The sequence below is a fragment of the Pelophylax lessonae genome (genome assembly GCF_965119305.1).
Source record: "Pelophylax lessonae genome assembly, chromosome: 3".
NCBI classification, from domain to species: domain Eukaryota; kingdom Metazoa; phylum Chordata; class Amphibia; order Anura; family Ranidae; genus Pelophylax; species Pelophylax lessonae.
In genome coordinates, this window is record NC_138770.1 from 408,595,576 (window position 1) to 408,667,664 (window position 72,089).

At 43.8% G+C, this 72,089-nt stretch overlaps 2 protein-coding genes across 2 annotated transcripts in view; both read left to right on the forward strand.

Annotated features, from left to right (window-relative positions):
• Window positions 1-748, forward strand: part of LOC309550554 (nephrocan-like) — a gene marked incomplete at its 3' end in the record, with an annotated part of 21,813 nt that extends 21,065 nt beyond the window's left edge. The window contains exon 3 of the mRNA XM_082250906.1: window positions 310-748. Within this exon, the coding sequence (XP_082107032.1) occupies window positions 310-748 (439 nt within the window). The remainder of the gene's footprint in view (window positions 1-309) is intronic.
• Window positions 749-9,918: 9,170 nt separating this feature from the next.
• NUS1 (NUS1 dehydrodolichyl diphosphate synthase subunit) lies at window positions 9,919-42,223 on the forward strand. The gene is made up of 5 exons (XM_082249087.1): window positions 9,919-10,416; window positions 32,370-32,495; window positions 34,957-35,109; window positions 35,885-35,984; window positions 41,289-42,223. The coding sequence occupies exons 1-5, from the start codon at window positions 10,008-10,010 to the stop codon at window positions 41,377-41,379; spliced, it is 879 nt and encodes a 292-aa protein (XP_082105213.1). The 5' UTR covers window positions 9,919-10,007; the 3' UTR covers window positions 41,380-42,223.
• Window positions 42,224-72,089: the final 29,866 nt, after the last annotated feature.

A 72,089-nucleotide genomic window follows, 5' to 3' on the forward strand; every position in this document is an offset into this window, starting at 1 on the left:
GAGAATCACGGGGGTGCTTTTTGGAGAAAACTGACAAGGAGACTGGAGCTCCGCTTTAACTGGCCCTAGTATGTGTATGTATGTATGTATGTATGTATGTATGTATGTGAGGTAAAAACCTTGATTTGTAAGCTCCTTCAGGGCAGGAACTGATATGGATGTACACCATTTAAAGTGGTGCGCAAATTATTGATGTTGTACAGTAAAAATACTTGAAATAAATAAGGCTCATAGCCAAATGTAGTTTGTTTTTTAGGGCTAAGCTGGTTAAAGCCAAAATAATTATGCTCCTGCTCTTTTTTATTTTAGGCTTCCGATTACCCTTACCCGGTTAGACCTCAAAGGCAACAAAATTGAACATATTGGAGTTCATGATGTAAATAATTTGAAACAGCTTCAGGTTCTCAACCTTCGAAATAACAAAATCACTTCCCTAGATCACCAGGTTTTGGAGTGCTTGCCACGTTTGCAACACCTTTATTTAGATGGCAACCCCTGGAACTGCACTTGCAAACTTCTGAAGGTCAGAAGACTATTAGTTGATAAAGGAACGGATATAAAAGAAGGACATTGTATCGAACCAAGTTACTGCCGTGGTGAAAGATGGATGTCCTCTGAAACTATGTTTCGGCATTGTGGGAACAGCTACACCTTTGACAAAGGAAAAGAACCCAAGAAAAAGCTCAAATTGAATGAACTGCTTGACATAGAAAATGATGAAGACTATGATTATGACCTGATACATTGATGGGCTTTCTTCTTTGGAGGCCTACCTCATTTATTATTAGAGTTTTGGAATTGTTTCCTTTTTATTTTTATTTAATGAGACAAAGTAATCATTATGAGCATGTTTATGTTTGTAAGTAAAACTAACAAAATACAATTATAATAATGAAATCTGGTATCCTGGACACATTATTTTAAAATACAAACATTTTTTTATTTGGTTTAATTTTTCATAGAATAGGGGAGAGTTCAAAGCATTGTACACTTTCAAATGTCTTTGTTGTTTTTGACTAGATATTAGTGTAGTTATATTCCCTGTGCTGTTTGCTTGTTTTACCTTGTAATGTTGGGCTTACATGTTCTAGCTACAAGTTGTAGTGTCATGGCTGACATTCCCCTATGTCCATGTATTCATTCACCTAGCTTGTTTCTGTTTGCTAAAGGGACTGGCCTTGCCATTTCCTCTGTGTTGCATCACAAATGTGGTAGTACCAACGTGATGAAAGGCTGTATGGTGATCTCTCTGTTAATTTATCTACCTGTTTGTGTCTGTGTCAGATTTAATTACTGTTTAGCTCCAACCTGCAGGGCACTAGACTTTGGGGATTGTGGGATATATAGTTTCTTCACAGGAAGTGTCAGTTCTTAAAATACAGAGAATATAAATTGACCTGCAATGCCAGGCAATGCCACATGCTCCATGTTTGAACACAAACAGAAACCTCTGACATAGAAATGTGAAGTTTTACTCTACTATAGGATATGCATACAGGACAAAAAAAATAAACAACACTCTGAAACTACATCATTAATGCACATCCTATGCAGGTGGAAAACACAAAGTACAGGTAGGTAGATCTAAAATGCCTTTAAACGTAATGTCAGTTTATATTTCCGTCTGTGACCTAACTGGGTAGATGCCACCTCGCTTCCTGTGCCTGTGATGCCTTTAGAAGGAAGGCATAGACAGAAATAAAATAATGTCAGGAGTTCTAACACTTCATCACTTTACTAAAAATGTTTTTTTTAGCTTTTTTTATTTGTCCCTGTAGGAGAGAATTCCTAAAACTTCTTTTCCTAGTTGCAGGTAAGGAGAAACATCCCCAATAAGGACACAGGCAGTAAAAGCCTGATAGAGGTTTCATTACTTTCCATGCTCTGTCCAAAACGTAATAAACCATTTTGACTGGAGTTGAGCTTTAAGGTATATGTAAATCCTCACCTTGTGAAACAACTCATTCAGTTTAAAATAGAAATGAAAGCATTTTTGTACAGACATAAACAAAACATTATAAATACCATATGTGCCGGTGTATAAGACGATCTGGGCGTATAAGACGAACCCCTAATTTTCCAGTTAAAATATAGGTTTTGGGCTATACTCACCGTATAAGCAGTGGTGGCTGGTGCTCAAAATTTTTTGGGGGGGGGCGCAAAAAGAAAAATGTAATAGGTATTGCTTTGCGGCAAAAAAATGCGGTAAAAAATTGCGTGGTATAGGCATGGCACAGATGATGGTATAGGCATGGCACAGGTGATGGTATAGGCATGGCACAGGTCATGGCACAGGTCATGGTACAGGCATGGCACAGATGATGGTATAGGCATGGCACAGGTGATGGTACAGGCATGTCACAGATCATGGTACAGGCATGTCACAGGTCATGGTACAGGCATGTCACAGGTCATGGCACAGGTGATGGTACAGGCATGGCACAGATGATGGCACAGGCATGGCACAGGTGATGGTATACGCATGGCACAGGTCATGGTACAGGCATGTCACAGGTCATGGTACAGGAGATGGTATAGGCATGGCACAGGTCATGGTAAGGGGATGGTACAGGTCATGGCACAGGTGATGGTACAGGCATGGCACAGATGATGGTATAGTCATGGTACAGGCATGACACAGGTGATGGTATAGGCATGGCACAGGTCATGGTACAGGCATGTCACAGGTCATGGTACAGGCATGTCACAGGTCATGGTACAGGCATGGCACAGGTCATGGTACAGGTCATGGCACAGGTCATGGTACAGGCATGGCACAGGTCATGGTACAGGCATGGCACAGTCACAGTCATGTCACTTACCTGCTCTTGGGCTGGCTCACTCGACCGGACTGTGCTGTGTGCTGTGGGCTGCTGAAGATGGGAGACACGTCGCGTGCCGCTGCTCCTCCTCGCTCTGACGGCAGGCGGGAAGGTGACGTCGGTGAGTGACTGACGCACGCACTGCCCCCACGCGTCATCAGCCGGGATGTCCTGAATGATTGGTCCAGGCTGGAGTCTGGACCAATCACAGCCAGGACAGGACTAGTGGGAAGTGTCGGGGAGCATTGCTCTGCGCCTTGGAGACACCCAGAACGGCCGCCAACCGGCGCCCCTAGTGGGCTTTACATGGTCATTTTTTTTCTTCGCAGATGCTGATTGGGGGGGGGGGGGGGCGGCGCCCCTGCGCCCCCTATAAACCGGCCGCCACTGCGTATAAGACTACCCCCCTTCGCCCGTTTACAGAACACCGACTAATCTGTCAGCCCAAAACGAACGTCCCTTATCTCTCAGCCCACTGGATGTGCGGTAATACTGTATGTACTGTAGCTTCGGCTACATACAGTATACTGCGCTGAGCCAATCATCACAAGCAATGTATTCTAATAATAAATTCAAAGCCAGCTCGGATTGGCTGAGTCAGAGGTTGTAATATCATCAGCCCGCCTCTCTGACTCCGCCAATCCGAGCAGGCTTTGTATTCATTAATAGAGTACATCACTCACCTTGATTTGCTCAGAGCGGTATACTGTATGTAGCTGAAGCTACGGTACATACAGTATTACCGCGCATCCAGCGGGCTGAGAGATTAGGGACGTTCGCTTTGGGCCAGCTTGGCCCATACTAACTATGTAAATTAGTTCTCACATTTTAAAAATCCACGTATAAGATGACCCCCTGATTTTTGGGGGCTGTTTTTAAGATTAAAAAGTCATCTTATACGCCAGCATATACGGTACCTACCTTTTTTTCTCTTTTCTTATAAGTGATCACATTCTCCCTATTCAGCTGCATAAGAGCTAAGGAAAGGAGAAGCAGCAGCACAATGAGCTTCCCAGTGAATGGCTGTGAAGCAGGGGTGTGTCAGGATAAGTCTGATCATCGGAGGAGAGCAGGCTAAGTTCCCAGCATAGCTAGAGAACTAACCATGTTTTGTCCTACTGCCTAGTGTGGTCAGTTTTTAATAGGAAAGCAGAGGAACTGGCAGGAACACCAGAGATTTCACATAAAGGAAGCAATACAAAGAGAACAGGATACTTTTTGATACAAGTTCATGGTACAGCAGCCACATATCAAGAATATGAAATCTTGGGGTAACAAACTCTTTAGGGAAGAAGTCCATTCTAAACTTTTTAAATTTTGGATACGGAGGTGAAAGGCTAAAACATAGGTCAAATGTTTTATTTGGTATAAGGAGAGGTCTCAGAGGAAGGACAATCATCCACAACTTCAACCAGGCTAGCAGTTACATGTATGCCCATGAGAAACATCCCCAATAGGGACAGTAAAAACCTGACAGAGGTTCCAGCCCTTTCAATGCCCAAAACGTAATAAACCATTCTGACTGGTGCTGAACTTTGAGGTAGAAGTCTAGTCTAAACTTTTTTAGTTTTGGATAGAGAGGTGAAAGGCTAAAACATCGGTCAGTTATAACTGCTGTCCGTGAGATCAAAAATCATAGAATTTAGTTCACTCCTCGCAGCCATAGGCCTTTGGAATCACTGGTGCTATGGTATCAACTGATGGATGGCACCATCAGACAAATCTACAACCGGTAAAAATGTCACTAGTATACCATCAAAGTACAAAAAGAGATATTTATTTGATATAAACAAAGTGCAACCTTGCAGGGCGCCTGAGGACCCCTTACTTAGGCAATAGTGGCCACCCATTAGAGACTTTTCCCTTCATATTATACTGTGATATTGGGATAGGAAGTGGTAACATGCCTCCAGTGTGAATACAAAAAGTAACAAAAACTTGACATAAGTCCTAACACATTTCCACTCTAACAAGCCATGCACAATGTATTTATTACTTAAATCAGGGGTGTCCAAATTACAGAGGGCCAGATTTGATGAAGTGAACATGAGGGCCGACCATTTTACCTGACATTCTTTGGACCATTAAAATTAAATACAAAATAACTATTTTATGCAAAGTTTATTGCAAACGGCATTTTTTTCATTTCATCACAAGGATGACAAATCTAAACGGATGGTAAATCGTTCTGCCTTTCATATCTGAAGACCAGATGAAAAAAAAAAATCCAGGAAGCTTAAATATATGTCAGGAACATTGTAAAGTACATTACATATTATTGGTAATAAAGGTTGTCTGTCAACTTTTAAGAAAAAAAAAAAAAATATGAATAGGAACATAACACCAAGTATACATGTTGTGTTCAAATATATTGATAACTGATTTAGACCAACTGAGGTTAACAGAGATTTTACAATGTATTCATCTCAATGCGGAGCATGCGTGCTCCCTAATCAGTCACACAAGGGTTAACCACATATAAACGCTATATGAACCCACTGATGATGATTAATGATGGCAGCAAAACAAGTCATGAATGATGCCAATGTATTTTTCCAATTTCCCTGTGGGGCCATATTAAAGCAGCCCGGGGGCCGCATTTGGCCCGCGGGCCGGACTTTGGACATGCCTGACTTAAATAGTGCACACTAAAGACGAAACATACTTTTGTGTAACCTGCTGCCTTACTGGTTAGCTTTTCATGGATGGATAGATATATCATTTAGAATGATGGGCTACAGATAAGTTTGTTGTTTGACATCCATTCTCTGATGCCAGTAACTGCCTTAATTATATGTTGTTGCAGTGGGCTGAGAAAGTATCATATTTTTTCACCCTTTCCCTTTTCTACATAGAAGAGGAAAGGATCAGACTCTGCCTACTCAGATCAAGAATAGTGCTTTGAATATTTGGCTGTTTATGATTATGCTAGCTGGCCAAAAATATTAAAATCTAGCTGTTCAGTCTCCACAATCTCCCTTAGATTTACCACCGACTATGTGGTGTGAAGACTTACTTCAGTTTGTATCCATTTAGGTAGTCCCTTGTGCCACACAGCTGTAGGTATTCTAAAGGAGGTATTATTAATTGTGTAGCAGCTTGAGTGCCGGTTCACACTTGTGCGCTTTGCGAGATCGCATGTAATTCGGAACGCACTGCTCTTTCATTACATGCGATCTCATGTGCGGATGCGAGTTCAGCCATACACTTTGTATGGCTGAATTCGCACTGTATCCGCAGCAAACTTGCACATGAGCCTTTTTTTGAGCCGCATCAGAATCGGATCGCACAGTGGTTCACACTTGTGCGATCCGATTCTGTGCGAACTTGCAGATCGCACTGCGATATGCGATCGCAACTGGGGGTGTTGTTAACTTTTAATTGACACCCCCTGCATATCGCATATGGCAGTGTGAACTGCCAGATGTGCGGATGCAATGCGGGAACACGCTGCATATTCGCAGCGTTCCCGCATCGCACAAGTGTGAACCGGCACTTAAACATAAGCATACAAGTAACTTGATTAAAGTCGTGGATGATTGTCATTCCTCTGAGACTAGGGTTGGCACCTTTTCTTCAAGTCAAACCCGAACACTTTAGCAGTACCCAGCAATTTATTTTTATGGTATAAACTATACATATATTTTGTGATTAAATAATACTTCTAATCATATGAAGTTAATCACCAGAGTCCCCCCTTACATCAGAGTCCACAGAGTTCCCCCCTTACATCAGAGTCCACAGAGTTCCCCTTTTACATTTGAATACGCAGAGTTCCCCTTTTACATCTGAATCCACAGAGTTCCCCTTTTACATCTGAATCCGCAGAGTTCCTCTTTTACATCTGAACTCGCAGAGTTTCCCCTACACTGTAAGGGGGGACTATGCAGACTCTGACATAAGGGATGCTCTGTGAACCCTGATGTAAGGGGGAACACTGTGGCCTCTGGTGTAAAGGGAAACTCTAATGTAAGGGGTTCTCTGAGAACCCTGATTTACTTTAGTGTACTCACTCAGAGGCAGGGGGAAGGGGGAGACTTCAGTCACACACAGGGATGGATGGTGAACCCACTCACCCCTTGGCAGTCAGCACCTCTCATCCAGATGTACATTATATATACCCGGGTATATGTGCACAATTCCACCAGGTCTCCTATTGGGCCTTTTGCTGATAATACCTGCTTGTACATTGGATACTGTTATTAATCTTTTCTTATATACAGTATCTCACAAATGTGAGTACACTCCTCATTAAAAAAACAAAAAAAAAAAAAAAACAACTGAGACTTTGCAATCACCTTAAGGCAGAGCAAAGCTGTGTCAAACAAAATTAACAATTTTAATCCTTAGCCCCGGTTCACACTTGTGCGATGCAGGGAAACCCAGCGATTCAGTGCGGGTTCCCACATCGCACACTGGTTCACGCTGAGATCTGCGAACCACTGGGGGTGTCAATGTAAAGTTAATGACACCCCCAGATCAGTTTGCAGATCCCAGTGTGAACTGTTAAATGGTGCAGTTACATACCTCCCAACTTTCTGAGATGGGAATGAGGGACACCTATTAGCAAAAGTATTCAGGCATAGGGCACACCCCCTGCCACGCCCCCCTAAAGGAGAATTGTACAAAAATAAATGATTGGTTAAACTCCCAAGTGCTTTTTTTTACCACTTCTATTTCTTTATATCGGCTTTTGGAATTTCCAAATGCAGCAATTTAGAAATTGGATGAAAGGTTTAGCAGTTTAAAACACTTTTTGAAAGATAAAAGGTGCATTTAACTATAGAGATCAGACCAAAATGAGGGTCAAATGAGGTGGAAAGAGGGATATTTTTTCAAATCATGGGAGAGCCCCTCAAAATCATGGGAGGTATGCATGGTATAGGTGTGTGAATACCAGTGTGATCCGATTCCAGTGCAGACCAAAAAAAGGGTCCTGCACCATTTTGGTGCGAATGCGATACAAATTCAGCTATACAGTTTGTATGGCTAACATCGCTTCGCACAGACATCACATGTGATCTGCACAGCAGTTCGATGAGAATCCCATGCGATGTCTAGCATCGCACCAGTGTGAAACCAGCCCTATGCTACTATCATGAGTAAATGGATGGGAAGGTGTATATTTTTTGTTGACATTTTTTCAGTTGCTTTCTGGTTTCTGGCTTAGGCCAAAATTATGTCATACATCCCAGAAGCCTTTGTGGACATTTTTTTTTTTTTATTATTCATCTGGAGGAGGTGCTTTCTCAGCTAAGCACGCCCTCCTACCTGCATGTCTGGGCTAAAGGCAAATGGATTCCAGGAAGTAAATCCTACATGAATCATCTGCCCTTAGTCAACATGGCCACAGCTAGAAATGCAAGGGGGTAGTTTTGTACTTGATTTCTTAACAAAATAAAGCATGAATACATGGATAGATAGGTGAGTTTGTTTTAAATTCTAAAAAACAAATTAATAGTGTTTTCAGGTTGTGCTGCTCACATACAGTTTAGTTCTGTGTTAAAGAGAAATCCTATTGAAATGTTACATTGATTGTCCACCCAGTGATGCTGAACCTGCCCCCAGGCAGCTGCCCGCAGCTCCTAGATGGCAATAGATTTGTGTGTGATTATCCTGGTTACTGGGAGAGCCACAGCCCGGTGTTCTATCAGACTACCACTACCTATCAGATTCTGCAACCGGAAGTGACGTTCGGATGAGAACATCGTACTGCGCATACGCCATGCGTTCCAACATGACCGCTATGCGTTCTAATAAGTTTCCCAATGTGACAGAACATGAATCAGCTGTGGACATCTTCTTACACCAACGCAAGTCTTGAATTTTAAATTTATTTTAGCAGTAAACTGACCTTATAGACTGAATCACAGTATTATATTTCTATTATTATTGTAATATAGTAAATAAAGCGAGAAACCTGCAGGTAGAAGGTGGTGACGGCCATCTTGGTACACCCCTCACTGCTCAGCGACAAACTGATTATATAGTGAAATAGACTATTTCACTCGGTCACGGTGAAATAGTCTATTTCAGTAAATAAGGTGAGTTTACTGCTAAAATAAATGTAAAATACTAGCGTGGGTGTAAGAAGATGTCCGCTGCTGCTTCATGTTCTGTCACTTTAGGAAACCTATTGGAATGCATAGCGGCAGTGTTGGAACACATGGCGCATGCGCAGTAAGTTCTTCTCGTCCAAACGTCACTTCCGGTTGCAGAATCGGATAGAACCCTGGTCTGAATAATGTGTCTGGGTTTCAGTCCGCCTGAAACCTGTATACATGATTCAAAACCTGGACTGTCTGGGTGAATCCTGGACAGGTGGCAACCCTAGTGACAACACTGTGTCTGCATAGACACACACTCTGTGAGTGTTGTCACCCTATGATAGCACATTTCCTACTGGCAGGATCAGTGTTTTAAAAAAAAACCTGAGTAAGGGCTCTTTCACACATGGAGTTCGTCGGACGGCCTCAGTTTTTCTTAGCGAGGGATCGATCCACCGATCCCCCGCTGAGCAGGCGGATGACAGCTGTTCTTCGTGCTGTGTGCAGAGACAGAGCTGTCATGTCCCCATGCATCTCTATGGGGGGAATCGGATGGGAACGGACCGTCTGTCCGTTCTCATCCGATCCCATCTGATCCGCTGGACGGAGGAAAAATAGGGTTCCCATCCGTTCAGATTTGGTCAGATCCAATGTCAGCAGACATGTCTACACTGACATCCAATGCCCCATAGAGACGCATGGGGTGACTGTTCAGATCCACCATAAAAACTGACAGACGGGTCTGAACGGTCCGCCTGTGTGAAAGGGGCCTAAAGAGCATTCCATAAACACAAATAAAAAAGGGTGAGTTTATATTATTTGTTGTTTTATTTTTTCTGTGTGCATAAGCTTTAGTTTCCAGTGATTTTGACAAGTCTTCCTTACACCCTATAGTCAGTTCCTGCATTCACCAGCAGGTGTCAGTGTGGCTCAGCTGTACACGGCTCACTCATGCTCCCCGACTCGTTTGTTCTACACCGTTTCCGTCTCCAACCTGCGCAGGCCACGTCACTCAGCTTTTCGTCCCGCGGAAGTGACGACATTTCGGTCCGGCCAATCAAGGCGCCGGGGGTGCTGTGTGCTCCAGTTGTATGGCTGTGGGATGGTAGCAGAGTGAGGTGCCGGGTGAGCGGCAGACATGTCCGTTCTGTACGCGCTGGCCTGGCGCCTCGTACACGTGGTGTTAGGGGCACAGCGGGCTCTGCTGGCCTGGCTCCGGCTCTGGCACTGGAGGGTGTGGAGGGCGGCGGGCGCTCTTCTCTTACCGCCGGACATCGCCTTCCAGCGGAGGAAGGGCCCACATGAGGACTGCTGCCAGTGCCTGCAGGACACCTCAGACAGCTCTTCCCTAAGGCGGCGCTGTGACTGCTCCTACCTGCACCGAGACCTCCTCCTCCATCGGAGGGACCCAGCTAAGCTCAACAAGATGCCCGTCCACCTGGCACTGCTCATCGCAGAGGAACAACACAGCTACACGGACGTGGCCAGCCTGGTGGTGTGGTGTATGGCCCTGGGCATCTCCTATGTCAGTGTCTACGACCACAGAGGTACACACCTGACCCTGGGAGGAATTGGGAGGGGGGAGGTGTCCTGGATGGAGGGGTGATCGCTGAATGGGGTCTTTCTATGTGAAGGGGAAGGTGTTGCCTGAATCTAGACAGATTGGGAGAATGGTGTCAGACTGAATGGTGGCCTCCTACCTATATCCATGATGAGCAAGGTACCCCATTACCCTAGGCCAGAGGTCTCAAACTGGTGGCCCTCCAGCTGTTGCAGAGCTACAAGTCCCATCATGCCTCTGTCTTTGGGAGTCCTGCTTGTAACTGTCAGCCTTGCAGTGACTCGTGGGAATTGTAGTTCTGCAACAGCCGAAGGGCCACCAGTTTGAGAACCCTGCTCTAGACTGTATTAGAGCATGGGGTCAGTCTGTAAGGAGGGGTGATCCCTGAATGCTGGCATCTTCTGGGTCAGGGGTCTCCAAACATTCTAAGCAAAGGGCCATTTTCCTGCCCTTCGCCTTTAAGGGAGCTGGACTATAGCTATTGGGAGTACAAAATGTCCAAGCATCAGTCGGAGTAAACAAATCCCCTGTCATTGGTGTTAGTGGGAGGAATTGTGCCCCATCATTGGTGTCAGTGGCAGTACACAATCTCTGGTCATTGGTGTCAGTGGGCGGAATTGTGCCCGGTCACTGATGTCTGTGGGAGGAATTGTGCCCGGTCACTGGTGTCTGTGGGAGGAATTGTGCCCGGTCACTGGTGTCTGTGGGAGGAATTGTGCCCGGTCACTGGTGTCTGTGGGAGGAATTGTGCCCGGTCACTGGTGTCTGTGGGAGGAATTGTGCCCGGTCACTGGTGCCTGTGGGTGGAATTGTGCCCGGTCACTGGTGTCTGTGGGAGGAATTGTGCCCGGTCACTGGTGTCTGTGGGAGGAATTGTGCCCCATCATTGTCATTGGGCCCCATTCTTGGTATCATTGGGAAGAATTGTGCCCCATTTTTTTTGTCATAGGGAAGAATTGTGCTTGGTCATTGGTGTCAGTGGGAGGGATTGTGACCTGTCATTGGTGTCTGTGGAAGGAATGGGGCCGTGTCATTGAGAAAAATTGTTCCCTATCATTGTGCCACATTGTTGGTGTCATTGGGAGGAATTTTGCTCCATCATTGTCAATGGGCCCCATTCTTGGTATCATTGTAAAGAATTGTGCCCCATTAATTTTGTCATTGGGAAGAATTGTGCCCGGTCATTGGTGTCAGTGGGAGGAATTGTTCCCGGTCATTGATGTCAGTGAGGGGAATTGTGCCCCGTCATGGGTGCTAGTGGGGGGAATTGTGCCCTGTCATGGGTGTCAGTGGGGGGGACTTGTGCCCCGTCATGGGTGTCAGTGGGAGGACTTGTGCCCCGTCATAGGTGTCAGTGGGAGGAATGGGGCCGTGTCTTTGAGAGGAATTGTACCCTATCATTGTTGTCGTTGGGCCACATTGTTGGTGTCATTTGGGGGCGGATTGCACCCCGTCATTGTTGTCATTGGGCTGCATCGTCGGTGTAATTGGGAGGAATTGTGCCCCATTCTTGGTATCATTGGGAAGAATTGTGCCCCATTGGTGGTGTCACTGGGAGGAATTGTGCCCCATTGGTGGTGTCACTGGGAGGAATTGTGCCCCATTGGTGGTGTCACTGTAAGGAATTGTGCCCCATTGGTGATGTCACTGGAAGGAATTGTGCCCCATTGGTGGTGTCACTGGAAGGAATTGTGCCCCATTGGTGGTGCCATTGGAAGGAATTGTGTGGTGTCAGTGAGTAAAGTAGTGCCCCAAGGGCCAGATAAAAGTAACCGAAGGGCCACAGTTTTGGGACCGCTGTTCTGGGTAAATATATATGAGGAGGAAGGTGTCACCTAACTAGACAGAATGGGAGGGTGGTGTCGGATTTGATGGATGTGATCACTGAATGGTGGCCTCTACTTATTTTTAGGAAAAGGTACCCCTTTTCCATAGACTGTATTAGAGCATGGGGTCGGCTTGTTAGGAGGTGTGATAAATGGTGGCATCTCCTAGGTCTGTGTATGTGGAGAGGAAGGTGTTACCTAACCTAGACAGAATGGGAGGGTGGTGTCAGAATGGATGTGATCACTAAATGGTGGCCCTTTTTCCTATGTCAGTGACCATGATGATCAAGGTACTCCCTTACCCTAGGCCAGGGGTGTCCAGCCAATTGCCCAAGAGAGTTCAACATGCATCCCGGGCATGTCTGTAGGGATGCTGTGCAAGTATTGAAGCCACAGCTGCCGACAGGAACAAGCTAGGCACATGCACGTGTGGAGGAATGCTGTGAAAGCATAGCAGCCATGGTGGGTGACAATGAGAATCAAGAGAGGGGGTCCCCGTAACTGCACTTCCATGTTGTCCCTGGGGTCAGTGTAAAAGGGGCAACCTCAGCCTGGACTCTAACCAGGCCACGCCCCCAAGGTGGAACAAACTCCTTCCCACATGACCATCCCTAGTGGCAGATGCTTTGAGGATCTGTAAACACCCAGTTCCAGAGAGCCTGAGCAGCACAGTAAGTTGTAACAGGTTTAAATGAGGACACAGGCACCTCTGAAGGGATGCTGGCCTGCCAGGTTTGTAATGGCAGCAGTGATGGCAGTGACTCCTGATAGCGCCTGGCGAGTAATTGCCACATGGCTGTATCTAGGGCTGTGCTGGGGTGGGTTGCATCCTCCCAGATTTCACTGAAGATCACTTCTACAATGGAAGAAAGCAGCCTGATCTCCAGGAATCACAACCAGACATCCCATTATATACTGATTGGAATCCCAAAGTCAATGCAATCATTAGTAAAACTTACTATAAATCATTCTTTATGCATAAAACGATAATAAAGCCTGGAGGACAGAACTCCACTCACCCCACCATATGTCCGATCCCCGGGAAGAGATCACGCGGTCCGCTACAGTGATGGACCATCTAGGAGGCAGAGCCTCCTCCCCTCTAACCTGTGCTCCCTGTAATCATCCTGCTCCCCGCACAAAAAAATTTGCCTTTTTTGGATTGTAGAGCGGATTACATATACTCTGAAACTCTTTCAGTGCGGCGTCCGGTGCAATGACATCACAGGACAAGGCGTGACACGTTTCCGAGCATGCGCGCTGGCTGGTTAGTGCGCGCTCCTTTCACAGGTTCAGCTGCTGGGGTGTAGCGATCCGGCGAGTTAGCTTGTGTGCCCACAGAGAGGGCTCTGCATGCCAGCAATGGCAAGGGTGCCATAAGTTCGCCATCTCTGCTCTAGTCTATATTAGAGTAATGCGGGGCAGCCTGTAGGAAGGGATGACCACTAAATGGTGGAATCTCCTAGGTCTGTTTATGTAAAGAAGGTGGTGTCACCTGAATCTAGACAGAATGGGAGGATTGTGTCAGACTTGATGAGTGTTTGGTACTGAGCATCTCCTATGTCGGCGTCTACGGCCAGCAAGATATTCCCAAAGCAGAATAGGGGTGATATATACCCTGACCCTGGGGTGGTCAGACAGTATGGATGTCATCACTGAGTGTTGGCATCTCTAATGTTTGTGTCTGATAACCATGGCACACCCTTACCTAGATTATATTGGAGCATGGTGTCAGTCTGTATGGATGTGAGATCACTGAATTCATCTTCTATATCAGTGTCTTTGATGAGGAACGTGCCATCCTGATCCTAGACAGAATGGGAGCATAGTGTAAAGCCTCGTACACACGCAACGATTATCGGCGGACCGATCGTCCGACTTTTGTCCAAGTTGTGTTTTGTTGGTTGGAATGTGCCTAGACTGCACACGAATTTTCTCGGCCAACAAAATTCTACTTCAGAAGTGATGTCATGTGTTGGTTTGCTTTCTTTGTGTTTTTTTCTTCACTGCGCATGCCCAGTCTTGCTCATCAGATTTTTCCCTGTCGAAATCTGTACTGACTGCACGAAAATCGGCCGTTGTGTTGACGGCCAACAAAAATTTTATAGTCTGCACACCAGATTTTTTTCGGTCGAAAAGTCGGAGTTGGTTGTCGGAAGCATCATACTAACAAGCTGAAAATCGGCAGATCGGACGTTGGCCGAAAATTCCCTGCCAATTTTCGACGCGTGTGTACGAGGCATAAGACTGTATGGATGTATTCATTGACCCTGGGCAGGATGGGAGCATGAAGTCAATCTTTATGTCCTGTTCAGAACACAACATGGGTATTGCATGCAAGTTTTCTGCACAGGAATCTGCTTTGCTTCCTTGCATAGAAGTACATAATAAATATACATATCTGCACGTGGCTATACAAGTCAGCTCTGTGCATTTTTTCCCATCAGTTTCTATGCACACTTCAGATGCAGTTCTGCTTTCAGCTCACACCACAAAAACTCCAAATGTGATTCTGCATGTGTGTTTTCAATGCATTCCAGTGCGCCCCCCCCCCCTTTTTTTTAGAATTACCTGATGCATTCCAGTTAGGCTTTTTTTTTTATGCATTTAGATATTTTCAAGTGAGTTTTTGGTGCGTTTTTCAATGCTTTCCAGTAGGGATCGACCGATTATCAGCAAAGCCGATATATCGAGGGCCGACCTGCACTTTCCCCGATATATCGGAATCGGCCACCAAGGTGATTGATATTGCTGATATTTCGGGAAAGTGCTTGTACTGGAGTGATGCCTGCGGCTAGGGGCATCACCCCGGTACCAGCGTCCATAGCCGATGGTCAGCTGTCTTGTAATGACAACCGATGCGGCTGAGAAGCCGCTCGGCTGTCATTATAAAGAGCGGGAGGGGATGTCCCCCTCCCGCCGCCTTATAAGACCCGGGCAACCAGCCTGCACGGCTGCGGAAGACCCGATCAAAGCCGCATTTGGCTCTGATCGGGTCTCCATGCCAAAGCCTGGAAGTGATGTCATGACATCACTTCCGGGTACTGGCACCAGATTAAAAAAAATTACAGCATTCAAAACAGCCAAACTTGACGTTTTGAATGCTTTTAAGTGTAGAGGAGGGGTTTGGGGTCTTAGACCCCCAGATTCCTCCACAACAGTACCTGTCAAGAAAAAAAAAAAATGTTTTTAAATGTACAAAAATATCGGCGCATATCTACCGATATGCATTGGCCAAAATATCGGTATCGGCAATGAAAAAACGATATTGGCCAATCACTACTTTCCAGTGTGCTTTTTCCCCTCCTTTTTTTCTTTTTATTCAAGGTTTCCTGGGGGTTTTTGATGCATTCCAGTGCATTTTGTTCCTCTTATTTTTTTATTTTTATTGGTGCTTTGTGCTACGTTCCAGTGCAGTTCTGTGCAGAAAAAATGCTTCATGTTCTTTTTCTACATTGGAACTGACTGCACTGGTGTAAACTTTGCCATTTGGAACCCATCTAATCTACTGTCCATGCGTTTTTTAATGCAGAAAAAAATGCACTGAACTGAATCTGGTGTGAACTGGCCCTGAATGAAGCCTAAAGGCTTGTTTACTATGTGCAGAGATGTGCATATTTATTCTGTGCAGATATATGTAACATAAATTCTCTGCAAGGGCACAATAAAAAAAAAAAAAAAAAAGTGCCCTGTTAACGCCACAATGTTGATGTCACACCAGTTTTTTTTTCCACGCAGAAAACGGCATACATTATGCAGATTCTTGTACAGAATAAACCTGCACATGATACCAGTGCTGTGGTGTAAGCAGGGCACATAAGAATAGTTGTTTTTGTTGTGCCCTTGCAGAGACAGGTGTAGAAAAATTTTAGTGTCTGCACATGCTGTGAACGAGGCCTAAGCGTTGGCATCTCCGAAGTCAGTGTGTGTTTGCACCTTAGGCAAGATGGGAGCGTGCTGTCAACCTGTATGGTTTTAATCACTAAATATTGACATTTTCTGTAATGAGCAAGGTACGCCCTTACCTTAGGCAAAATGGGAGCTTATACAAGAAATTCTGTGCTCAATTGGGAGGAAAATGACAGGTGCTCTTTCAAGTTACTTTACCTATCAAAATTGAAGGTACAAACTAAAATTACACGCAGGATAATGTCATCATACTCCCAAATGCTATTATTTACATAGTCAACTAAAGTGTCCCATCCACACAAGATTTGTATTGAAATCTGAGAAAAAAACAGAATGGTGACCCCACCTATGTCAGTGTTTGTAACCAGCAAGGTACACCCTGACCTAAGGCATGATGGGAGCTTGGTGTAAGCCTGTATGGTTGTGATCACTGAATGGTGACATCTACTATGTCAGTGACAGTGTCTATGATGAGAAAGATACACCCTGACCTTGGGTAGAATGTGAGGATAGTATCAGTCCATATGGCTGGGTTCACGCTATTGCGATTTGGATGCGGTTGTCAGAAGATTGTGACTGGCTCTCTATGGAGCCGGTTCACATATCTCCGAAGCGGCTCCGAATTGCACAGGAGCTCTGTGCGACTTCTTGTCCATTGCAGGTCTGAATTCAGCCCTAAAACGGTGAACAGGGACTCATCGGACCCCTTCTGTTAGCCATTCCCTACGAAACCAGCCTGAATGATGGTCTTTCCTAATTCAGTGTCTACGATGAGCAGTCAGCTGTATGGATGTCATCGCTGGGGATCTCCTTTGACTGTGTTTGTGTGACCCGCAGGGCACACTACCCTTTTGACCTTGGACAGTATTGGAGGACTGTTTGCCTGTAAAGGGGTGTTCTTTCGGGGGTCCCATTCATACTTGTGTATTATGGTAATGCATCTACTCTATGTTTAGTGCAATTCACAATGAATAGCACTGCATGTATTGTATAGTAGAGCCTAATGAACTGCAGCTCATCACAATATACAGTATATACCACACTGCATTAACAAAAGTCAGGCACATTTTTTCACTCATGTTTTGACAGAGGTAAATGGGGGCTGCCTTAATGGAGCTCTTTAGATGTGATGGCTGTGTTCGTTTTTTCTTTTTATGCTTTCTTTTATTTTCACCTAGTGATTCTGCCATCCTGCAGATGTAGCAGGGATGAGAAACCATTTACCACTGGCAGGGGAGCTTACAATGATCAGCTTTTATTTTTGTAAAACCTTTATTCCTAAAGGAAAAAAACTGTTCTGTAACGGCTCATAGAAGCCGTGTCTATAGACCCAGCGCAGCCATGACAACCCCCCCCCCCCCCCCCCGGCTCCCTCCTTTCAGGTATTTGACTGATGGCAGCAGGAACCGCTGCTCTCAGTGCGATTGATTGATGCAAACATCTGGTGCAGCATGGCCAATCAGCTTCTAACTTCAGCTTGTTCAATTAAGCTATGACAATAAAACCTGGAAGATAATTGGTTTCTATGCAGAGCTGCACCAGATTTTGCACTCTTTTGCAGACAGGAACAGTGCTGGATCAGTGAAGTAATCAGGTAAGTCAGTTTAGGGGGGGGGGGGGGGGAGGCAAAACAACTAGTGAGACATATTTTTTACCATAATGCAGCAAATGCATTAAAGGAGTTGTAAAAGCAGAATGTTTTTTTTTTTTTTTTTTTTCATCTTAATGCATTCTGTGCATTAAGATAAAAAGCCTTCTGTGTGTAGCAGCCTCCCCAGCACCCCTTTTACTTAAGCCCTATCTCTGTCCAGCGATGTCCATGAATCTCTCGGACATCCTGGGACTCTCCCTCCTGATTGGCTGAGACACAGCAGCCATTGGCACCCGCAGCTGTCAGCTGGCCAATCAGCAGAGAGAGGGGGCAGAGCCAAACAGCAGCTCCATGTCTGAATGGATGCACGGAGCTGCAGCTGGGCTCTGGTGCCCCCATAGCAAGCTACTTGCTGTGGGGGCACTCGACTGAAGGGAGGGGCTAGGAGCAGCAAAGGGGGACCCGAGAAGAGGAGGTGCCCTTTGAAAAATCATCTGCACAGAGCAGGTAAGAATAACATGTTTGCTATTAAAAAGACTTTACAATCACTGTAAGGTAAAACAAATGTTTAGAGTTAGAGCCACTTTCAGTTCGGGTATCTAAATCTGCTAGTACATCCAACACTCCACTCCCCCCAGTCTGACAATGTTGCTGTCCATAGGTGTCTCTGTTCCTCATTCATCCAGAGTGGGGGGGGGGGCACTCTAATACAGCATGTGTGTTACTGGCCAGACCACCAGGTGAAAACAGGGAATTATGCCTAAGGCCCCTTTCACACATGCTGTCCGTTTGTCCGTTTTTCATCCATCCATTGACGGATGAAAAACGGACATCAATGTATCTCTATGTAAAAACGGATGACAACTGATGATCATCAGTTAACATCCGTTTTCATCCACTTCCGTCAATGTCCGTTTTTTTGAACGGATGAATGCCCTATTTTTCATCCGTCAAAAAAACGGATCGGACGAAAAACGGATGTCAACGGATGAAAAACGGATGTCAACTGATGACAACGGATGAAAAACTGATGTCAACTGATGACAACGGATGAAAAACGGACGACAACGGATGAAAAACGGATAACAACTGATGAAAAACAGATGAAAAGCGGATAACAACTGACGAAAAACGGATGAAAAACTGATGACAACTGACGAAAAACGGATGAAAAACTGATGACAACTGACGAAAAACGGATGAAAAACTGATGACAACTGACGAAAAACGGATGAAAAACGGATGAAAAACTGATACATTTGACGTGACTGAACTGATGAACTGAACGGACTGTATGTGTGAAAGGGGCCTAAAAGAAAACTAATGCAGCCATCATATCTAATGATTGTTAAGCTGCAATATATAACATTTTTGGTTTTTGTGTTTAATATCTCTAAGTGTGAAAAAGTCCTAGGCTGGGTTCATACTTTTCTGCTGCAGTACCTTGCCATTCATTCACAATGGCACCCCAATGCGTTGAGGCAGCGCATCACCCATGCATTATAGCTTACCACAACACACAAAAATGGACTCTCATTTGATGTGGGGTGCTGCATTACCAAAAATGGCAAGTGTCAGATTTTGTTTTCTATTTTGTGTTACCAGCCCATTCATTTGGATGTACTAACTTGAGGCAACATATGTTAAAGCGGTAGTAAACCGCTTTAAAAAAAAAAAAAAAACCTGCAAGACAATAGCATAATGTGCTAGTATGCATTGCATACTAGCACATTATGAAATACTTTCCTTCGAGCGAAGCCCCCGCAGTGGCGTCTGGTCACTGCTGAGGGAGCTTACATGTTTCCTCTGTGTTTCTTCCGGGTTCGCGGGCTCTGGAGCCATGATGACGTCACTCCCGCGCATGCGCGTGGGAGCTCTTCGTTCCGGCAAAGGAGCTCTGAAGTTCTGATACGAAACGCTGGACCTTCAGAGCGCATGCGCCGCTGATGTTAATGTCTGCATGCAGGATGAATATCCCCTAAACTGTGCAGGTTTAGGAGATATTAATTTTACCTACAGGTAAGCTTTATTATAGGCTTGCTTGTAGGTAAAAGTCACCATGCAGGGATTTACTACCACTTTAACACCTAGAAAAATGTGCAGCATTGCACCACACAGGAAAAATGTGAACCCAGCCTTAATGATGGCGTCTCTCATGTTCATGTCTGTGACCGTCAAGGCACCACCTGACTGGTGTCAGACGGTAGATATGTGATGATTGGGTGTTGGTACATATCTGAAGCCATTTACATACATGGACACGTTTCTTCTTGCAGAATAGGTTTCTAAAGATGGGATTATTACATTTTATTTTAATACCCTGCCGTTTGTATTTTTTAGTTTAGATTGAGAGCCTAACCTTCACGCCTCTGTGTTTTACCATTTACATTTTAGGCTGGTTTATTTCTAGAACTGACCTAAAATTTGCTTTTGGAAAGAATTTTTTTTTTTTTCCCTCTAATTGCTCCAGTAAAGATTGACTTGTAGAAGGATAAAGTGAGCAAGATACAGACAGTTTGTTAGTCATTCACATTGCATCCAAGTGTTAAAGAACATACAGCTAAAGTGAACCTGTGCCTTTCATATAGAGGGCAAGGAGAAGCTACAAGAACAGCATATACGTTCCTCATACTCCATACTGCTTTGTTCAGCAGCCAACCGGGAGTGTAAAGGGGAAGCCTCATGTAATCTTGAGTCATGTGAGAGGAAAGGGAGTCACATGCTCCTCCATACAAAGTAGAGAACACAGAGCTCCCTGATAGAAACATGAAAGAAAACATTGCTTATGCAAATAAACATCCTCTGACCAGTGAAAGTGGCAGTTTAACTGGGAAACACAAGCACTTGGATCAATTGCAGCTTTTTAGCAGTATTTTTCTTATTAATAATGTACTTTTGGCTTGGGATCAATACCCTTGTAGGGCCAGTAAATCCACAGATAATATTTTTTTGTCAAAGAGAAGCGAGGTGGACAGAGCCTCTTATTCGGCTTGATACTCCCAACAGTAAGACCTTGCTCTCATAATTTCTGTCTGTTACGTTCCACCTGAGAGTTAAGTGTGGCATGCTCCAAAATATAAAATCCTGCAGGTAGCATAAGACCTCCCTATAATGGTCATGGCAGCTAGCAGACCCAGAAACCTAAAGCTGCCTTTGCACTTACAGCTAAACAGGCAGATATACAAAACCCAAATATATACAGCTCTAAATTAATTATGTCATTCCATTTTTTTTTTTTTTTGCAAGCAGTGTAAGTACCTGAATTTGTCCTGGTAGCAGCTTCTTGCAATCTCTGCATAGCAGGCTCAGATTGGGACAGTGATAAAGCAACACAAGGAGCCGGTCAGTTGTGCTGTAGTGCTCATGTGCTAACAAGAAACATGCTGATAGGAGATAAGAGCAGAGAGACAAAGAAGAGATAATCGGGGTGCTTTTTCTTTTCACTATCCAGTCACAAGCTGAGGACCTGTAAATGTTTCTTAATGGTAGTAATAAAAAGTCAGGTCCGCTGCATCAGAGGAGCTAGGTAGGTGTTTTGGGCGGAGCGGGGAGGAACCAGGTAGCTAAACATTTTTTACCTTAATGCAGGGAATGCATTAAGGTAAAATAAAATAAAATTTAGACTTTAGAAACACTTTTTATGGCTCTGTTCACACTGGTGCGACTTGAAATGCAATTGCATGACAAGTCGCACCCCATTGCCAGCAGTGAAACTGATCATATCGCCGTGACTCATGTCACAGCGATTATGATAAAGTTTCCTACACTACATTTTATCGATTTTTCATTTTGACTTGCATAGACTTATGTTAAATGACGTTGCAAGCCGCAGTGAATTTGGCAGTGCAAATCGCACTGATGTGCAGCTTTAAAATCATGCTGAAATAGCAAGATTTCAAAGCCGCACCATGTGGGGGTATTTAGCTTCTTTCAGAGGCAGAAATGTCAGTTTTTAGGTGAACTGATCTAAATAACTGCACTTTTGTGTATTAAAGCTATATTTCTCTTACGTCCTCCGACAGTCGCCGCCACCTCCAAGTCATCACTGTTGGGTATTGACTTCCCATCCGCAGGAATAGCTAGGCATATAGACTTAGTCCAAAGACAAAAGGCATTAGCATATACACACCCATGGGGGCTGTCCCATCTGGTTAATACCCCCCCCCCCCCCTGCATCACCACTCCCAACTCAGTTTTACTCTGCCTTGCGTCAGGAATAGTCAGGCTTACCTTGTGCTGGGGCTTCAGTCTCAGCCTTCCTAATCTTTTATTTGATTTTCTTTGAAAATGTCAGGTTTTTTCTCTTACTTTACTAGCTTTTTATTTTGTCAGCTTCTAGTGTTAGTCTTCTCTTCGGATGAAGATGGATCATGCGGTGCTGGGATTCGGACTGACGTCCCTGGTTCTCCAGAGCTAAAGGGTCAGACCCCCCAGCCCACCATCGAGCGTTCAGCTATGGTTCGCCCTGGCATTACGAACGACCCATCCCTGTTCGCTACAGGGATGCAGCCGTGAGGTGGCTACCTCACAGGACTCGTCTGCGGTGCTGCAGCGTCATGTCCCTGGCTCACGGCACTCCCTGTCAGATGAGGACAGAGGCTTTCCGTGCTTAGAGGCTCCCCACGCCATCTGGTACAGGTAAGTACTTCTGTGTGGGGCCTCTGTCTGGGGTGGCAGTCTGTGTTGCTATGTGTTCCCCATGTCTGTGCCTTTGTGACTCCCTGTGCGATCCCTGTGGGGATCGCTTGTGCAGATACTGTGTGTGCCCGGGGGTCCCTGTCCCTGTGTCACTTAGGTGCATTGTTGGGGGTGCAGATGTTTCTGATTGTGTGGCGACCGCAGCGGCGAATTTTCAGGCGGTCCGCCATCTTTACTATGGGCTGACATGTGTAGCTCCTCTGGGGCGATCCTGCATGTTATTTTGGCGCCATTCGCTGCCATTTTGTGGGCGGTGGAACGATCGGTCCGGCCGCATGTCGGCGGCCATTTTGGCGTAGCCTCCAATGCATCCCTATGGGGCAGCCATTTTCCCAGGGTCTGGCATATAGTCCAGCCTACTTCAGCAGCGCTTCCTTTCCATCAGCAGCAGGTCATCGGTAGCAACGCTCTGCAGGTTATCACTCTCAATTTCCCTCTGTGCTATCGCTTCTAGCTCAGTTTCTTTTCTCCTTTGGGGGTCTTTTATCACTGTTGCAGTAGTGGTGGGCTGCGCACACTGCAGCGTTTCTTAAAGGGGACAGTACTTTGTATTGCACTGTAGTTTGTTCTGATAACTTGAGCAATGGATTCTCAGGAAAGCAAGTTTCCTCCAGCTTTAGTGGGGGGCCCCAGTTCTCCTGTGGCCCCGCTGCGACCCGATCTGGCTGCTGTGGTGGCGACTTTGGTGGCAAATATGGAAATTCTGATGTCTGAACGCGCTGCGAGAAAGAGCCCCAGGTTGTCTCTCCTGATTCAGATGGGGATATGGCTGCTGCTGCGAGCGTGCCTTTTTCAGGGTCCCGCTCATCCTTGGACCCCCCGGGGTCTGAGGGGGAGGCTGAGATGGAGGGGGTTGATACTTCCTCCCCGGGGTCGCCTGAAGAACGGGCGACCATGGATGAGTTGATTGTGTCTGTAAAGGACACCTTACATTTAGAGGATGAGCCCTGTCCTCCGGGCGTTGTGTCCTCATTTGGGACGCACAGGACACGCAAGTCTGCGCAGGTTTTCCCCTGCCCAGCGGAATTCCATTACACTGTTAATGAAATGTGGCGCACGTTGAAACATCCATTCCTGGTACCTAGTCGGTTTAAATTGCTTTATCCTTTTGCGCCGGCTACGGAATCGCGATGGTGTGTGCCTCCACAGGTAGATCACACTGTGGCCGTGTTGAACAAGGCTACCTTGGTTCCTACTGAGGATACCCCGATTTTCCGGGATCCCAAAGACCGGCGGTTGGAGTCTCTAGCTCGCCATTCCTATACGGTGGCGGGTTCGTTACTCAAACCCGTTTTCGCGTCCGTTCTGGTGGCTCAGGCGGTGGCTGATTGGACTAAGATGCTTAGGAGCAATCTCGTGTCTGATGGTGTTCCGCCTGCCCGGCTGGAAATGGTGGATCAGATCCATCAAGGAGTCATGTATTTGTGTGATGCAGCCTTGAATAAGGCCCCCTTAGTGGCTCGCCTCTCTAGTGTCGCGGTACTTAACCGGCGACTGATATGGCTGAAGAGCTGGTTGGCTGACCAGTCCTCACGAAAAAACAGTTGCGTTGGATACCCTGGTGAAAGGCGTCACGGGGGGCAAGAGCACTATGCTGCCCCAGAACCCGAAGAACAAGTCCTTTCGTACCTTTCGGAACCAATCCAAGGGTAAGCCCTTCAAGGCCCAGGGCAGCCAGAAGAACCCCTGGGAGGGCAAGCAGGAGTCGGACAATGCCGGCTCGGCGGGTCAGTCTAACTCTGCCTGAAGGGGCGCCCTCACCCGTTTCAGGGGTGGGGGGGGACACTTGCGCGGTTTCCTCCAACCTTAGCTGCTCCGGATATCGGACAGGTGGGTTCAGGAAATCATTCGATCAGCATACCTGATCGAATTCCTCTCCCGGCCGGCGGGCAGATTCTTTCCCTCGAAGCTTCGCTTGCCTCCTGGGCGTCGGCAGGACCTGCATCAAGCGGTGTAGGCCCTTCTTGCTCAGGGGGTGATTGTCCCGGTACCTCATCGGGACAGGTTTCGGGGATTTTGTTCCAATCTGTTCGCGGTGCCCAGGAAGGGGGGCAAAGTGCGTCCTATTTCCCTATATGGGAATGATTCTGGACTCTGCTCAGGCAAAGGTGTTCTTGCCGGAGGACAAGCTCCGGACCTTGCAGAACAAGCTCGGGTCCCTCAGGGACAGCCCGTCCTCGTCTCTCAGGACCTATATGCTGGGCCTGGGGTTGATGGTATCGGCCCTCGAGGCGATACCCTTTGCTCAGTTCCACATGCGGGCTCTCCAGGCGGAGATCCTGGCCAGGTGGGACAGACTGCCTCAGTCCCTGGATCTGTGTGTCTCCTTGAGTCGTCAGGCCAAATTGGCTCTTCTGTGGTGGCTCTAGTCCCCGTCGGTGGTGGAAGGCAAGTCCTTCCATCTGTTGGTGTGGACTGTGATTACCACAGATGCCAGCCTGTCGGGCTGGGGTGGAGTTCTGGGCAACCTGTCTGCCCAGGGCACTTGGTCGGAGGAACAATCCTCCCTCCCGATAAATGTGCTGGAACTACGAGCGATAAAACTGTCTCTTCCAGTGGTCGGGCCGTCTTCAGGGCTGTCCTGTCCGGGTACAGAGGGACAATGCTACCGCGGTGGCTTACATCAACCACCATGGGGGCACCAGGAGTGCTCGGGCGGCCCGGGAGGTGACCGACATTCTGTCTTGGGCCGAGGCTCATGTCCCGGCGATCTCGGCAGTTCACATTCCGGGTGTGGAGAATTGGCAGGCCGACTATCTGAGCCGCCAGACCCTGGACCAGGGGGAATGGTCCCTACACCCGGAGGTCTTTCAGATGCTGTGTGCGAAGTGGGGATCCCCGGACGTGGATCTGTTCGCATCCCGGCTAGATCAAAGGGTGAAAAGGTTCGTGGCAAGAACGCGCGATCCGTTGGCGGACGCCTCGGATGCATTGGTAGCCCCCTTGGCATCAGTATCGTCTGATGTATGCCTTTCCTCCGATTCAGTTGCTATCCTGGTTCCTCCGCAGATTGGTCTCGGAACCGCACCTGGTGATTCTGGTGGCTCCGGACTGGCCACGCCAGTCCTGGTACGCCGACGTTGTTCACCTGGCAGTGGCGCCTCCGTGGCGTCTGCCTCTGCGGGAGGATCTCCTGTCTCAGATTGCCAAATGGATCAGACAGACCATTGAACAGGCTTACGCCTTGAAGGAACGGGTTCCGCCCTTCCCTGTTAAGGCGCACTCCACCAGATCTGCGAGTGCGTCCTGGGCCTATTGGCATTAAGCCTCGGTGGCCCAGGTGTGCAAGGCTGCAAATTGGTCATCGGTGCACACTTTTTCCAAATTCTACAAAGTAGATGTTCTGGCATCAGCTGATGCTTCTTTTGGCCGCAAGTGCGGCAGTGCCATGATGGATCCTTGCATTTTTTCTGGGTCCCTGGCTGTTGGCATTTGCTTTCCTGGGCTGTTGCTCCTGTTGAGCATTGTTTTTTTCTGTTGCCTAGTTGGTTCTCTTACAGTGCATGTAAGATTCCTTTCTCTGATGTGGGTACTGCGTTGCCTTTTCTACGGTTGCGTCTCCCACCCCTCATGTCTATACTGCTTTGGGACATCCCAACAGTGATGACTTAGAGGTGGCGGCGACTGTCGGAGGACGTAAGAGAAAACTGAATTTTTGTAAAATCTTACCTGTAAAATTCCTTTCTCTGAGTCCTCCGACAGTCGCCGCCCCCGCCCCTCTTTTGGGGTTCGTATTACCTACTGCTATGCTACCAAACTGAGTTGGGAGTGGTGATGCAGGGCGGGTATTGACCAGATGGGACAGCCCCCATGGGTGTGTATATGCTAATGCCTTTTGTCTTTGGACTAAGTCTATATGCCTAGCTATTCCTGCGGATGGGAAGTCAATACCCAACAGTGATGACTTGGAGGTGGCGGCGACTGTCGGAGGACTCAGAGAAAGGAATTTTACAGGTAAGATTTTACAAAAATTCAGTTTTTCCCAATTCCTCAGATACATACAGAATCTGGAAGCTTCACAGAGACCTCAGTATTATGTGGTCTATGTGCAGGTGACCACCTACAAAGAGTAATAGAATATCTGTCTTCAAAAAGGAGCTCCGGTGTGTGTGCGTGTGCACGAGCGCCTGTATACAGTATCTCACAAAAGTGAGTACACCCTCACTTTTTTGTAAATATTTTATTCTATCTTTTCATGTGACAGCACTGAAGAAATTACACTTTGCTACAATGTAAAGTTGTGAGTGTATAGCTTGTATAACAGTGTAAATTTGCTGTCCCCTCAAAATAACTCAACACACAGCCATTAATGTCTAAACCGCTGGCAACAAAAGTGAGTACACCCCTAAGTTAAAATGTCTAAATTGGGCCCAAAGTGTCAATATTTTGTGTGGCCACCATTATTTTCCAGCACTGCCTTAACCCTCTTGGGCATGGAGTTTATCAGAGCTTCACAGGTTGCCACTGGAGTCCTCTTCCACTCCTCCATGACAACATCATGGGGCTGGTGGATGTTAGAGACCTTGCGCTCCTCCACCTTCCATTTGAGTATGCCCCACAGATGCTCAATAGGGTTTAGGTCTGGAGACATGCCTGGCCAGTCCATCACCTTTACCCTCAGCTTCTTTAGCAAGGCAGTGGTCGTCCTGGAGGTGTGTTTGGGGTCGTTATGTTGGAATACTGCCCTGTGGCCCAGTCTCCGAAGGGAGGGGATCATGCTCTGCTTCAGTATGTCACAGTACATGTTGGCATTCATGGTTCCTTCAATGAACTATAGCTTCTCAGTGCCAGCAGCACTCAAGCAGCCCCAGACCATGACACTCCCACCACCATGCTTGACTGTGTGTGTAGGTGTGTGTGTGTGTGTGTGTGTGTATAGATAGAGCCGGGATATTTCCTTTTTCTTAGAGAAGTCTGGTCCTTACTGGTGCAAAGGTGTACACAATCTGTACAGTGAGGGGGTAGATCATGCAGCAAGGTCAGCCTTGGTAGGAATTGATTTCAGGGGAATGACTTCAGACCTTTGACATGCTTGGTTAAAAGGTGTTAGACGTAAGCTTGAGATATCTTCATGTTTAGTTTTGCAATGCGTACTATTAATAGAAGAACAAGTGGGATTATGTAATCATACATCTGTGGAAATCGCAGTTATTGCAGAATAAAGAAAAATTGTAGTGATACTCAATCTTTGAGTACATCTTAGAAATAATAGGCTTATGAAAGCACTTTTAAAGCAAACCTGTGTGCCCCATACAAGACTAAAATGAGCCACACTTGGTAAACCGCATGAACCTCGTCATACGTTTTGGGAATTCAGTTCTCTCTATAGATAGGGTGAAAGGAGACCGTAGCGAGAGGTGTGGGGCTAAGTGTTGTCAAGAAAGCCAAAATTTTACATAAGCGAAGAACCTGCTTTTAATGAGTTATGGATTAAGTCATTTGTGGTGAGTGCAAGAACACGAGCTACAAAACAGCATTGCGTTGAGGATTCTGGAAATTTACAGTAAAATATTCAGGTGCTTCTAAAAAAATGAGAATATCATCAATAGGTTAATTTATTTCAGTAATTCAATTCAAAAAGGGAAACTCATGTCTTATATAGATTCATTTCACACAGTAATATATTTCAAGCATTTCTTTCTTTTTATTTTTGGTGATTCTGGCTTATAGCTAGTGAAAACCCAAAATTCAGTATCTCAGAAAATTTGAATATTACCTAAGACCAATAAAAAAAAGGATTTTTAACACTGAAGCGTGGGCTTACTGAAAAGTATGTCCATGTACAGTATAGTATGCACTCAATACTTGGTTGGTGCTCCTTTCGCATGAATTACTGCATCAATGTGGCTTGGCATGAAGGCGATCAGCCTGTGTCACCGCTGAGGTGCTATGGAAGTCCAGGTTGCTTTAATAGCGGCCTTCAGCTCGTCTGCATTGTTGGGTCTGGTGTCTCTCATCTTCCTCTTGACAATACCCCATGTATTCTCTATGGGGTTTAGCTCAGGCGAGTTTGCTGGCCAATCAAGCACAGTGATACCATGATAATAAAACCAGGTATTGGTACTTTTGGCAGTGTGGGCAGGTGGCAGGTGCCATGTCCTGCTGGAAAATGAAATCGGCATCTCCATAAAGCTGGTCAGCAAAGGGAAGCACAAAGTGCTCTAGAATTTCCTAGTAGAGGGTTGCACTGACTTTGGACTTGATCAAACACAGTGGACCAACACCAGCGGATGACATGGCTCCCTTAATCATCACTGATTGTGGAAACTTCACACTGGACCTCATGCAACTTTGATTCTGTAGTGTAGAGAGGAGTAACACCGCTCAGGTGAGTCTGTGCCTACAATCCAACGAAGGTGCTGGACCTCTGCTCGCCTCCGCAAGCAGCATATGTGAAGAAATTGGTCGCACACCACCAGAAGATTCAGTGAAGAAGAAGATCTTTATTGTACATGCAAAGGTACAGCAGGATGGATATGGTAGATGTGTTTCACACAAATTCCACGTGCTTGTTCAGATTGTGAACATATCCATCCTGCTGTACCTTTGCATGTACAATAAAGATCTTCTTCACTGAATCTCCTGGTGGTGTGCGGCCAATTTCTTCATATGTAACTTGGCTTCTGTGCCTCCCCACTTTTCCTCCAAACTCTGGGACCTTGATTTCCAAATGAAATGCAAACTTTGCTTTCTTCCCAAAAGAGGACTTTGGACCACCTGAGCAACAGTCCAGTCCTTTTTCTTCTTAGCCCAATTAAGACACTTCTGACATTTGTCTCTGGTTCAGGAGTGGCTTAACACAAGGAATGGGATTGTTGTAGCCCATGTTCTGGATAGGGATGCACCAAAATTAAAATTCTGGGCCGAAACCGAAAATGCAGGATGCCCTTGGCCGAAAACCGAAAATGACTTTTTTCCCCCAAATTATTTTAAAATAGATAGAACAGGGGCATACACGGGTTGGCAAGTGGTTAATTTAAAAAGGTAGGATAAGCCTATGCGATAAAAGAAATTGGGTAGAGTACGAATATTGCTGCTTATTTTTATTATGGTATACTTGCACTTATTGTCACTGTGCACATTACTGTTCACTTATTTACATTGATTTGCTGTTGCTTTGCTTGTTTTTAGATGTTCATATTTATTCCTGTGATTTTTTTTATAACATATTGGGGGTGATTGAGCGCCGGTTCTATTTATAATTTTAAGTGGTTAATTTAATTACCAATGGTATTTGTATTATGCAGCATGAGGGGGTTAATGTTTTGCCACTGCTGGTCACTGATGCATTAGTGACCGACCAGTGGCAGTTAATTAACCCCTTTGTGCTGCGTTAGTGCAACCAGTATCAGTGTTAATTAACACTGGTTGCACTGATACTGGTTGCACTAATGCAGCACAAAGGGGTTAATTAACTGCCACTGGTCGGTCACTAATGCATCAGTGACCAGCAGTGGCAATACATTTACCTCCTCATGCTGCATAATACTAATACCATTGGTAACCTCACCTCAGCGTCCCTCCCCCCCTGCCTCTCAGCGTCCCATCCTAATGATGCAGTCTCCTTACTCTCTGCTTTCCTGTGTTCATCCTTTCAAAAGACCCGCCTCTGGCCGGCGGCCCGCCTCCCGGTGATGTCACTACTACTATGATCTGTGCATGAATGAACTAACAGACCGGGCGGGCGAGCGGCCGCTAATAGCTATAATTAAGTGAGTGCTTGACTTCCCTGTCAGCGGAGATATCCGCCTCATAGGGAAGTGAAGCGCTCACTTAGTTACAGCTATTAGCGGCAGCTCGCCCGCCGGGTCTGTTAGTTCATTCATGCACAGATCGTAGTAGTGACATGACCGGGAAGCGGGCCGCCGGCCAGAGGCGGGTCTTTTGAAACCTGCGCTGCGCCTGTGGCGGCCATCTTTAGTATTGGCATTTTTAACCCATTTTCGGCCGAAATGGAATAAGCCCATTTTCGGCCGAAAATTTTGGTGGCCGAAATTTCGGTGCATCACTAGTTCTGGATACTGGATGGTCTGTGTGGTAGCTCTTGAAGCGCTGACACCAGCTGTAGTCCACTCCTTGTGAATCTCCTCCAAAATCTTGAATGGCCTTTGCTTCACAATCCTCTCAAGGCTGCGGTTATCCCTGTTGCTTGTGCCTTTTTCTACCTCACTTTTTCCTTCCACTCAACTTTCCATTTAAATGCTTGAACACAGCACTCTGTGAACAGCCAGCTTCTTTAGCAATGACCTTTTGTGACTTGCCCTCCTTCTGGAGGGTGTCTCGCTGTCTTCTGGACAAATGTCAAGTCAGCAGTCTTCCCCATGATTGTGTAACCTACTGAAGCACACTGAGAGACCATTTAAAGGCTCAGGAAACCTTTTACAGGTGTTTTGTTAATTTGCTGATTAAAGTGTGACACCATTAGTCTACAATATTGAACTTTTTTTACAATAGTCTGAGATACTGAATTGTGGGTTTTCGCTAGCTGTAAGCCATATTTTCTCAAAATCTAAAAGAAATGCTTGAAACATATCACTCTGTGTGTAATGAATCTATATAATAGGAGTTTTTTTTTTTTTAAATCAGAAACCAAGTTTATTGAAGAAAACAAAACATTACAGATTGCACACAATTCACGTCATTCCCAAATACAAGCACAATAACTGAAAAGACCCCCCCTGCCAGGAACTGCTCCCAACAGAGAGGCAGACAGTAAATCACTGTAATCAACAAGCACGCTCCCCCCCCCCCCCCCCTCCCCGAAGCATCCCCAAAGCACAGTTACTGTAGAAGGCCATCCATAACCAAGTCCTGAGGAGCCAAGCCAGGAACCGCCAGCCAGCTTCCCCAAATCTTATCGTATCTGTGGGACCCCTCTGTGTTGGTAGATCAAGTGCTCACAACGCAAAGTATTGCCCATGGCCTTAGTCCACATCTCCAACGTAGGCGGAGATGGGGCAATATAATGGGAGTTTTAGTTTTTGAATTGAATTACTGAAATTTACATTTGATATTCTAATTTTCTATAGATGTACCTGTAAATGTTCCAACATTGAACCATTGTGGCAACTGATTGTGACCCAAAGAAACCCGGTATGTGAGCCTCTCAGGCTTTATGAGGGGTGCAGGTCCTCGGTGTCCACTGCTATGAGTGCTGGCTTAGGAGGGAGATTGTCCTGGCTTTTTCCATCAGAGTATAGAAGAAAATCTCCCTTTTAGCCGCACATCACAATGATCCCATAAATCTTGAATGTATGGCAACCTCAGCCTGGGCTCCAACCAGGCAATGCCCTGCCCCCAACACGTTTCTCTCCGCCCCTCTGAGCTTAATCATTGGCTTGATTATTGGGCTTGTGTATGAAAGTGTTGGGAGAGGACATGTCTGCATTGCTCATCTAGGGACAATCAAGCTGTCAGTGATTAAATGCTTTTTCATTGTCCTGTATATTTTACTGTAGTCTGATTTAGAACAGGCTCTCAACATTCAGGAATCTAAGATTTTTAAATCCTGGAGCTTTTCAAACTAGAGCATTGTAGTGCACTGTGTTGTGGTGTGAATGGACCCTTAAGAGGCAGCCCTAAACTTACATGGGCCAAACACCTAATCGCGACAAAACCCACATCTAACCCCTGGACCTTAGTGTGTTTGGATGTCCTTTAAAATTTATGGCACCCTAGTACACTGCCACACGTATCATGCATTACTTCAGTTTGAAAGTCATGCTGTCACACTGTCTGGCAACAGTGGACAACGTTTCTTCATATTTACTTTTCTCTGTGCTGGTTTTAGGTGGCTTTAACTATGCTTTTCCTCTGTTTGATGGCAAACAAACCATGTGAACATGTAAATACAGCTTCGGGAAAATGACCTGTGCCTTTTTTTTTTTTTTTTTGTTTTTTTTTATCTTTTTTAAGGGTTCTTCAAAGAAAATACTTCTAGACTTATGGATGAATTGTTAAAACAGAAAGAACTGCTGGGTGATGAATGTTCGAAGTATCCGCTAGAATATGCAAATGGCACCACTGACAAAAATGAGAAAGGTATGCTATAGACAAAACCTATTGCTGTAATTGTTTTATTTTATAGCTTGTATACACACCCTGGCTTCACAAATTCTGTTCCACGCTACAGTTTTGATTTTCAGGAGAATCCTTTAGCAGATTGTTGCCTAATTGGCAGATTGCCATTCACCGGATTTAGTGTCACCTAATGAAACCCTTTTTTTGACAGACAAAGTAGCCTGTGTTCAGAAAAGGTTATTTACCGTACCTGAAAATGGAAGTGATTTTGTGAACTAATCCTGTACATTACACAGATCATATTCCTATTTCTTTTACTATAAATGTCACAAAAAAGGGAGTCTGTGAATGATTTGCACACAGGTGGTGAGTTGAACATACTTGGGCAGTCCCGTGAGACTCACAATTTTGTGTGTAAATCTTATAGATCAAGGCATCTGAAAAAATGACTTTATTTTCAAGTTGCATTGTTTAATCTGTTTGAAAAAAGACACATCCAGTGTCCATCCAGTTCAACCAATTTTCCAGTGTATTTCTAAGTACGAAAGACCCTTCTGCTAGCATTTGGCACTCCCAGTTTTCACTGCAGGGAACTCTCCCAACTACCCCTGTGGGTATTTTTTGCTTTAAATTTTGTTCTAGTTTATTGTAGAAGATATTGTTAAACGAAAAACTTATTTAATAAAAATGACCTGATTTAAAGTGATTGTAAAGCCTTGTGTTTTTTTTCCCTAATAAACATGTTATACTTACCTCCTCTGTGCAGTTGGTTTTACACAGGGCAGTCTAGATGCTCCTCCTAGCCCCTCCCTCCTGTTGAGTGCCCCCCCCAGCAAGCAAGGTGGCTGGGGGGGGCACTCAAGCGGAGATGCAGCTCCCTGTGTCTATTCAGACACGGAGCCGCTGTTCGGCCCAGACCCTTCTCTCCCCTGATTGGCTAACTGACTTTGACAGCTGCAGGAGCCAATGGCGCCGCAGCAATGTCTAAGCCAATCAGGAGGGAGAGTTCCAGGCGATTGAGGGACTCGTGGACATAGCTGGAAAAAGAGGGGGCTCAGGTAAGTATTAGGGGTGCTGGGGGGGGGGGGGGAGGCTGCTTCACCCAGAAGATTTTTTTTTTTTATCTTAATGCATAGAATTAACACTATGACCTCAGTTCTCCGTTTTACACTATGAGCACTTAATATTGTGGAGACGGCTTGAGTCACAGTGCCCTGGTCACTGCCATGGTCACTGCCCTGGTCGCGGCACCCACAGTGGTTCCCAGTCTCTCCTGTTTCACTGGGGGAGGCCAGGAATGTGGAAAACTGCTTCCCCAGTTAAAGCAGGAGGAACTCTGGGAACATCTGTTATCCAATCCCTTCTGCAAATATTGACCCTGAAAGTGAGATGTATTTTCATGTATTTAGCTAGTGTAGTCGAGGATGCAGCTATTCCAGCATGATCAGTGCTGGAATATTTGCCCTGCATGGCAATGGAGACATTGGAGGTCTAATAAACCCCCAGTGTCTCTATAAAGACAACCTGCCCATGCTACCACATAGAGGGCTTCTTAGCCCCCTCGTAATAGCAATAACGTAAATATTTAGCGTTCACTATATAAAATAAATAAAAATTATAGGAAAATGTAAAGCACTCTCGTCATCACTGCACACACCCCATAGAAAAAGCACAGCATAAGGCGAGCACGTGTATGTAAACATAATTTGCACCACGCATGGTAGGTATCATCGCGAGCAGCCAAGTGAAAGCATTAGTTCTAGGGCCACATAGTTCATGAGTAACTCAAAACTGCCCACGTCTGGAAACTATGGTACCTAAAATTCTGCATCAGTTTAAAGACTTGACATGTTAAGTAACAATTTACTTGATGCAACTTTTTTTTTTTTTTTTTTTATATTTTACCAAAAAAATAACAATTGTTTGCACTAAAATTAATGTTAATGTACTTTTCCCTTAAAAAAATTGCAATACTCCTTTGGGGCTAACTTCTAGCAAAAAAATGCAGATTTTAACATGCAAAAAATGAAAAACTTGCCCCGGTCAACAAGTGGGTAAATACCAACTTTACCCAGTACAGCTGTTTTTTTTGTGAATTGGCAACTGTGAGTCTTTATTGTGAATTTATCGGGTTGACACATTTGTCATTTGAAATATATACTTTCCACATAAATGTATTTTGACATATACATGATTCCATACTAATAAAAATGTTTTAATGCAACCTAATGAGGCTTTTTAGTTTGATATACACAACAAAGAAATGAATGATTTGATATGTTTTGGCTATCTGGTAGGACAGATGAAAACATTGTAGATCAAAATGTATGTATGACCTGCAAATGTGAAACCACCATAGATTGCTACAAATAAAGCCACTCACACGGTTACATATATGGATGTAGGTTAGTGAGTTGATGATTTTCTGGAGCTTAACTTAGATCTTTTCTTTAATTTTATTATATCCATGTTTTCTATACAGTGATTCGCCATTTACCCGTGTTAAAGGTACTATCTCCAGAAGATGGGAAGACAAACATTGTGAAAGCTGCACAGAATTTTTGTCAACTTGTAGCAGAGAAAGACAAGAGACCATCAGACTTGGATGTTGATTCGCTTGATCATCTATTAAGAAGTAATTGTTGTTCTTCTGTTTACCGATTTGTTGTTCGTATTGTTTTGAAATTAGATTTAGACAGCTGTTTTAATAGCACTTTTTAAAGATTTAATGTAGGGCAGGCATAATGTAATTTTTTTTCATGTTTGTCTTGTTTAATTCATCTTAAAGTTGTTGAAGAGAAAATTTGTTCAAACTAAATGCGGCACACACACCCCTCCATTTTAACACGAATCCCTCTACCTCCGAATATTTTAATTACTTGTTCTCTGACAGGTTTGCACTGTTGACAGGTCCAGTTTTGAACTGTTGAGCTTTAAAATACACCATGTTTCCTATCCATTAAAATCTAAAATGTAACTAACCCACCCCCCCCCCCCCCCCACTTCACCTTCCGTGATGCTGTGAAAAGTATAGCAGGTCGCTCTAGTTAAAAATATAGGTTAAGTTAATAAGCTCATTAGTTTGATTGCCTTACATTGGCTAATTACAAAGTTGATCTCCATAATTGAATTGCTCTGTTGATTGGTTAGTTAGCTTACATTATAACAGCATAATCCTTGTTTAAAGGGTAAAGAAACTCTGGCATCTGCGCCTTCATTTTTTGGAGGGTTCATCTTGCAATAACATTTTGTGGGAAAAAATGTTGATCTTTCATCTATGTTAAACATTAAAAAGACCGATTCCAGTGGGTCAGCAGACTTGTACATTTTAAAACTAAGTTCAGGAAAAAATATATTTCTGCTGTTTGACATGACCTTTACAAGCTTGCTTTTCTTTTTTCCTTTTGTAGGTACACACAATTTCCCAGACCCTGACTTAATATTAAAATTTGGCCATATAAACAGCACACTAGGTTTTCTGCCATGGCACATACGACTTTCAGAAATCATGTAAGTATGTAAAAATGGACAAATACTATATAAAGCAGAGCATGTAATGTAAAGCCTTAAAGTGTTACTAAACCTACAAAAGTAAAATCAATCTGTATATGCAATAAAGCATGCTTGGTATGCTCACTGTGGAGCCTAAGGGGTTAATTCCTTGCATTGCATATAAAGGCTGTGCTGTGCGATCCTGTCTCTCTGACCCTCCTCTTCCACAGACTCCAATCCCTCTCCTGATAGAACAAAGCATTAGGGGACGAGCTGCACATGCTCAGTTTGGTGTGTATTGCTAGAGAGTTTGTGTTTTTTTTTTTTCTTGGCAGAGTGCATGTGATCAGCACAGGGTCAATCAGCACTGTCCAGAGGGTCAGGGGTCCTGCAGTTTTGCATTTCCATGTTCTGTGTATTGTGGGAGACCAGATATAGTATATGCAGGGTCCTGGGTTTTGTAACACTTTAAGCTATACAGTCATTTGTATATAGTAACCAACAGGAAAGGCATAGTAATGATGTACCTATATAGAGTATATGGTAGAATGGTAAATTAAACATCTTGGTTAAAGGCTAGACTTGGGGCATGTTGTCAACATGCTTTTTTTTTTTTTTTTTTTCTTCTAATGAGAATTGCTCCTCTCCCCCACACAAGTCTATTAGTAAGGTTAAACCGGGTAAAAGCATATCAGAAGGACAAATGCAGGTGCAGTAAATTCAGAATGGTAGCAGAAGCATCTTAAACTGATACAAAAAATCTTGCTGCTTTTGTCTATTAAAGGCCCTGATATTGCAGTGACTACATGGAAGTTTTGTCTAGCACTGATAGTTCTGAAGGTACACTCTCACTGCATTGTTTTTATCCATTTCTAGCTTTACATTGTGTACATGACCTGTTACTTCAAGGGGTGATTGTCCCGATTCTGACTTCTGAATGTTTTCAGGGTTTTTACTCAAAGCTGTTTACAGTCCCCAGGAAGGAAGGCAAGGTGCATCCAGTCCTGGAGCTCAAGGTGCTGAACTGCTTTGTGCGGGTGCAGAAGTTTAGAATGGAGTTCATTCGCACGGTGGTGGCATCCCTGCATCAGGGGGTTTTTCTTGCCTCTATCGACATCAAGGATGTTTACCTTCACATTCCAATATGTGCTAGTCACCAGCGCTTCTTACGCTTTGCCGTGGGAGAGGAGCATTACCAGTTTGTGGTATCTCCCCTCTGGTCCTCGGATCTTCACAAAAGTGTTAGCCCCGGTGCTGGCATTGTTACGCCCATGGGGGTTCGCTGTACTGGGCTACTTGAACGACCTTCTTCTGCGAGCAGAGTCTCCTCCTACTACTCTGGTGGAAAACCTGGATATTACCATAAGCACTCTGAGGGGGGTTCGGCTGGATTCTCAAGTTTCAGAAGTCTGCTCTGGTTCCTTCCACAAAGCTGGACTATCTGAGTCTGACTCTGGACCTTGGCCTTAGCCAGAGTGCTCCTTCCTCTGGACAAATTCCAGAAATTGCAGGCTGCAATTCTTCTCCCGCTGTCCAGCAGATGGTCATTCCTCTGGACTTGCATGCAGTTGCTGGGCCTGATGGTGTCTACCTTCGAGACAGTTCCATTTGCACAGTTCCACATGAGGTCCCTGCAAACTCTGGCCAAATGGGACAAGACTCGGCAGTCTCTGGACAATCAGATCCGGCTGAGCAGGGGAACAAGGGCGTCCCTGATATGGTGGCTTCATTTTCCGGCGCTTAGGTTGGGCAAATCCTTCCTTCCCCTTGTATTGGACAGTGGTCACCATGGATGCCAGCTTGTCTGGCAAGAGGTTTGTCTGAGTCGGATTCCAACGCTGTTAAAAGTTAGGAAATCTACTTCTAGGAAGAGCTACCATCGTACTTGGAAGTTGTACGTTGCATGGTGTGAGTCTCCTGGGGTTTATCCTCACTTTTTCTCAGTGGCCCGGTTCTTGACCTTCCTTTAACGGGGGTTGAACAGAAACTGGCCTTAAGTACTGTCAAAGGGTCAGGTGTCGGCCTTAGCGGTCTTCTTTCAATGGGCTTTGGCCACATACTCCCTGGTGCATACCTTTCCTCAGGGAGTTAGGCACTTGGCCCCTCCAGTGCGGTCTCTGTTGCCGCCTCGGGACCTTAATTTAGTGCTCTGTTCTCCAGAAGCCTCCATTTGAGAATCTTCAGTAGATTCCCCTGCTTACGCTGTCCCAGAAGGTACCTTTCTTAGTGGCTATCACCTCTCACCGTTATCCTGTCCCTCACCTTACTTGGTGGTTCACAGAGATAAGGTGATTCTTCGTCCCTGTCAGTCGTTCCTTCCAAAGGATGTCTCTGATTTTTATTTGAATGAAGACATTGTGTTGCCTTCCCTGTGTCCCAAACAAAATCATCCGAAGGAAATTGCTTTGCATGCCTTGGATGTGGTCTGGGTGATTAAGGTGTACCTGGCAGCTACGGAGTGTTTTAGTAAAATCAGACTCACTATTTGTGCTTACGGATGGGCCTAGGAAAAGGTTGTCCACTTCCTCTGTGACCATTTGCAGATGGATCAGACAGACAGGGATTCAGGCCTATTCCATCAGGGTCAGGTTCCTCCTTTCCCTGTCAAGGTGCACTCTACGCGGGCGCTCAGTGCCTCCTGGGCCTTCCGTCATCAGTCGTCAGTGACACAAGTTTGCAAGGCGGCCACCTTCCATAAAGTGGATGTGTTGGCATCTGCAGATGCTTCCTTTGGCAGCAAGGTTTTTTAGGCTACTGTTTAGAGGACCTGGTCCTCTTTGAGGGTGCATTGTTTTTTCAGATGAGCTCCAGTTGTTTTGGTTGAGCTCTTATTTACCTGGTTGTCTATAGTTAACCTTGGAAATGTATTTTTCGCTGTTCCCACCTCTCATGTTTAACACTGCTTTGGGACGTCCCAATGGTTAAGGAGATGAGGAGCTGTGTCCATCAATGACGCGGACACAGCACCCACCCTTCTATGGAGTTGTAATTCTTCTGACCCTGCTTGTAACAAAACTTGATTACCTCTAGCAGAGAGAGGGAGTATACCCCCCTGGGACTGCCCATAGGCATAGTCTGACTTTTTTTCTGCCTAGTGTCCTACTCCTGTAGGGGGCAGTATAACCCAATGGTTAAGAAGATCAGGAGCAGTGTCGGTCAATGAACATCAGAGAAATTGATTTTACGGGAAGTCAAAAATCCAATTTTTATAGTGTAGGTGCATATATAAATTGTTTTGATTTAGATAAATGCTTTTATTAAAAAGTACCTGCGTATGTGTTTACATTGTGCCTCAGTCTGTCCCTTTTACAATGGTATCCTACAGATGAGCTTTTTTTTTTTCATATGGTAAACGCATGCAGTACTGTGCAAAAGCTTTAGGCAGGTGTAAAACGCATGCTGTAATTTAAGAATGCTTTCAGAAATAGAAGTAAATGAACAGGAAATAAATCCAAATTAAATCTTATATTTGGTGTGACCATCCTTTGCCTTCAAAACAGCATCAATTCTTCTAGGTACATTTGCACACAGTTTTTTTTTTTTAAGGAACGCGGCAGAAAGGTTGTTCCAGATATCCTGGAGAACTAACCACAGAGAATTTCTTTATTTTTTTGGTGGATGTAGGCTGCCTCAGATTCTTCTGTCTCTTCATGTAATCCCTGACATACTCGATGTTGAGATCAGGGCTCTGTGGCGGCCAAACCATCACTTTCAGGACTGCTTGTTCTTCTTTTTTTTTTTTTTTTTTTTATAAATTCAATGTTTATTAAAAAAGGGGAAAGGCATACAATACAGTAGATCGCATTGGTAGTCGTCCAAACACAGTAGGTAAACAGGTCATGAAACAAAAACACGCCTAAGGACTTACAATCTTACAGTGATAAAAAATATATGGAAGGTCAAAAGCGCTCTGCGGGGCGCTGGCCTCCCAAAGAGGTCTCCCTCTCCACCGGCATCTCTCAAATGGCTGGTCCATGGAGATGAGGAGGAACAAATCTGGTGACCCGATCTCCCCGCAGTCGTCTTCCTTGTTCTTCTTTACATTGAAGACCCTTCCTAATGACATTGGCTGCATGTTTTGAGTTGTTGTACTGCTGTTGAATAAATGTGGAGCCAATCACACGCCTCCCTGATGGTATGACATGATGGATAAGTATCTGCCTGTATTTCTCAGCATTGAGGACACCAGTTACAGAAATGCAGCCTGTAACTTGCAAGAAACCACCTCCATGCTTTGCCTTTGCAGACACTCATTATTGTACCACTCTCCAGCCCTTCGCAAACAAACTGCCTCCTGCTACAGCCAAATTTTTTAAAATTGTGACTTATCAGTCCAGAGCACCTGCTGCCATTTTTCTGCACACCAGTTCCTATGTTTTTATGCATAGTTGAGTTTCTTAGCCTTGTTTCCAAGTCAGAACCATGGCTTTTTGGCTGCAATTCTTTCATGAAGACCACTTCTGGCCTGACTTCTCCAGACAGTAGATCGCTGTACCTGGATCCTACTGGTTTCTGCCAGTTCTGTGCTGAATGCATTGCTGAAAATCTTCTCATCAAAGGGACATAAGCATGATCTGTCTTTCATCTGCTACATTAGGATTTCTTGGCCAACCACTACGTCTACAGACCCTCAACGTTGCTCGATCAGTGATTTCCTCAATGCTGAGAAATACAGATACTCATTTATCATGCCATACCATCATGGAGGTGTGTGGCCCCAGATTTATTCTGCAGCAGGACAACGACCCCAAACATACAGCCAATGTCCTTAAGAACGATCTTCAGTGTAAAGAAAAAGGAGTCATAAAGTGATGTTTTGGCCCCCACAGAGCCCTGATCTCAACATCGAGTCTGTCTGGGATTACATGAAAAAACTGAAGGATCTGAGGCAGCTGACATCCACAGAACATCTGTGGTTCGTTCTCCATGATGTTGGAACAACTCACCTAGAGTTCCTTCACAAACTGTGCAAGTGTACCTCGAAGAATTGATGCTGGTTTGAAGCCAAAGGGAAGTCGACCAAATTTTGATTTAATTTAGACTTTTCTTTTGTTCGCTAAATTTGCATTTTGTAAACTAATAAAAAAAAAAAAAAAACAGTTTAAAATATATTTTTGAAAGCGTTCTTTCTTTACAGCTTTTTTTTCACACCTGCCTAAAACATTTGCACAGCACTGTATATGGGCAGTTTAACACTAAACAGGGCTATGGCATATACAAAATGCATTAACATTGTTGTTATGTGTGTTTTTTTTATATTAAACCGGTTGCATAGGATAACTTGTACGATGTATGATACACTTTTGTTTGTTTTTCCTTCAGTTCTTTACCATCGCATGTGAATATCCAATACGAGGACTTTTTCTCCGCACTCAGCTGCTTCGCAGGCTGTGAGCAGCGATTTGGGAAATGACCTCACTTCCTGTTAAGCCAATCCTGGCTCCCTTCAAAAGGGACTCCATACATCTGTTTACGAACAAGCAATCTCTGGCTTTAGACACTAATGATTCTTGGCACAGAACTGATCGTATTTGTCATACATCTGTTATTTACAGTGTCTAAATGATGCACAGACTAAGATCTGTCAGCAGCCGAATCAGGGACGTTTAAATGGTAAACGTGACAAAGTCGTGCCCATATTCACATGTGGACAGCACTTTCATGTACATCAAGAGCTTATTTGTGGAGTCCAGCTTTTTTATGTTAAAGGACTCTGAAGCAGATCCCTGCGATTGCTGGGTACATTGAGAAAACCCATTACAATGACTACCTATGAAGTAAGTGTTTCAGGCATTGTTCCGTCCAGCTGTTTCTATATTGTATGGTCAGCGAGTGGACTATGGGTGTGTTACTTCTCACCTACTTCAGACATTTGGAATGTAACTATTGGAAAAACAAGTCGACGCATGCTTCACAGAACCAAAAATAGCTTTTGTTGTACATGGACATTTAAATATCTCCCTGTTGGCAAGAAGTATTTTTTTGCTGTGAAAAAGTAACCAAATATGTATTTAAATTCATATTTTTGGTCTTGAATTCAATGAGTTACGTGGCAGGAAAGTAATGAAAACTGTTTAGATGTTTGAATCAGTTGCACTGAATTTACATGCCAACCAATTTTTTTTTTTTTTTATTATAATTTATAATAAAAGTCTTCAAAATAGGGGTTTCCAGAGCTTACCATCTTATTGTCTATAGGGCATTTTCTCAAGTTTGACCTGTGTATTTGCAAAAAGCACTAGGTAAGTGATAATTTCTACAATTCATTAACTACTCCAATCAAATTTGTTATAGAGTGTAGTAGCGTTTTAAAATTTGTGATCATGGGAGAGTTCCCCTTCACCTCCTGTTGCCATGGCAGGTTTCAGTGAGGCAGAAATAAGTGGTTCTAAACCCTTACATTTTTTTTACCTTCATGCATTCCTTGCATGAAGGTAAAAAAATGTTTAGACATTGGATTTGGCCCCTCACCCCTTCCTATATATGTACCTGAGCCCTTTTTTCGATCCAGCACTGTGTACGTCTGCAGTTCTTCTCTCCCCTCTCTTCCAGGTTTTTTTAAGCATTGCTGAGGCAAGGAGAACAATTGGCTCCCAGCGCTGTCAATCAAAGCTAGTGACGAGGGAGTAGGGCTGAGTCCTACTGTCTGTGTCAATATTGACACAGACAGCAAGGATCGGGGGTGAGCCCACATAAGTGCCCGCATGAGAAGCTGTTTCCTATTAGGGAAACTAGCCAGAAAGGAGGAGCCAGGATGCCAGCAGGGGGCCCAAAAAGAGGAGGTTTCTGGCCTCTTTGTGCAAGTATAGACATGTTTGTTAAAAAAAATATATATATATATATATATATATATATATATATATATATATATATATATATATATATATATATATATATATATATATATATATATATATATATATATGTATGTATATGTATGTATATATATTTTACAACCACTTTAAGGGTAAATCTCCCTACTGGGGACAGACCGCAATAAAACCCTAGAGTTAAAAAAAAAAAGTAGAACCTTGCTTAGGGTTATTGTAGTTTCTCTGGTGCTGAAATATCCCCTCACATTCTTCTTGTCACAGGGAGTCAGTGGAAACTTCCACAGCTGAGTTAGAGGTTCAGGTTACCCCAATCTAGAGTAAAGAGGTTTAAAGCGGACCTCTCATGTAAAACTTGTTATATTCTTTTATTATTATGAAGCTAAACAATGAGGATGCAACAAAGTAGGTGAAAATCCAATCCCACCAGCCACTACAACACACAAAAACTTCCGTTATTCATGACTTCTGTCTGGCCAGCAACATGGTAACTTAACTTTCGAGCAGCCTGCCTTACAATAATCTTTGGCTCTTTTTTTTTTTTAATTTCTTCAGTTCCCTGAGTTAAGCCGTGTTTACATTTTTGTAAATGCTGGTGTAATATGGCAGCAAATTGATTCACTTTTTCTAATAGGTATTAAGAGCTATAGTGTACAGTGACCAACCCACAGTGAAAGATTTTCAGTTGATTACTGTGGAATACGTATGCCATAACTGCTCTTTGCAACATGCTTACATTTTATTTTACATGGTAGAATATTGTTGCTGTTAGCAACATCCCTTTTCCTGGCACCTAATAAAACAGTTCATGGAAGATGCCTCTTGTTGAATTGATCTGTTTTTATTCTATTTGTCAAGCTGTATATTTTCTTTTAATGTGTCCAGCTGGTTGCCATGTAATGCTTAGAAATGATATCTCAATAATGGAAGGGTCCATGTGATAAATGCTGCCTGCAAGTAGCCTCAGCTTAGCTGCTATGGTCAGTTGGTGCAGATCTTGCCAGAATTAGGACTCTGTATTTTTCAGGGTTTTGTTTTTTTTTTTTCATATGTCAAGATGCAGTAATATTTTAGAATCCTGTCCATGCATACTGATTCTCAAGTGGACACTGCCACATCTTTAAAATCTTTATATTACATTTGTGCCGGAAGGTGAATAAAACTGTTTAAAAAAAAAAAAAAAAAAGAAACCTCCTCTGAAATCAGAATTGTCTTTGTTTTTGAGGGCTCTGCTATCTTCTTGAATAAAACAGTCCTGCGCTTCCTGTGATAACTGGTTTGGTTGTTTTTTTTTTTTTAAAGAACACCAACATGTTTTTTTCTATTTTTTCTTGAAATATAAACCCTGTTGATAATCTCAGATTAGACACATGGGAGCTGCTCTTACCAATGTGTTTTTGAAAGTACAAGGTCTACTGATGACTTAGTCATGCTTGCTTCTCTATTTAAGAGGTTCACTTTCAGGTGCCTGTCCCCAAAAACCCCCTCCATAACGACTTATCAGCCTCACATAGAACATTTGATCCGCCAATCCCTGGGTCCAATTGCTGTTGCTAATCGGTTCTGGAGCTTATTGTATTGTGCCTCTCTGGTGCTTAGACTTCTATAGGAGGCTTCTGTATCTGGGGGTACATTTGCTCCTGGGCAAGACTTTACTGTAGTTTTTAATTTAACTTTCATTTAAAAAAAATACATTTGCACAAGCAGTTTGTACATAAACCTTAGAATTCAATCTTCTGTCAGCTATGACTTTTGGCAAAGAATTTTCATTTCTCTTGTTTACAAGTATAAAATCAGTGCCGTGTAGCACACCCTGATATTTGCATTCCTTGGGTGACTGGCTTACTGCTTTCTACAAAAGTCTGCACAGTGTGAGGTACAATATCAAGCATCTTTACTTGTCTAGCATTTTTGCAGCTTTAACTGTTCTATATGTCATCAAAGATTATCGGCAAGGTGCTAGGATTGATGGTCTCTACTAGCACCATATAGTAAAACAATAGCAGTTTGGTTTTCTGGAGTGCCATTTATAAATGGCGCCTTAGAAAACATGCACAGATAGCCAGTGTGCCCTTTCAGTGCCTGTGGTCAAGCTGTCAGCTATCGGGGAGGCTTTGTCTTGTGAATGCTGGGATGGCCAATCGCAAGCAATCACAAATGTAAACACTGCCTGTGTTTGTACATTTGAGAGCTCACCCCTTCCTCTCATAATGAAGGAAGGAGGACTGAAGGTAGGCAGCAGCAGATTCAAGGTGGTGGGGTATGATTTTAATGGAGTGTTTTTTTTTTTTTTTGTTTTTTTTTTTTCTTTTGAATCTTTTACCCCCCCCCCCCCCCCCCCCTCCCCTGTCAATGACCTGTACATTATTGATATCCTGGTATCTAGTGCATCATTATCAAGCTCCGTGTTTTACCCACCTCAATACCATCATGTTGCTTTGTTTCCAAAAAAAAGAGATTGGCACCTTGGTGTCCATTTTTCCAAAAAGGAGTCGTTTTGGGGGGGGGGTTTTGTACTGGCTTGACATGTTTTCATAACAAGGTAAGGGAAGCCGTTTTATTTAGAAAAAATGTTAGCCATTTTCCTTCAGATTTTTTTTAAAAAATGGCTATTAAATACCACCAAAAAAGTGCAATCTGTTCTAAAAAAAATATTGTATAAAATCTATTGGGGTACATGGTTTCCCAGATGGAGTAATTGTCAGTCAGACTATCAGAGCACTGGAAAATGGCCTGGAAAAGAAGCGAGGCTAGCGCTCAGGTGGTAAAACGGCAAACGTGATCCTGCAATTGAAGTAGTCCCTCCTACCTAGTCTTAGGAGATGATTGGAATGGCAAGTCTCTATGAGATAATAAAATGGTTGGTCCCAAATTCTAGAGACTCTGAACATGTGAAACTACAATGAATTTTCCTAAAATTCTTGCAATAAGCTTATATCTGTCATCATTTATATTTTTATAAGCAAGTTTGTAAGAAAAGTTAGTGGGGGGCCTGGTGTACATGCAAATACCAGTGTTTATTAAACTCTTCTTCCAGGTATATTTGCATCAGCTTACCCCAAATTGATGTGGTGCAGAAAACATGGATCTAAGATGAGCAGGAAAGCATTCCCTATGCTTGGATGAAAAATGATTTGATGCAGTACGGATCTCAATCTTTATTTTTTTCAAGTTTGCTAGAAAGAGGGGCCCCACTTTTGTTGAGCGTAAAACAATCCACCTCTGAGTGTTTAATGTACATTGCCAGAATTTTAGCAAACTTATTGTAGCAGGCTCCTACCTTTTTGTTGCACTGAATAAAAAGCGGTTTATTTCACCATGCTCTATACAGACTGATGATGAAATAAGGGGGGTTCTAACTCATTATAGGCACCCTGGGGCACGCTCAGTGTTCTGATGAGCAAAGCAACAGTATCTGCATTCCTTTAAAATATTTAACAATTGGGGGAGTATCTCGCCAAAACTTTATTTAGGAGATGCCACAGTTAGCGTTTTTTTTAGTGTAGACTTCTGGGAAAATCAGCGAGTCAATGACACAAGCAGAAAATAACATTTCTACATGTATTCAGTACACCCAGGGTACACAAAGAAGTCTTCCTGGTAGCCATATTGCATTTGAAATCTATAGAGAATTACAATGGCTGCAGATTGAAAAGCAAAGGTAATTTTTAGTAACATTAAATTGCAACATGGCTTGTGTAGCAATTGTGTATATATATTTTTTTAATTGCCATATTTTTCCCCAGAAAAGTGGCGTTACCTCCATGAAGTTTTTAAATCGTAAAGTACATTTAAAGTTGTACAGGGTAAGAAGAAGAGAATGCCTTCAAACATGCATGCCAAAGTAATGGTAGGATGACCCCAATAACTTTTGAGTGACTCCAGCACCCATGTCCATTTGATGCCCTCCCTGTCATTTCAGACACACATTTCTCCACCCTGTTCCCTGAACGTTCCTGTTTTTTTTAGTGAAGTTCAGTGTTCAGAGCTTTAAGAAGCACAGACTAATCAGAAAGCTGCTGGAATGACAGAAATATTATGTCACAAAATGACCTGCAGATTTCTGTTTGCCACAATTTAGGGTGAGGTCAGCTTAACCACCGCAGTCTCCATACTACCTTTTATAAGACTTATAAAATGTATCATGGTGTTAGAAAGTTGGAACAGAAAATGTTTTTGCAATGCAGTTTATTTTTGGGTCAAATTACCTAAAATGTAACCACTTGTGCCAAGCACTTTGCCCAACTGTGGGGACTTATCTATGAATGTATGTGAACCATTTTAGGCCAATCCATTATCCTTATCACCATCTTCTCCATTTGTTTAGATACGTCTTTTGTTCTCTATAATGGTGTAATGTTTGGCTTCAATGTATATATGTAAAATTTTTACAGTAAATATATTTCAAGTTTAATATTGAAAATAAAAAAACAATGTACTGTATATGAACAGACTGAAAACAATAAAGTCTTTTCAGACTATGCTGTGCTCTGCATGTGTCTCAGGTTCCAAAGTATTATAATCCTGAAGAGCCCATTTCCACCTTTTTAATGCATTGTGATAGAGTGCGGGTTACTACAACATCCATTGCATGTATAAGTGCGTTGTGGTGATGTTAATTTTGAATTGCACCCAAAACACTCTAAAGCCTCGTACACATGCAACGATTATCGTCCGACCGATCGTCCGACTTTTGTCCAAGTTGTGTTTTGTTGGTTGGAATGTGCCTAGACTGCACACCAATTTTCTCGGCCAACAAAATTCTACTTCAGAAGTGATGTCATGTGTTGGTTTGTTTTCTTTGTGTTTTTTCTTCACTGAGCATGCCCAGACTTGCTCATCAGATTTTTCCCTGTCGAAAAATTTATAGTCTGCACACCAGATTTTTTTCGCCCGAAAAGTCGGAGTTGGTTGTCGGAAGCATTATACTAACAAGCTGAAAATCGGCAGATTCGACGTTGGTTGAAAATTCCCTGCCAATTTTCGACGCGTGTGTACGGGGGTTAAAGCTTGGTCATATGTGGATTGAAATCCAGCCAGTACAGCTGAATTCTGATCCATGTATGGCCATTCTGGTTGAACAGAAGTCAATCTACTGGTGTACTGCCAACCAATCAATTTGAATAGACTGCCTTAATCCATAATGTGTAAAAAAAAAAAAAAAAAAAAAAAATCAACAATTATTGAAGTTCAAACACAGAATATTATTTTTTCAATAAAAGAATACCCAGACAAAATCTTACTGGATATTTCTTGTAGATGTTCTAAAATGATCTTTGTAAGCTATACATGTACCACTCAAAACACATATGGAGTATCAGTATTGTCTAGCCTGCCTTGGTTTGTAAGCCATGTACACATATCTGAGGACTGTGTAGGATATACACATATTCCTTTTTTTGGTGTAGCACAATCAATAGAAGTGCAATAAATTATGGAAAAATAATAAAATGAACAATGACAAAGTCCCAATATGTACAATCTACCGTTGTGTGATTCAAGTGACAGTTCAAATTAGAAAATCTGAAAATAATGTGATCCAGTGAATTTGGTGACCACCACCTGACTAAATTGCCTACTCACCTCCAAATGATGACCCCACTACAGAATCACATTTCACCATGAAGATTGTCCCACAGGATGCCACCAGAGTACTCTAGGTATCTGCAGGCTTCGCTCACCTTCTCTTAGGGTCTCAATCAATTATATTCGGCCTTATAAAAGAAAACCATAGTGCTCTCTGCTTTGAATATTTATTGTATAAAACGTAACCTAGGGATTAAAAATACTCACCAAAGTATATAAAAAACAAGCAGGTCATCAGCACATGTTGCTGATACAACCAAGGGACATCCAAAGTAACAGCTTATCCACCTGTACATGTTGTGCCCCCTGCTGAGCTTCTTCAGCAAGTAGGGAGCCCTCTGTAATCCACAGTGTGTGTATATGTGTATATATATATATATATATATATATATATATATATATATATATATATATATATATATATATATATAGATGTTCCAATTGCTTACTAATTATCCTTAAAGAATGGACATCTGTGTACTGAACTGGGAGAGTGGGATCTTAATTTGTGACTCCTAATTCATGTGTCACCACAACTAGTAGACTCTTCCTCCTTTTAGCATGTCAGTATGGGTATTCCAAACAAGCAGGACGGAGCCGGAAGCAGCGTCATAGGAAATTACATTTGAGACGCAGATTGTTACAGAAACAGCGCTTATTTCCACCCTTCCAACTAGCTCTACTGCCCAAACAACTACCACCCATCCTGCAATCAGGGATAAAAACAATAACCCAACTACTCCGTATATATATATAAAAATATTGGACCACTCTGGGAATAGCCATGCCTGACTGTTGTTCCTACCTTTAGGGATTTCACTGACTGACACCTAGACCCCCTTTTAAAGTCTCATGTTGAGTTATGTGTAATTTCATTCTATCATCTGTTGAAAGTGACCTTGTTTTGTGAATCCATGTCACACTGGATTATGTTCCTTAACCACTTCAATACTGGGTTCTTTTACCCCCTTCCTGCCCAGGCCAATTTGTAGCTTTCAGACCTGTTGCACATTTGAATGACAATTGCACGGTCATGCAACACTGTATTCCTTCTGTTCACACAACTAGAGCTTTTTCTTGGTGGTATTTAGTCAATAATAGTTTTTTTTTTTTTTGGCTAAATAAATAAAAAAGACTGGAAATTAAAAAAAAAATAAAAAAAAAATTTTCTTTGTTCTGTTATAAAAGTTTGCAAATTGTTCTTCATAAGATTAGGCCAAATGTATTTTGCTACATTTCTTTGGTATAAGTAACCCAAATCCATGTATATTATTTAGTTTGTGGGAAAATTTAAGAAAAGTCCACAAACTAAGGTATATATCTGAAATTTGATCTAATTTCATGAGGCCCTAAAATGCCAGCACAGTACAAATACCCCTCAAATGACCCATTTTTGAAAGTAGACCGTCTAAGGTATTTAGTAAGAGGCATGGTAGGTTTTTGAAGTTGTAATTTTTTGTATATTTTGTTAGATGGGCAAAAAATGAAGTGATACAGTTACAAGGTGTAATGGTAGGGGATATATTGTGCACATTTTCATAAAAAGTACAAAAATGGGGAAATACCATTTGGATAAATGGAGATAAACACAATTGCAGCACTTTGTACACTCCCTACCACAGCCCCTCCGGGGGAGAGAGAATATGAGACCAATTGAGAATTTGTTTAGCTCCTCCGCATGCATTAAACATAGCATATCAAAAATATACAGGATTTTAAGTAAGGAATTAGGACCTGTATACCCCCCATTCCTAGGAAAATGGGAACAAGAATTAGGACCCCTTCAAGATAAGGAAAAAAGGAAAAAAGTCTTAAGAATAGTTTGTTTACCCGTCGGTTAATATAAGGACGACAGATATGTGCTTTTTTCGCCAGGTGGTACCTCACCCCACAGAGGGCTCAGACGTTAAGTGTGGAGATATCCCCAACTTGGTGGAGTGGATGCAAAGCCCCTGGAACCTTTGCGCATTTGTTTTGGGAGTGTACAAAGATACAAGCTTTTTGGGAAGGGGTTACCAGGACAATCCGCCAGATTACCGGACTGTATTCAGGTGGAACCCTGGACCTGTTTGTTTCACAGCACGGAGAAAAAGGTGACGGTATACAAAACCACGTTAGTGCCCCATCTATTAAATGCAGCTAAATGCCTGAAACCGGCATTCTGGCGATCCCCAGAAGTGCAGAGTATGAGGGATTGGGCCGTAAGGGTGGAGTGCGTGAGGTCCATGGAAGAACTTGTATGCGCACTGCGCAGCAGAGGACTCTCGGGGGAAATTTCTGGATTTATGGGGGGATTGGATGAATTAAAAAAAACTGAGAATATTGTGAAGTTGCTTTGTGTTTTCAGGCTGATAGGAGTGATAACCTAGGAGTAAAACTGCCTAAGCCTTGGAGGTCTTGGGTGCAGGTAGGAAATATAAAGTATTAGGAGAGGGCTGAAATACAATGGAGAATATAATAAGAGGGGATCTGGTTAATAACAACAATAATAAAAATTTCCCATTTTTTTGGGAGGGGATATTAAGATTGAAAGCTTTATGCAATGTTTCGATAGGATCATTGACTTGTGTAATGATTAAAATGTGTTTATTGAAAAATTGAATAAAACGTGAATATAAAAGAATAAAAAATAAATTATTCTTGGATTTGTTTTGCTAGCTCCTTGGTGATTGCTGTTTGCTTTGCTATCTAATAAACAGAACAAACTGATATTTTTGTTTTTAAGATCATGTGTATGTGTGACATGGTAGGGGAGCCTGTCAGACTGCTAGAGATAGACCACTATGGTCACACAGAGAGCAACGGTCTTTACCTTGAGCTTGCCACCGGAATCCTAAAACTTTTGGGTAGCTTTGGCATGCAAGTAAGACCTAAAATTTTGATTTTTTTTATTGCACCCTCTATTGTTATGTCTTCTTTTCTGGTTCAATATTTTTTATTTAATAAAGAATAAACTATAAAACCATCAAATCCACCCGCGCAGGGGCCTGAATTGACAGTAGCAGTAAGTACAAAGCCTTATACAGTGTCAAAAATAGGAAGCATCAATGAAGGCTAAACCTAATAGATAGAAACATTTGAGTAAAGGAGTCCAGGAAGGTTATATTTCCTTTTCAAAGAAGCCACGTGAATTTGGACCTGAATTAGGGGTGCACTTCCACTAGTTATCCAGAAGATGGCAGCAGAACACATGTCATGCTCAGTGCTTGACTAGCTCTAAGCTTCTCTCTTTATTCTCCTACTGTTCAAACCCATCCATAAAAAACACCATTGAATGTCAGTTTAACAAAATAGATTATATATTACATACACTTTTTTTTTTTTATAATATACATTGCTAAATCTGAAACTGGCAAAAATATAAATGGATTGCGTTTAAATTGACAACAATTAGGGCATATGCAACATACGGTATATATATCTCAGAATTATGTTGATGTCCATTTACCATATACTTCAATGCCATTTGTTCTAATTCGAACTCCATAATTATGGATTGAACGTGGATTTCTCTCCTTTGTAAAATGCTAGTTGTTTTGAAGGCATGAATATGAAAGCTGTTTGACCAGCTTGACAGCCATACAATTAGTATTTTCAGTTAGAGATCATCATATGTTTTAAACTGTATGCAGAGGCATTTTTTTTTATAGTTTTGGATAGAGTGGGGAAGTATAAAACCCTATGTAAAGTTTAATTTCAGGAAATTCTCCCCTCTATTTGCCATGGTGACCACTGCTAATAAGACAGAAAGTAAAGGGAATGTTAGATATGTCACATGGGCAAGAAGTTAGGCTCTCCCTGTAATGGGGACAGATGTTTATAACTCTCTAGGATGAGAATTGCGCTCACTTTGGGGAGATTTACTATCCTGTTGTGACAGTAAATCTCCACAGCAGGGCGCAAGAGGGCAAAAAATAAAAATAAAGGAATACTCCATATTCCCATCGCACACGTTCCTGGATAAAGCTCTGAAAGTTGTGGGTGCTGCAGCTGGAGACTGGATCAGAAAGCCACAATGAGGATATTTGCCAGCATACCACATGACATGCCTGACGAAGGGGTCCTGCAGGACTCCGAAACGTTGCACTGCTTTTTTTTTTATGTGATCATGCTTCAATAAAAATATCGTTTGGACGCTACTTGATGATCCATGGTGTGCTGGCAAATATCCTCATTGTGGCAAAAAAAAAAAAAGAAACACCTGATAAGGGTTTCAACCCTTTCCTGCTCTATACAAAACACATAATGTGCTTTTTATACACCTTAAGGACCTATTCACACTTATTCATGCTCTTATTGCAGTGCTTGGGGTAACACATATGTGTGCCTGTGAATGGGCATATATAGTTTGCTTTTCATGCCATGAAATTCAAATGGACAAGAGTAAATAGTCCCTATAGCCTAACTCCACGTTTTGGATAGTGTGTGGAAGGGTTAGAATCTGTCAGCTTTTTATTGTTGCCTGTGTTCACATAGGGTTTTATATCTCACTTTAGATCCTTATATATGCTTCCTGCATTACAATCAATTTTGCAGAACTTTATGTAAACAATTCATATAGGTCAGTGCAGGCTGCTGAGAGATCCGATGTCCAAATAGTTGTTCTTAAAATGTATGATTGCATTGGCTAAATGTGCATGTTTAGTCACTGACAGACTCCCCTGGCCTTGGGAAAAAAAACAGTAAAGGCCTAGTGAAATCAATGGTTAGGTAAGGTTTGCAAAGGTCACAGATTGTCTGGAGGCCTACAGATGTTTTTTGCTATCCCTGTAAATAACGACATCATCCAATGTAACTCTTGTATCTACAGTATAAGCATCCTAATAAATATTTTGGAAGCTATACCGTAGGATGGAAGGAAAGATAGATATGTGTATCCTATGTAGCCTGAACTTTTATTTGCAGCCTCTGCAGTAAATGTAACTTATGTCAGGCAAAGTTTGAATGTAAGCAGGACTCAAAAGGGCAAATAAAATCCAACTGCATTGGCAGCATACTTAAAGCGGTTGTAAACCCTATGAAAAAAAAAATAAAAAAAAAAAACCTGCAAGTCAAAGGCATAATGAGCTAGTATGCATCGCATACTAGCCCATTATGTGTAACTTACCTTAAAACGAAGCCCCGACACGGACCCCCGGACATCGATGCGGGCGCTGCCATGATCCCTCGTCGTCTCTTCCGGGTTCGGCGGCTCCGGCGCGCTGATTGGCCGGAAGAGACGGCTCCAGCGCGCTGATTGGCCGGAGCCGCGATGACGTCACTCCCGCGCAAGCTCCCGGCAACTTAATTGAAGGTCCCCCCGGACCTTCAGAGCGCATGCGCCGCTCGCGCGAGCGGCTGCATGCACTGTAAATATCTCCTAAACCGTGCCGGTTTAGGAGATATTATTTGTACCTACAGGTAAGCCTTATTATAGGCTTACCTGTAGGTAAAAGTGTCAAAAAGCGGGATACAACCGCTTTAAAGCAGAGTTCCAGCCGTTTCTGTGTTTATTAAAAGTCAGCAGTTACAAAAAGTGTAGCTGCTCACTTTTAATAAACACGCACTCACTTGTCCCACGATCTAGCGATGCAGCCGGAGGGAGCCTCAGTTTTCTCCCTCTCCTCTCTGCGTTGCCTGCATCACTAGTATGGGCACCCGGCTGTGACAGCTTGCAGCTTCACAGCCGGGTGTGCATGTTGCCCTGTGCGTCCTGAATGGCCGGGCAATCTTCTGGGACCTGTGACATGTCCCAGAAGATTACAGGGAGGGAGGGGGCAAGGAGAACCTCTGCTCGAGCCACCTAGGTGGCCCGAGCGGAAGTGGGAGCGGGTACCTGTTAAAACCAGCCCCCCCCCCCCAAAAAAAAATGACATGCTAATTCTGGCATCTCAGGGGGTCAGGAGTCCTTAAAGCAGAAGTTCAGCTTTAAAGTGATTGTAAAGTCAAAACATTTTTTTTTTAAATAACAAACATGATATACTTACCTGCTCTGGACCTCCTCTTCTCGAGTCCCCTGATGGCACTCCTGTCTCCTCCTCCTATGTGACTGTTCCCACAGCAAGCTTGGGGCACTCATGCTGTTTGATCTTGAGCGGCACTGCCTGTGTTTATAGACACAGCGCAGCTCAGCCCTGCCGCCTGCTCCCTTGTCACAGGATCTGATTGACATCCAATGACTCCCGCTGCCTCAGTAAAGCCTGTGAGTCTAAGAAGTAAGAGGGGAGAGCTGCTACCGATGGGCACAGTGCTGGAGGACTCAGGTAATTATAAGGGGGGGTATGATGCTGCAGCCAAGGAAAGCATTTAAGTAAACAATGTTTAGACTTTAGAACCACTTTAAAAGATTAGGATCAGTAAACACGCTATATATACTATCTACATACTTTTCGAGATGGGAAAGAGGAACACATTATAGCACAAAGTATAGGCAAATGACATGCCTCTGGCATGCCTCCAGTGCCACAGACCATGAGGGTTAATGCGCAAAATATGATTGGTTGAATCCCATTTTTTTATCACTTCTTTTCCTTCATTTTGGCTTTTCAAAGTAACAAGTATAATCATTTAAAAATTTCATAAAAATGTTTAGTGCAATAAACTTTTTTTGTCAGTGCAATAATACATTTTGCTACAGAAATCCTTACATCAAGCCCAAAAGAGGGAAGACTTAGAAATAATGAGGAACCAGAGGGATTTGGTTCCAAAAATGGGGCAGTCCCCTCAAATAAAGGCACGGTTTGGAAGGTATGAAACTGGCACATACTCAACAGATTCCTTGGTCAATGACCATAGAAGGTTCTCCACGAGCAAACAAAAACATCCTGGGGTATCATGGCATTACCCCATTTGATCATAGGCATGCGCACAGGGTGTGCCAGGTGTGCCTGGGCACACCCTAATCACCCCTTGTGGTGCAGATTACCCCTGTTTAGACCCCTGGTATTTCACCAAAGCTCCCTAACTGGGCTAACAAAAAAATAATATAGTAAAAAAGAATAAAAAATAATAATAAAATTACAGACACCGATCTCTAACCTACTGACACCATAAGTATATACACACGGATATGTGTTTGAGCTTTGGGGTACACACCCTAATGCAATAGGCTGCGCACACCTATGCATTTGATAATAAGTTCTAATTCTATAGGACACTTATTGTTGTACTCTTAGAGCATCTTTCCTGCAGGTTAGAAGCTGAGTCCAGACAAGTATGGGCCTTGTGAAGAGGCCCAATAGCATTTCTTTTAAATGTGGTTTTATTAGAAAAAAATAAAAGTTCTGACTTCACTCTAAAATTCTAACTTGCATGCTTGCTCCAGGTCAGTGATTCAGAAATGATTGCAGTAGGAGATAACTAGGCAACTAACATTTATAGAAGAAGGTCTGTAATAGTATCCCTCAAATTTCCTTATAGTACCGAATTTGGCTCCTAACAAAGTTATTGTCCCATTGTTTGTACAAATTATTTGGCTGTTTTATTAAACAAAAGGAAAGAAAATATATCCGACAATGGAGACACTCTACTTATTAACAATATTTACTATAATATATAAAGAGGCGACTTTCAAGCTAGCACATTATGGGTTATGTGTTATAGGACACCTTCACAATTAACAAAGTTTCTGTTTAATTATTATTGGGAAGCTTTCTCAAAGCATCATATCAAGGTTAGTAGCAGGGTGAAGAAGTTAACTTTATGTTAAAGCTGAACTCCAGAGAAGTTATATCGTACATACATTAGGTCAGCCCAATGTAAGTATGCACATGTGACACCTGATCAGCCTCTGTGGAAGCTGTAAATCACTGGAGATCATGATGTTACTGTCCCTTCTCTCCATCTTGTCAAATCTGAGGCTGCTTTGCATTCACTGAGAAAAATGCTAAGCATTCTCTGAATAAAGGCCACACCAAGCGAGTGCTCCCCTATGAATACTATGCAAAAAGGCAGCTGTTCAGAACGCCACCCAGAAGATTGCGCCCATCTTTCTAGTTACACAGGCTACTCTAATGATTTAGAGCTTTCACAGAGGCCACTTAGACATGCATACTTACACTGAGCCAGGGTTGCCTAATGTAAATATGTGAAAAGGTTCAGCTTTAGAGCCCATTCACACCAGGTGGGACTGCGTTGGACGGCCATTGCAAGGTAAAAATGCCTTGTCTTCTATGTGACCGGTTTACACCACCACATTGCGGTGGTGTGTGGGCGGTGTGCACTGAAAAAAATGTACTGTACATCAGGCTATACTTTTTCCAGTGAAGCACACTGCAGGGCAATCTTGTGCCTTGCATGGCACAGTGGCCGATAAAACTTTATGAAATGTTACTGTGTGACGTTTTAATAAAGTTTGTTTAAAAAAAAAAAGACCTGTATGGAGGGAGTACTAATCCTTAATACCCACCTATGGGAGTGCTGGTTGAGTGGGAGCCGGCCCGGCTCCTGTGATCGCTCAGTATGAAGGAATGTATCCCTATGACCGCACATCCCTGTCATCTCAGGTGTAGTAGTGTTGGAGGCAGCATGTAGCTTTACATGTTCTAATATGAGATGTTTCTGGATGGTTGAAACCTGATTACACCTGGCCTGGAATGCCAGCAGTGCAAGGTTACCCAGCAGGATATTCCTGACAAGGAGTCATAAATGGGAATTCATATTCTCACAGGATGTTCTCGGATAGGCCTCCTGTTGTGAAGTATGGGGGCAGAGGAGCCTCAGATAAGACCACCTGGGGAGGTTATACCAACATCAAAGGCCAGCTGTTTCTGGAAGATTTCTCAGATCCAAAACAGTGATTCGTGGACAGATGGCGCCCCTAGTGGGAGAATATAACATGATTCCTGTAAAGATGAGATACTTCCTGTTGATTAGGAAGAGTGGCATCTTATGAGCTGTCATTGGACAAGCAGACAGTGGGTGTTTATGTGGGTGGTGTCTGAGTGAACATTTGAAAGCAATCGCAAGCAAGAATTCTGTGGCTTTTGGCTCCCATGGCTCTTGTGCTGCCCTTTTTGTCCTTTTCATGCATTTGAGACCAGCTGAAAGATATCGAACCCCGAGGACAAATATGTAAAGTATTATCTGTGATTGTTTTGTCTTATATGCTCTGTAGTATCCTTTTAGTGCTTTATGTTAGCATTTCTACTTTCTTTATAATAAATTAGATCCTTGCTTATTTAAGCAATGTGTTTGTTTTTCTTGCTAGCATTGTCATTTTACCCTCCATTAATCTTATCAGAGCTTTGATAGACTATTATAGGAATAGACAAGAGAATGCATGTTCATAATAAATAGGGGAGGTACAAAACCACTCAAAATTAATTTCAAGTAGTAAGTGGCAACCTCTGCCTGGACTCTGGCCAGGCCAGATGCATCCAATGCATTTCGCTCCGCCCCTCAGGGCTCAGTTATGGGGAAGGAGATCCCAGGCATGGGGGGGGGGGGGGGTTATGCATCATCGGGTGTAACATTTTCTAGAAAGGATTCTAACTTTTATAGGTCTCTGCAGTCTGATTATGTTGATTACAAACCTGTTTTGTCCTTCATACAGCTATACAACAGATTCACTCACACCTGACACTTAATTTCCACCAAATGTGACAGTCGATGATGCATAAAAACTCCAGTCCATGCCTGGGATCTCACAAACTTACCACTCCACCTGGGGTGACACGGATGAGTGGTCATAGGGATACCTTCCTTCTTTAAAAAAAAAAAAAAAGGGAACAGTGTGATGTGCTGGATCGGTGCATCGATACTGCAGTGATCCCACTGCATCGCACTGCACACCAGCTGCTGCAATGTACCATAGTGGCTGGTGTGAACAAGTGAGCTTTGTCCTGAGTTCATATGCCTAATGCAAGCAGAACCCCCTAAATCCCCCAAGCTACAACTATTGCTCATCGTCTAAACATGACTTTTAGCTAATTTCCCCAGATACTATACTGTACTCATATGGCCCTGCATTGACAAAAAAAAGATTTTTGTGTGAATATTAGTTTCACATCTTCATACATTTAAATAAGGGTTACATTATAGCAAATTATAGTGTACCATAGGCATTTTTAGAGTACATGAATTCCAGCAGATGGCATTATAGAGCAATGGTATGGTTCACAGTTCACTTTTTTCTTTATCTCTTTGGTATGCATCCAAAGTGATAAATATGATACAGACATATCTTGCCCCTCCAGATACTAGTCTTCTTTTTTTTTTGATTGTTAGAAGATAGTTAAGATTCTGAATTAGCATACTTGTCCTTCATTTACCACAGTAATTTGGCATAATAAATGTGTTCAAAAGTGCAATTTCTCCAACATGGGCACAAACAGTAATAAAATATATCTGCAAAGCAGAGTGAGAACCTCTGTGAGGCTAGTATCTTTTCTCTTTGGGAAGATTACTGGCAACTTTTGGCCCAGGGGCAAGTACAAACCAGAGGTCCATGGTGCAGCGACTCGACCCACCTCCCACTCCCCCTCTTTTCAGTCTCCTCCTGACCCCCACTCCAGGCTGAAGCTCTGCTCCAGGTACTCGCTACTCATAGGCTGAAACTGGGTTTCCGACCTAGCCAGCAGGGGCGGTAGGGGGGAGCTGGAACAGCTCAGTTTGGGCTCCAGTGGGGCATTGAACCAGCCTCTGCTCAGACACAGTTTACATCATCCATGCTGGGGGGGGGGGGGGGGGGGCCTGGCCTGCGCTCTGTCCTTGTCTTCAATCAGCATTCAGTAGGTCAGCGGCAGGGACTTTTTACTTTTCTTCACCAGGAATCCTTTAGGCATGTCTGTGGCAGAAGCAGTGCAGCCCTTTTATGGAGCATTAGAGCGGCCCAGAGGGCAATTGTCCCCCTGCCCCCTGGCCCAGTCCTCCCCTGACAGAAAGTAAGGTGAAATCTCCATGGCTAAAACACAGAGCAATAAAAATCTGACCTGTCCTATGTTTTTTGTCTGGAGTTGGGCTTCAAGAGATGAACTATAGATATACTTATTATGCCAAAATGTTTTTTTTTTTCAGGGCAAGCCTTTTGCACACTACATGAGTGCTACTGACCAGTGTACCCACCTGAGAACAGCATATCTCTATAAATCCTGGAACCTAATCACTAAACTCTACCAGTTTGTATTGCATATTTGTTTTTATTTTCTCCTTCATACTATGTGGATTGAGTTACTTCAGTAAAAAAGGTTATGAAGTTTAAATACTCGTAGAATACATTTATTCATTTTTACAGATAAAATGCAGCATTTTCCATTACTGTGGTAAGAGACGGGGATTACCATAATATAACCGGTCACAGAGTATCAGCGTTAAAAGGCCACAAGATATCCCTAGTCAAAGCTTTATCTGCCTCATTAAATCTCCTCAAATTAATAATCTTGTCCGCTTTGGGTGCACATAAGTGCACTTAAGCTGTTGGGTTAAAACACTTTGAACATTAGCTTTCATCCCTCACTGACCAGGTTTTTCTTTTGATAAAATTAATCTACTTACTTTAGTAATATAAACTTATTTGACTTATAAAAAAAATGTACACTATTGGCTTTAATATGCAGCATAAAAAACAACAATGGTATGTAAGATAGAGCTGCCCAAAGCAACCAATTGTCAATTCATAAAAGTATTCTTTGTATCTACACTACATTGTTGGCCAGAGGTGACAGGTGTTTTTTCGGAGCAGTGCGCCCCGACCCGCCCATTCTGTGACAATAGCGAATGAAAATTCGCTATTGTCACAAGGATCCTCCTCCTGGCCAATCAGGGAGCGGGTCCTCCCGCTTCCTGATTGGCTGAAAGGCAAACGCCGTGCCATCAGCCGAGGAGGCGGGAGGACTGAGGAGACGCGGGGAGCCGGGACTGAAGAGAAGCTGCCGTGATGACCGTCCGTGAGGTAAGTAAACGGGTCTTGCGGGGGGAACGCTGGCACTCTGCAATGATTCCGGGCAATGCTGTGGGCACTCTGCAATGATTCCGGGCAATGCTGTGGGCACTCTGCAATGATTCCGGGCAATGCTGTGGGCACTCTGCAATGATCATTGGGGGCAATGCTGTGGCACTCTGCAATGATCATTGGGGGCAATGCTGTGGCACTCTGCAATGATCATTGGGGGCAATGCTGTGGCGCTCTGCAATGATTGGGGGCAATGCTGTGGCGCTCTGCAATGATTGGGGCATGCTGTGGGCACTCTGCAATGATTGGGGGCATGCTGTGGGCACTCTGAAATGATTGGGGGCATGCTGTGGGCGCTCTGCAATGATTGGGGGCAATGCTGTGGCGCTCTGCAATTATTGGGGGCAATGCTGTGTGGCCCTCTGCAATGATTGGGGCAATGCTGTGGCACTCTGCAATGATCATTGGGGGCAATGCTGTGGGCACTCTGCAATGATTGGGGCGATGCTGTGGCACTCTGCAATGATCATTGGGGGCAATGCTGTGGGCACTCTGCAATGATTGGGGGCATGCTGTGGGCACTCTGAAATGATTGGGGGCGATGCTGTGGCGCTCTGCAATGATTGGGGGCAATGCTGTGGCACTCTGCAATTATTGGGGGCAATGCTGTGGCGCTCTGCAATGATTGGGGCAATGCTGTGGCACTCTGCAATGATCATTGGGGGCAATGCTGTGGGCACTCTGCAATGATTGGGGGCAATGCTGTGGCGCTCTGCAATTATTGGGGGCAATGCTGTGGCACTCTGCAATGATTGGGGGCAATGCTGTGGCACTCTTCAATGATCATTGGGGACAATGCTGTGGCACTCTGCAATGATTGGGGGCAATGCTGTGACACTCTGCAATGATTGGGGGCAATGCTGTGGCACTCTGCAATGATTAGGGGCAATGCTGTGGGCACTCTGCAATGATTGGGGCAATGCTGTGGGCACTCTGCAATGATTGGGGGCAATGCTGTGGCACTCTGCAATGATCATTGGGGGCAATGCTGTGACACTCTGCAATGATTGGGGGCAATGCTGTGGCGCTCTGCAATTTTTGGGGGCAATGCTGTGGCGTTCTGCAATGATTGGGGGCAATGCTGTGGCACTCTGCAATGATCATTGGGGGCAATGCTGTGGCACTCTGCAATGATTGGGGGCAATGCTGTGGCACTCTGCAATGATTGGGGGCAATGCTGTGGGCACTCTGCAATGATTGGGGACAATGATGCGGGCACTCTGCAATGAATGGGGGCAATGCTGTGGCACTCTACAATGATTGGGGGCAATGCTGTGGCACTCTGCAATGATTGGGGGCAATGCTGTGGTCACTGTGCATTGAAAGGGGGGCACGCTGGTCTCTCTGCATTGAAAGGGGGGCACGCTGGTCACTGTGCATTGAAAGGGGGGTACGCTGGTCACTGTGCCTTGAAAGGGGGGGCACGCAGCGCTGGTCACTGTGCATTGAAAGTGGGGCATGCTGGTCACTGTGCATTGAAAGGGGGCACGCTGGTCTCTCTGCATTGAAAGGGGGGCACGTTGGTCTCTCTGCATTGAAAGGGGGGCACCCTGGTCACTGTGCATTGAAAGGGGGCACGCTGGTCACTGTGCATTGAAAGGGGGCATGCTGGTCACTGTACATTGAAAGGGGGCACGCTGGTCTCTCTGCATTGAAAGGGGGGCACGCTGGTCACTGTGCATTGAAAGGGGGCACGCTGGTCACTGTGCATTGAAAGGGGGCACGCTGGTCATTCTGCTGGGAAAGTCGGAACTGGTTACTAAAATTTTTGAATCCCACCACTGCCCAGACCCTATATCATTTATAAAGATATTAAAGAGTAAGGGTCCCAAACGGAACTTTGGGGTACACCACCGATAACCTTAGACCATTCAGAGTAAGAATCATTAACCACTACTCTCTGAATTATTTAGGCATTTTCTATCCATTTACAAACTGATCTTTCCAAGCCAGTAGACTTTACCTTACACATTAGTCGTGAGTGGGGAACTGTGTTAAACGTTTATGCAAAATCCAAGTATACTACGTCCACAGCCACCCCTCTGTCCAAAGTTTTACTTACCTCCTCATAAAAAGAAATCAGATTTGTTTGTCAACTTCTGTCTTTCTTGAATCTATGCTGTCTGTTGCTTAAAATATTTTTTTTCCAGCAAGAATTCATCTTAGTGGTCTTTTATTAAACTCTCCAGTCTCTTCCCGACTAGAAGTTAAACAAACAGGTCTTTAGTTACTTGGTAAAGACTTTGATCCCGTTTTTGCCAGTTTAGATTTACACCGGAGGTTTGGTGCTAGAAGTACTGCTCTTGATCTGATGTTCTTGGTGATACCTAATGTGTGGTGCAATCGCTGTTTACATACCAGTGCAGGACTGATGCATGTGTGCGCCATTCCAGTCCCGGATCAGTTATATTGTCAGCTGGTGGAACTGCTGGCTGAAGTCCAAGGTACACTAGTGGGATGGGAGAGCCCAGGAAGATGACCCCTCCCACTGCTTGTAAAAGCAATCCAGCATCTATTTAGCTGCTAGAATTAATTTTACATGAAATGCTCCACAGGCTGAAAAAACACAATACCTGCAGGCATCATCCTAGAATAACCACCTTAAAGCGGTGTTCCAGCTGTAAAAAAAACAGAATTTGTAGCTGCTGACTTTTATTATATAGACACTTACCTGTCCAGGGAGCCTGCGATGTCAGCACCCCAGCCGGTTTTAGGATCCGCTGCCGGATGCTGCCGCCGTCCTTCACTCTAAGGGAAACCAACAATAAGGCCTCTCGGCTTTACAGGCGGTTCCCTACTGCGCATGCGTGAAGCTTGCTGCACATTTTGATTGGCTCAGAGGCGGGGAAGGAGAAAGGGGATGGAACTTCCGAGGGACAGCGCTGCGGCACTGTTTTTTTACTAGTAATGGTGGCGATCTGCTATTTTTTTGAAGAACTGCTACATTGTGGTGGACAGATCGGACCTCTGACTGACATTTTTGACACTTTTGGGGGGGGGACCAGTGACATTACTACAGTAATCAGTGCTAAAAAATATGCACTGTTACTGTAATAATGACACTGGCAGGGAAGGGGTTAACACTTGGGGTGATCAAAGGGTTAAATGTGTACCTAGGGGCGTGTTTCTAAATGTGGGGGGGGGGCATGGCTTGAGGAATGACCATAGAGACCTGTGATCCTATATAGAAGGATCACAGGGGCTCTGTGATCATTCCAGGGAGAAGAACGGTCAGCTGTGTTTACAACAGCTGACCGTTCTCTCTCAGCGGGAAACGATCACTAGTGTCAGGTGGCAATCGGAGCCGCAGTATATATGCGGTAAGCGGTCGGCAACCGATTAATTACAATACAGTCTCATGATATCTTGTGTAAGCACACACCCGTGCATGACATTACCCTGTGATGCACATGCCCATACACACATTTATGCGTAAAATCTCTCAAAAATTGGTCAGTTCACCAATTTACAATAACATTTTTGAGAAGGAAATGTGCTACTGGAGATTTCTCTGAATTTTTGGATGATATGTACCGTAGATGATTATATATTTAATCTTTTTTGTAATTTTACATTGAGGAACATTTTTCTGAAATTGTTTTAGATGCAGCTTTTCACAGATTGGTGAACCTCTGCCCATCTTCACTTCTGAGACACTGACTCTCTAAGGTGCTCTTTTTTATACCCAACTATGTTACTGACCTGTTGCCAATTAACCACTTGCCGACTGTATACTGTACATATACGGCAGCAAAGCGTCTCCCCTGTGCAGAATCAAGTACCAGTACATGACTCTGCACTTCCGGGTTTGGGGCGCGCACGTGCGCTGCCGGGCAACCCGCTTCACTGTGATTGGACACAGCGGGAGCCATTTAGCGGGTCCAGCGGAAACTATGTCCCCTGAGACCCACCAATCGTTCGGGAGACATACAGAACGGAGATCTGCCTATGTAAACAAGGCAGATCGCCGTTCGGTGACAAGGGAAGGCTATGATCCTGTGTTTCTGCTAAGCAGCAACACAGATCTCTGCTTTCCCACAGTACAAGCACTCCCTAGGAACACATTTAATCCTTTGATCATCCCTGATGTTAACCCCTTTCCTGCCAGTGTCATTGGTACAGTGACAGTGCATATTTTTATATTTTCACTGGTCCCCAAAAAGTGTCACTTAGTGCCTGATTTGTCCGCTGCAATGTCGCAGTCTAGCTATAAGTCACTGATCACTGCCATTACTAATAATAAAAATTAAAAGAAAAAAAAATTCTATTAATCTATCCCATAGCTTATAACTTTTGCGCAAACCAATCAATATACGCTTATTGGGATTTATTTTTTTTACCAAAAACATGTAGCAGAATACATATTGGCCTAAGTTGATGAAGAAATTCGATTTTTTTCTATTTTTTTTTTATTGGATGTGTTTTATAGCGGAAAGTAAAAAATATAGTTTTTTTTTTTCCAAAATTGTCGGTCTTTTTTTGTTAAAGAAAACAACAGAGGCGATCAAATACCACCTAAACAAAGCTCTATTTATGGGAAAAGGAACATAAATTTTATTTGGGTACAGATTCGCACAACCACGCAATTGTTAGTTAAAATAATACAGTGCCGTATCACAAAAAATGGCCTGGTCATGAAGGGGGTAAAGCAAGTAGTTAACCTAATTATTTGCAAAATATTTTTCAGGCTCTGCCTTGTTAGTGCCATTTACATTGCCAGCTTTTTGTTACCCTGTTCCAACTTTTTTGAGACGTGTTGCTGCGATATATTTCAAAATTACCCTATTTTCTTTGTTAACCACTTGCCGTCCGCCCCATAACAGTTTTACTGCTACAGGGCAGCTCTCCTGTGCAGAATCACACACATATATATATATATATTTATATATATATATATATATATATATATATATATATGCTGATGCACCTCCGCCTGCAGGGGACCCATCTGTGCAGCCGGCAGCCCGCTTCTGCTGTGATGATTCAAAGCAGAAGCTAATCTGTGGGTGCTGGGCACTGGATGTCTGCCGGCACCCACTGATTATCGGTAATACACACAGAACTGAGATCTGTAAACCAGGCAGATCTCAGTTCTGACAGGAGGGAAGGAATGGATTTTGTGTTCCTGCAAGGCAGTGAACAAAATCCATCCCTTGCCTTAGCAAAAGCACCTAACGTAGTACCAGTGTTGCCAACCGTCCGTATATTTACGGACAGCCCGTAAAATCAGGGCAATTTAAGGCTGCCCGTAAATGCCCGTAGGAGCCAGTAAGTGCCAGTAAGACACAGTCACAGACACAGACCTTTCCTTTGTCACCACAACCCGGCCCCGGACAACCTTCTACGGCTTTCAGTGAGAGAAGCATTCCAATGGCTTTACTGGGCACTGCACTGGCGCTGTGGCTAGAGAAGAGGAGGACAGGAGGATACTCATGTGAGAAGGGGGCAGAGAAGGACAGTGCCTGTGGGGACTAAAGGGGACAGGGAATGACAGTGCCTGTGGGGGCTGAAGGGGACAGGGAATGACAGTGCTGTGGGGGCTGAAGGGGGACACAGAAGGACAGTACTATGGGGGCTGAAGGGGACACAGAAGGTCAGTACTATGGGAGCTGAAGGGGACACAGAAGGTCAGTACTATGGGAGCTGAAGGGGACACAGAAGGACAGTACTATGGGGGCTGAAGGGGACACAGAAGGACAGTATTATGGGGGCTGAAGGGGACACAGAAGGACAGTACTATGGGGACTGAAGGGGGCACAGAAGGACAGTGCTATAGAGGGTATATGAAGGTGGGCAGAGGAGGACTCTGCTGTGGGAGGGTAATGTAAAAGGTGGCAGAGGTGGACACTGATGTGGAGGGTGAAGGGGGGCAGATTAGGACACTACTGTTGGGGGGGAATGGGGGGTGTCTGCAGCCTCTGAATACCTCCTGTACCATGTCCGCGCAGCCTCTGACCATCTCCTGTAGACTGTCCGCAGTCTCTGACCTCCTCCGGTATCATGTTCGCAGCCTCTAACCACCTCCGTCCTGTATGATGTCCACAGCATCTGACCACCTCCCGTATCATTTCCGCAGCCTCTGACCACCCTCAGGTAAGCGACAGCGCTGCCAGGCCAGTCTAAGGGGGGGTCACTGATGTAAGGGCTGGGTGAATACAATAATGTAAGGGGGAACTGATATAAAGGTTTCCCCCTTATAGCAGGGAACCCCCCCTTACCTTAGTGTAATTAATCTGTGGAAGGTGATCTCTGGTCACCAGAGTCCCCCCCCCCCCATCAGAGTTCCTGATATTCCTCTCTACATAAGAGTCTGCAGGATTCTCCCCTTACAGTGCGAAGGGGGAACTCTGCAGACCCTGATGTAAAAGGGAGCTCTGATATAAGGCGGTGTGTGGACTCTCATATATAAGGCGGTTTCTGGTCACCAGAGCACCCAATTAAATCAAAGTTCCCCCTTAAATCAAGATCTGCAGCATTCCTCTTTATGTCAGAGTTACACTGTAAGGGAAATCCTGCACACTCTGATATATGGGGGAACGCTGTGCTGGCTGGGTTATATTAATCTGATCTTCATGTAAATGGTGAAATATGGTTTTTGACTTTTGTTTAACCTAAACACATTGCTAATAGCACTATCTACATGTTTATAGTTTAAGTATTGATATTTGCACGGTTTAGCACTGAAAACAGCCTGTTTATGTACATTTTTGCAATGCCAGTAAAAAATTTGTGCCGTCCGTAAATTTTGGACGTTTTGCCAGTAAATTTCCCTCCGGGGGGTTGGCAACACTGCGTAGTACACAAAAACCCTTTGATTGCCCTAAATGTTTAATCCCTTCCCAGCCAGTGTCATTAGTACAGTGAAAGTGCATATGTTTAGCACTGATCACTGTATTAGTGTCAGTGGTTCCCACAAAGTGTCAGTCAGTGTTCGATTGTCCGCCGCAATATCACAGTATCGCTATAAATCGCTGATGGCCGCCATTACTAGTATAAAAAAAAAATCTGTACATATAATCCATAGTTTGTAGGCGTCTGTAGACGTTTGTGTAAACCAATCAATATACGCTTACTGGGTCTTTTTTTACCAAAAAAATGTAGCAGAATACATATTGGCCTAAATTTGTGAAGATTTCTTTTTTCTTGTTCAAAGTCTTTTTTTGTTTATAGTGCAAAAAATAACCCAGCAGTGATCAAATACCACCCAAAGAAAGCTCTGTTTGTGGGAAAAAATAATATAAATTGTGTTTGAGTACAGTGTTGCACAACTGCGCAATTGTCAGTTAAAGTAACGCAGTGCCGTATCACAAAAAATGGCCTGGTTATGAAGGGGGGTAAGTCTTCCGGGGGTCAAGTGGTTAAAATGGTACACTCAGTATAAACCTTTTGATATGTTTTCTCTTTTCTATTGGAAATAAAATATGGGTTTAGGAGATTTGCAAATCATTTGCATTCCAATTTTATACAGATCATTTTACAGTGGTTAATTTACTAAAACTGGATAGTGCAAAATCTGGTGCAGCTGTGCATGGTAGCCAATCAGCTTCTAACTTCAGCTTGTTAAATTAAGCTTTGACAAAAAACCTGGAAGCTGATTCTATGCAGAGCTGCACCAGATTTTGTACTCTCCATTTTTAGGAAATCAACCCCTTCATCCCAACTTTTTTGAAATTTGAGTTGTAGTTTAACCACTTCTGGACCGGAAGATTTTCCTGCCTTATGACCAGGCCCTATTTTGCGATTTGGCACTGCGTTACTTTAACGGACAATTGCGCAGTCGTGTGATGCTGTACCCACATACAATCAATGTCCTTTTTTTCCCACAAATAGAACTTTCTTTTGGTGGTATTTAATCACCTGTGCGATTTTTATTTTTTGCGCTATAAACAAAAAAAGAGCGACAATTTTGAAAAAAAAAAAAACACAATATTTTTCACATTCACATTTTTAACATTTTAGGCCAATTTGTTTTCCGCTACATATTTTTGGTAAAAAAAAAAATCGCAATAAGCATATTTTGATTGGTTTGCGCAAAAGTTATTGCGTCTACTAACTACGGGAAAGATTTATGTAATTTTTTTTTTTTTTTTACTAGTAATGGCGGAGATCTGCGATTTTTTGCAGGATTGCGGCGGGCAGATCGGACCCCTAACTGACATTTTTTACACTTTTGGGGGACCAGTGACATTACTACAGTAATCAGTTCTAAAAATATGCACTGTTACTGTAATAATGACACTGGCAGGGAAGGGGTTAACACTATGGGTGATCAAGGGGTTAAATGTAAGCCTAGGGGAGTGATTCTAACTGTGGGGGGGGCGTGGCTTGTGAAATGATCATAGAGATATGCAATCCTATATAGCAGGATCACATGGTCTCTGTGATCATTGCAGGAAGAAGGACGGACGGCTTTGTTTACATCAGCTGACCGTCCTTCTCCCTCAGCAGGGAGAGTTTGTCACATGTATTTGTAGCACTATCCCCGTAGGGCTTGCTGTGTGTTGACTTCTTGGGTCTCCCTCTGATTATCTGCAGACAGTCACTAGCGGATTTTTCACACATCCATCCTTAAGATGACCATACATTATACAATTATCTTGTTCAATTTCCTTTAGATTTACCTTCAACTATGTAGTGCAAGCGCCTGTCTGATTGCATACAAATTGAAAGTGTTTAGGTTTGACCTCATATTATATGGTTTTGGTAAATCTAAAGGAAAGTTGTACAAGCAAAGTGTATAATATATTGCCAGTCTTACTCCCGTTTGCTTGTTACTCAATAAACAGTCCAGGGCTTTTGGTTTTGTATTTATTGTGGAAGTTGTATGGAAGAAGGGATCAGTGGGATACTCCAACTGAATTATTCAAAGTAGATAAGGACAACTCTCATTTGGCCCCAACAGGTTTTTTGTGGAAGCAGACAGACACGCTGCTTTAACCATACTGCCACTTGTACGGAATAATTAAGTCCCCCTTCTTTTCTCTATTAGCAGACTTGAAGCAACTACTTTATCTTCAGGACACTCTTTAGCATGCCCTTTACTGACACCTGCCCACTTACTCTTCCACTGAAGGGATGGCTTTCACATGACAGGCCCCATGACCAGTGCTGGGACAAGGTCATCCAGTGCCCAGGGCGAACGTGCAAAACTGCGCCCCCCCCCCCCCCCCTGGGTTGTGCATGACCAATCATTTTACCCATGCCTGATAACCACACTTGATAATTACACCTATGTATAGAGTGCTAAGGTCAGGACTGAATAATTTACCCCTATGAGGCATTTCATATATGCATGAATACATACATGCAAACACTCAATATATACATTAAACCACCAACTAATGTACCTGTCTAACCCAAATGTATTCCCTGAATTTTTTTCATAATAAACGTTTAAATCCCAACTTCAGGAAAAAAACAAAAAATCAACCCTTACAATGGGGCCTGAAAAGTCCCAGTATATTCCTAAGACTAGAATGTAAAAAAAAAAAAAAATGGTTTGATATTCTCATTGTGTGTATGGGACTTTTTTATTCTAGGAGCAGAGGATTAGGGTAAAACCACTTAGTCCCGGTTCACACTGGTGTGATGCGGGAAACCCTGCTATTCAGTGCCGGTTCCCGCATTGTACCAGAATCGCACAGTGGTTTACACTGAGACCTGCAAATCTCTGGGGGGTGTCAATGTAAAGGTAATGATGACACTTTCAGATTGGTTCGCAGATCGCAGTTCAAACTGTGAAATGGTGCAGGAATTGGATCGCATAGGTGTGAACACCCATGCAATCCAATTCCAGTGCGAACCAAAAAAAGGGCCCTGCTCCATTCTTGTGCAAATAGGATGCGATTTCAGCCAAAAGGTTTGTATGGCTGAAATCACATTGCACAGACATCGCATGTGATCTGCACCACAATGTGGTGCAAATCACATGCGATGTCTGGCATTGCAATAGTGTGATTCGGCACTTAAACTGGCACACATGCATAGGTTTTTTTTTTTGGTTTAGCCAGTGGGCTGAATTGAAAAAAAAACACTTACAGATTCATCCATCCACACAAGAGGTGGATGAAGAAATCCCCTCCACGAGACGTATTCTGATGCTGGGGACTCTTCTCTGTCAGAATACACTGATCAGCATTACAGCCGATTGGCTGCAATGCTGATCGAACAAGGTTTTCCAGCAGGCTCCCATTCTACAGAAGCTCCCATTCTGACAGGCGGCTTCTAACAGGCAAGGCCACACATAGATCAAAATTCAGCTGGTCCCTGCTGAACCGAACAAATTATGTTTCATGTGTACCGAGCTTTACCTTACTCCTTGCTCCAGTAGGCTCTCTCCAGTGCTGTGATTGGTCCTCGGGAGCTCCTGGGTAAACTGTGACTGACTGGGTCACACTCCAGCCTAATCATACCATACAGGGTTAATGTTCCTGTATGGTATGTGATGAGACTTTGGGTGGTAGAGGAGAGCACTGTAGCTGGCTGAAGAAAGTATACATGAGGCTATTTCCCCCAGCACTGCAAGGGTGGACTGTTTCACTTTGCTGGAGTTGGGCTGCAACACATCACTTGTTTATGGTCAATCTTTGAATAGGTTAGGAATATACTGGGACTTTTCAGGCTCTACATACTGTAGATGTATTCCACATACACACACTATATCTTATTAAAAGGCAGCATTTTCATTAAGTTACAGTGTGTATGTGGAATACATTTACAGTATGTGGAGCCTGAAAAGTCCCATTATATTCCTAACCTATTCAAAGCATTTTACTTTCTCTTTAGCAAACCTGCACTGCAAGGGTCAGTACAGGTTTACAGCACAGCATTTCACAGTAAAACAGGACAGGACAGATCGGGACTCACAGGAGGAGGAAATGCAGTCTGCTATCTGTCTCTTATCTTCAGCTTGAGGAGGAGAGGAGAGGAGAGCTCCGATGTCTGCTGGGCAGAAAGCAGTGATCGAGGCTGCAGTGTAGTGTGCTCTGCTTGCTCCGCCCACCTGTACAGGAGCTCTCACGGTCCCGATCCATCCAGCCAGCCTGTACGAAACCTGTGCCCAGGAGAGTGTTTCTCTCCTTTCCAGCAAGGGGCGGGAAGCATGCAGAAGGTATGGGCGCATTGTTGGCTCTGATTTGGGACATGTTTTAGCAACACAGGAGCTTAGAATAAAGGTGATTCTTCAGTGTTTTGGCGCCCCCTCCCACACTCCTCCCATACTCCGCCCAGGGCAGACGCCCCTCCCGCCCACCCCTTGTACCGGCCCTGCCCATGACACAGATTTGTACTCACTATAGGCTCAGATCCTTTCCAGTGGCTCCCTTCCAGTCAGCTCTGCAGGACCTCTGGGATCAGCTCCTCTGTAACATTCAGGCCCTCAGGTGGAGTACCTGAGGCTTCATAACAGCTTCTACAGAAGAGGGGCAGCCGCCCCCTCCCTCTGGTACCCCTCTCTCCAGCCGAAGCCCCCGAGCACGTGTCCTGGGCAGTTATACATTACAGAGGTACTTTCCTTTTTCAATCACTAGGGCTGTAACAATGCCTGTGCCCTCACTTGTCAGGTTTCCTCCCAATGTGCAATATGCCTCCCTACTGGACCAGTGTGAAACATTGCAGACAATCTGAGCTGCACCTAAGCACCATGAGCAGACCCTACCAATGGATCCTGCACTCTGGTAGGCAGAGAGCAATAACGGAATTTTTGTAAAATCTTACCTGTAAAATTCCTTTCTCTGAGTCCTCCGACAGTCGCCGCCTCTTCATATTCGTCACAATGGG

Bases quoted from the DNA above. Each gene is read 5' to 3' on its own strand.
- NUS1 (XM_082249087.1), top strand. From the start codon at position 10,008: ATGTCCGTTCTGTACGCGCTGGCCTGGCGCCTCGTACACGTGGTGTTA. The intron at 10,417-32,369 runs GTACACACCTGA...ATCTTTTTTAAG, and splicing joins CAGTGTCTACGACCACAGAG to GGTTCTTCAAAGAAAATACT. The intron at 35,110-35,884 runs GTAATTGTTGTT...TTCCTTTTGTAG, and splicing joins GCTTGATCATCTATTAAGAA to GTACACACAATTTCCCAGAC.